Source organism: Andrographis paniculata, unplaced genomic scaffold, assembly GCF_009805555.1.
Source record: "Andrographis paniculata isolate CXL003 unplaced genomic scaffold, ASM980555v1 Contig69END, whole genome shotgun sequence".
NCBI lineage: Eukaryota > Viridiplantae > Streptophyta > Magnoliopsida > Lamiales > Acanthaceae > Andrographis > Andrographis paniculata.
The window spans coordinates 2,335,411-2,407,499 of NW_026137605.1; the positions used below are offsets into that span (position 1 = coordinate 2,335,411).

A 72,089-nucleotide genomic window follows, 5' to 3' on the forward strand; every position below is an offset into this window, starting at 1 on the left:
TAAAAAACTGAATATATATCTTAGAAGTAGAAAATAATATATATATATATAACTTATAAGTAGAAGGAATAATTATTTATTTTATGGTTTTAAATATATTTTTTTAAAAATATAATACTCCTATAAATTATTAAAAATGGATCATAATCTTCAACTTTCATACAGTAGTACTATTTTTTAAAGTGAAGAATATCAAAGTAAGATTATAAGAGAAATCTTGTAAGATTTTTCTTCTTTCTTTTCTTTTTTTTTTTAAATTTATTGGGATGGCCTTATATAATAAAAAATTGACACGTGGGCTGTAAAGTGTCGGGACAACTATGGTTACATGTGCGGTCGGGTCATTGTTAATTTTGATATACTGTGCTCTGACTATGACACTTACACTTTACATTTAAATAATAATAATTATTATTATAATATATATGTCTTTACATTATAATAATGCTAATAATTATAACTTACTATTTGTTTCAATATTTCCTCCCTCCTAAAAATATAATTTTATTATATTGGACATAAAATTTAAAAAATATTTATATTATATTGGTAGTCGGTAAAAAATAATGATAAATGACTTATTTATTCTTATAAATATATTAATGTAAAAAGTAGTGACAATTGTGTAATAATAATGAAAAAGTAGGGATAATTTTATGGTGATATAATTATTTATGGAAATGAGACTATTGTTTCGGGACGGACAAAAATGATAAACAAGACTATTGTATTGAGACGGAGGAAGTATAAAATACAGTGTGTTTTTTGTGGGTTTGAATTTTGAATTGAGATTTGAATAGTAAAAATTTTGAATGTGAATAATTATATGTATAATTGTTGAGCACAAAAAATAATAATAATAATGATAATGGTAGCAGGATCTTAAAGAAGGATGATCGGCCGATACGGAGGTCGGACAGGACAAAGTCGGGCACGGAAGATCGGACGTAATAAGGTTAGACACGGAGGTCGGACAGGACAAGGTCGGGCACGGAGATCGGACGTGATAAGGTCGGGCAAAGCAGAAGTATCGGCAGACGCGGAGGTCTGTCAAGACGAAGGTCGGGCAAAGAAGAAGTATCGGCAGACGTGGAGGTCTGTCAAGACGAAGGTCGTGCAAAGAAGAAGTATTGGCAGACGCGAAGGTCTGTCAAGAGGATAGTTTGTTGAACCAGTTGTCCATCTAAGGAGATAAGGCAAACAGAGCCGGTCGGTTGGTTCGCTGTCGGATGGTTCGCAGTCGGTTGGGCCGGTTGGATGGTCCGTAGTTGGTTGGCCCACGGTCGGACCAACTGAGGTCGGACGGAGGACGGCTGATACGGAGGTCAGTCGAAAGAGGAAGTCGGGCGAAGAAGGACGGCTGATACGGCGGTCGGTCGAAAGAGGAAGTCGGGCGAAGAAGAACGGTTATTACGCAAGTCGGACCAAGTGAGGTCGGACGAAGAAGAATGAGACGGACGATACGAGGTCGGACAAGAGATCAGATGGTGGTCGCTTGGTGGGGCGGCCAAAGATTTGTTTGGTCTAGCGATCAGTTAATCTCTGGATTGGTCGATTGGGTTATGCGGTTGGCGAGACGGTTAAAGACACGTGTCAATGAATGAGGAATTGGTGGGCGGTTGCTATAACCAACCAGGCGACGGTTCTGAAACGTTTTTTTTGAAGGAATATTTAAGGATTTGGATTTATTCTGGAAAGGCATCTTCAATCGACATCAAATTCAAGAGAATTGCTTTTGGGGATCACCACTTTATTTTCCAGTCTGTAGTTTTATTTTCCTATTTTATTTATGTATCCTACAGTGTTTAGAGATTCCTAATCTCAGGCACTAATTATATCAAATTCGAAGATAATTTTCTATTTTCATATTTTACTTTTTGTTATTGAAAAATTGCATCAACAATTTGGCGACCACAGTGGGAGAAAGACAATATTGCTGATCCTACGTCAACAGAGAATTTTACACGATTGAGGTTTGGCCGAATCATCAGAATGATCCATATGGCAGGTTCACAATCTCAAGTGTCTTCAACACCGGTGGGAGAAACAATTTCACCACTTGCTATGCCGAATGCAGGGGAAGCACCACAAGTACCTACCGATTGGGTGTCTTATGTTCAACAATTGAACAATCAACAAATTTTGGTCATGCAAAACATGTTGCGTGAGCAAAACCTCATGTTGCGTGACCAACAAAATCTAATGCAGAACATGTTGGATCAGACGTTCTCTAAATTCACATTACATTCAAACATGCCTCCAGCCTTGTCACATTTTTGCTTTCAGGCAACTTTTCCAGGATTAACTTTTGCAGGGCCAACATATGTTGATAATACATTTCCAAGCGTCACAACTTTCAACCGAACAGATATGGAGAAGACTCCTCTAACTTCCCCAGATAATGTTCCTTTGGGACCAAAAGTTGATAATACTCAGCCGAATATCGTAAGGGAAGAGAGATTGGAGGGACAAGCTCATAATCCCATCCCAGCCGAGCCAACCGTAACTAGAGAAGAAAGATTGGGAGGACAAGCTCACAATCCCATCCCAGCCGAGCCAACCGTCCCCAGAGAAGAGAGGTTAGGGGGACAGGCTCATAATCCCATTCCTGTATTCGACCTTGTTCCACCCATAGTAGATCCGGAAGACATCGCTCAAGTTCTGCGGGTGCATTTCGGAATGAATCCGCAAACGGTGAATAGGCCAGCATATCAAAGACCTTTTCCAAAAAGGATCATTAACGATTTTCCTCTCCCAAGTAATTATCGACCACCAGACTTTCATGCTTTCTCGGGAGAAGACGGATCCTCCACCATAGAGCATATGGGTCGGTTCACAGCACAGTTAGGAGAAGTCGGTAATAACTCTTTTTATAAACTGCAACTATTTGGTTTCTCTTATCAGGACAACTTTTTCATGGTTTGTAAATCTGCCACCTGGGCAAATACAAACCTGGGAAGGTTTAGAGATGACGTTCCATGCTAGATTCTTCAACCCTTTACCAGCCGTCTCTCTTTCCGATTTTTTGGAAATGAAACAATATCCAGAAGAGACAGCCTCACAGTTCATTGAAAGGACACGTTTAATGAAGGGGCGTTGCCCGACAGTCATTGAGGAGAGCGAAATGACCAACCTGGTGGTCAGGAATATGCATACACGACTGCGGGAGGCTTTAACAGCCTCACGACGTTCAAGATTTGGCCAGTTTAGCATCCAAGGCGGGGAGGTTAGAATTCTTTTTTAGAGAGATGCATCTACCAGGTGACGAACAAGGGGGAGGTGCCGAAGAAATGGTGGCTGAAATTATAATGCGAGATCGACCAACGCGCAGGCCACCACCAGTACGCGATAGATGGACGTCGGATCAGAGGCTGACGTGACCTCGGATGATGCAGGTCGGATCTGAGGCTGACGTGGCCTCGGATGCTGGCCTGCAAACTCCTAAACGTCCCAAGAAGTGACGCTTAGGAGTCGGGCGGGAGGAGACAAGTTGTTGAGCACAAAATAATAATAATAATAATGATAATGGTAGCAGGATCTTAAAGAAGGATGATCGGCCGATACGGAGGTTGGACAAGACAAGGTCGGGCACGGAAGATCGGACGTAATAAGGTCAGACACGGAGGTCGGATAGGACAAGGTCGGGCACGGAGATTGGACGTGATAAGGTTGGGCAAAGCAGAAGTATCGGTAGACGCGAAGGTCTGTCAAAACGAAGGTTGGGCAAAGAAGAAGTATCGGCAGACGCGGAGGTCTGTCAAGATGAAGGTCGGGCAAAAAAGAAGTATCGGCAGACGTGGAGGTCTGTCAAGAGGATAGTCTGTTGAACCAGTTATCCATCTAAGGAGATAAGGCAAATAAAGTCGGTCGGTTGGTTCGTTGTCGGATGGTTTGCAGTCGGTTGGGCCGGTCGGATGGTCCGTAGTCGGTTGGCCCGCGGTCGGACCAACTGAGGTCAGACGGAGGACGGCTGATACGGAGGTCGGTCGAAAGAGGAAGTCGGGCGAAAAAGGACGGCTGATACGGCGGTCGGTCGAATGAGGAAGTCGGGCGAAGAATGACGGTTATTACGCAGGTCGGACCAAGTGAAGTCGGACGAAGAAGAATGAGACGAACGATACGAGGTCGGACAAGAGACCAGATGGTGGTTGCTTGGTGGGGCGGCCAAGGATTCGTTTGGTCTAGCGATCAGTTAGTCTCTGGATTGGTCGCTTGGGTTATGCGGTTGGCGAGATGTTAAAGATACGTGTCAATGAATGAGGAATTGGTAGGCGGTTGCTGTAACCGACCAGGCGACGGTTCAGAACGTTTCCTTAGGGAATATTTAAGGATTCGGGTATGTTCTGAAAAATCATCTTCAATCGACATCAAATTCAAGAGAATTACTTTTGGGGATCACCACTTTATTTTCCAGTATGTAGTTTTATTTTTCTATTTTATTTATGTATCCTACAGTGTTTAGAGATTCTTAATCTCAGGCACTAATTATATCAAATTCGAAGATAATTTCCTATTTTCGGATTTTACTTTTTATTGTTCAAAAATTGCATCAACAATAATATAAATAGGTATAGATGTGATATTTTGAATATTAAATTAAATTTTAGTATAATATAAAAAATAAAAAATAAATTTTTGATTTGATTTTTTTTAAAAAAAATTAAATGAATAGTGAAGTTCGGGGAAAATCCCCCGAACAAACACGCACATTTATTATTTTTTAAATTAATAATATTAAAAATAATTTTATATTTTATATGTATAGAACTTTATATAATTATAATTTCTCTTTCCATCAAATTTATTTTTAATTTTATTTTTAATATGTCTGCTAAATTTTTCTAATTACTAATTTTAAAAAAGTTAACTAATCAATATTTATTTATTACCCCCAATTTAATACTTATTTTTTTAAAAAAATACTGCTAATTTTATTGCATTATCTCTTAATTTACTTTAATTTATAACTAAATTTTCAAAATTACTCCAAATTATCTGACACATTTTATTAGTGGCACGGTAATTAAGAGAATGATTTAATTAATAATAATGAATCATGATATTATTTTATTATTTCTTAGGTAATTAATAATATTAGTAGTTTTAAAATAAATTTAATGTATATATGATTTTAAAAAATAGAATATGTATTTAAATATTTAAAAATTTATATTGCAATAAAATTATATGCAATATAAATATCATTTTGTAGAGAATAAATTTTTTTATAATACAAGTAATAAAAAAAATACTTTTATTTATTTATAATTAACATAAACTAATTTTATAAAAGAGTTGAAGTTTTAAAAATAGATAAAAAAATTTTATATTTTGTGAAGAAAAATAAAAATAGAGGGATTTCGAGTGAGTCATACGTGATGTATGATATTATAATTTATATAGTTAATTAAGTTGGTTTATATAGTACCTTTTACCAAAAATATAGAAGTGTATTAGACAGACAAAAATGAAAAATGTGTTAATTAAGTTGGGACGGAAGAAGTATTAAATATTGATTAATGTATTATTTTATTAAACTTATAATTTTAAATTATTTTGTTTTATTTTATATATTTGTAATATTAAATTTATGTGAATATATATTTTAAAAATAAAATAATAGTATTCCCTCCGTCCCATATACTGTGTCTACTACACTATAGATACAATATTTTAGGAGGAGTGTAATTAATAGATAATTAATAATGTATTAGTAAAAATAATTATTCTATAATATAAATAATGATAAATTTAAATTAAAATAACTAATTAGTTTAATTAAAATTAAAAAAAATAAATTAAAAAATTTAAAATGAAATTAAAGTGTGTAATCATTTTTCCAAAAGAAACGACAGAAACGACAGCGTGGACATGATATTTGAGACAGAGGAAATAGTATTTTAATACATTTATATATTTACAAATAAAATAGAAAGAATTTTTTTTTAACAGCTTTAAAATTAGTAAAGTTTAGAATATATTAACATAATTATTAAATTTTACAATTTTCCTTTTTTTTCTTAAGTACCATGACAGAAAAAAAAAACAATATAAAGTAAAAGAAAAAAAAAAGAATAATGCAAAAGAAAAAAAAAATGTAAAATAGAATAAAAATAAATAAATAAAATCAAAATACTAATTTAAAACGTTAAGAGATACTAAAATTTTGAAAACTATTACTCCTTCCGTCCCATACGGTGTCTGCTACACTGTATGAAGAGTATAATTAGTAAATAATTAAAAATATATTAGTGAAAATAATGATCCTATAATATAAATAATTGTAAATTAAGATTAAGATAACTAATTAGTTTAATTAAAATTAAAAAAAATTAATTAAAAAATTTAAAATGAAATTAAAGTGTGTAATATTTTCAAAAAAGAAAAATGACATGGTATATATGGCGGAGAGAAACGACAACGTGGACATGGTATGTGAAACGGACGAAGTATTATTTTTTAATCCAATAAAACACCATCTAGACGTAGATAGCAGTAAATCTACCAGTCCAAAAACGCCGTCGTTTCACTCCCACAAACATTCAAAAACTCAACGGCTAGTTAGCTACCGTCTCATATTCAAACAGCTCTTTCATCTCCTGCAAAATAACATCCAAAAGAATCCGAATCATCATCCCAAATAGGAAAAATTATTTCAATTTCACGAAACAAAAAATCCTACAAAACAATGGTGTCTGCTCTTCACGACTCCATCGCCTCCATCTGCAAGACCATCCTACCCACCTCCTTCCGGCGGCAGCGCCGCCCCGCCATTGCCGCAGGCGAGTCGAAGCAGCAGTCCGACAACCTGAAATGGCAGCAAGACTCGTTCCACAACATCCTTAATTTGATGGAGCTTTGTAAGGAGGGCATTGTCCCTACGCATCAAGTCTCCGCTTTCCGATCACACCTTCTAGAAACTCTAATCGCCGCCCCGCCCGACCGCGAGCCGCCGCCGATTTTACGCGACAAGCTCCTGTTCTTACAGGTGCTTCCATTACTTGTAAAATCTTTGATCTTGTTTTTTGAACATATTCGAACTCTTGTTTGTTGATCTTTTTCAGGAATTGCTCTTTGCCGGATGCATATCGGAGGTCGAATACCACGCGTCGAAGAGGCCATTGTTGCAGAGGCTTGCAGTTCAAGGAGCCGAGATCGAAGCAAGAGACGTAATACTCGGGGAGCGCCGCGAGACGGTAGTCGACGAATGGTCGGTAATCGATTTGAAAGACGACGTTGTCGTCGGAGAGCCATTCGACTCGAAGATCAAACAGAGTTCAGCTGTTAGAAGAATCAAAGGTGCAGCTTTATCGGCATTCGGTTTATCGAATGTGAAAAAGAGCGAGTCGAAATCGATTTTCGCGATGGAGAACTTACCGTTAAATCGCGACGGGAGGATTCGAGTAGGATGGCTAATGAAATGGAAGAAGAATGGCTGCGAAGACGACTCGATCGAACGAGGCCTGTCGAGCTATGAAGGGAAGCTCGTCGAAAATCCGATAGCTGAAGGACCCGATACGACGCAAATCAAGCGAAAACTGAATCCCGACGCTGCCGCGACAGATTTCTTCGTCGATAAGGTAAGAACGGATGAAGTTTCGATACGAGCTTGTTCTTCTGCGGATCGACTGATGCTCGATCGTGGCGTCTGCAGGTTTTAGGCAAGAACGTGAGGAAGGAGCTTCGTCGAATCAGATTGGAATCGAAGGCGACGGATCTAACGTTTGTTTTTCGAAATGTTTCGTAGGATTATTACGGTTTTTCTCTTCTTTTTCGCGATTTCGATGTTTTTCTGTGTTGTTTTTGGACTCAGAGATGATCAAATTGAAGCGATCTCAACCAGGCTTCCTGTGGACAAGAAGGATCTCAAGAACATCTTCCCCAAGTAAGGCTTTAAACGCCATTGTAGATTGATTCAACTATCTTCATTTCGATGGATTCAAATAGGCTCAGGAGATCGAAAATCACGCAGAACATGGTGCGACAAGTACGGCGAAATCGCGCTCGACGTGGTCCGGCGAGAGTTCAAAGAGCACACGAAGCAGATGGGAAGCCGTCGAAGATTGGGCGCCAACAAGCACGTCGACATCGAAAACTCAAATCCAAATCTCGTTTCAAGAACGGTTTAAGTAGAAATGAAATCGATATTGTATCTGAGACCAATTCGACGAAAACATATCGATCGATACATGGCTCAAGATGCAAATTCCGAAACAACCGATTTTATGTACACATAAATAACATACATTTTCCCTATCAATCGATAATCCACGGAAGATTTCGACACACAGTATTAACTTAGTGCAGAGATTACGGAACTGAAAAGCTACGTCGAATCTTTACCAACATCGTCGCGGCATAGCGGGCACACACTGGAGAATCATAGGGATAATCAAAATTAGGCAAGGAAACGAGCAAAAATACGCGCAAAAATATACACTGCAAACAAGAATACATAATAAGTACCCGTGAATCTCCTTTAGCCATTTGTCGACGCACGGCATATGAAATTCATGACGGCAAGGAAGAACCCGCACCTTGTCCCCCTCCTCGTACTCGGAAAGGCAAATGTAACACCTTCACACAAGTTTCAGGCATAGCGAGTTATGTAAAATCTCGATGAAATGGTCGATTCTGTAAGAGATTACAATAAAGCATAACATCTCAAGAACGAGTGCGACTCCTATTTACTTTCCTGCGCTTGATCGACTCAAACTTAAAACAGATCATCCAAGGGAATGAGAAAACATACTGTGAAAAATCCTCTGGAGTCGCCAATTTTTCCGCCTTACTGTGAGTCTTTAATGGGAAGGAATCGACGACTAAATCTGGAGCTGGAAGCGAGATCAAAGACGAGGAATATGTAATGGGAGGCTGATGAATTTGATCCAGAACCTGAGATTACGCGTAAAATTTCACTATGAAACAGTCGTGTCTTTTTATTACAGGTTGAAGAAAGTAAAACGCTAACAAAGAAAAATCCGAGAACAATACCTCGAACAATGCTTCAGCCAGCATGACTATTCGGGAAATGCCAGCTCGCATGCTCGGTTCCACAGCTCTATGACGATGAACCGAATCTGGCGTCCCGGGAAGTCGTTGTGAGATCTGGTTTGTACGAGTAATTACAGGCGCCGCTTCCTCAAGGGAATCGTCAATCAGAAAACGAGAGTCGGATGGAGAACTAAAATCAGAACCAGAGACATCGACATCATTCTCAACAGAAACACTGTCTGAATTTTTAAGTCCATTAACAGAATCTATGCCAAACATTTCAGCCGTAGAAGCGCTATAAGGTGTCGGCTGATTCAGATTCGAAGTGCTTGCTAAGTCGTTGCCTTTAAACTCATCCATGGATCGATGACGAAGAACACGGTGACTATATTCAGACAAACATTTCCCTTTACTTTCATGACCAACAATGGAAGCTCCATTGCCGGGAGCTCGATTTTCATTACCATTCAAACAACCTTCAGCATCAATGCTAATCAGATCTTTCCCATTGCTCGAAGACAGAGTCGAATTTTTCCTCAGAGATTTCGACTTCTTTTTATCACTATGTTCTGCGGAATTCGGCAGCAACTCGTTTCGACGATCATTTGGCTACATACAGATCAACATCCAAATTGCTAACAATTAAATAAACCATAAGAACAAACCACATTCAATCAAAATTCAATACAATCTGCATATTAACGAAGAACAAATTCTGTGTGTTTGTGTGTTCATATGTAATCTGTAAGCCAAAATCATGAAATTTGAATGAAATCGCAGCAAATTCAACTTGGAAAGCCACAGATAAAGATTCCCCCCCCAAAACCCCCAAATCAGATCATATATCAAAATTTTCCAGCTTGATGAAATGCTAAAACATTGAATCAAACACAAATGGTGAACCCTAGAATTCAGGAAATTAAAAAAAACCAACAAACCACAAATTGAAATCCAACATCGGCAGCCATCGCCATACCTCGCGAGATAGAGAGGCGACGCCGCAGGCGAGAAACGAGGAGATTGGGCGCCTATCCGCCGGCCGGCGGCGGCGGCTGATGCCGGAGCCCATGAGATGTAAGGATTTATTCTTTTGAGGAAGTCTGAGGAATCTAATAATGTGTTTGACAGATTCATCACATTAATGGCGTCTGCTTAACTGTTACTCCATACGTATGCAGAGTAGAGTTAGAGTAGGTTCTCCATAAATGATTGAAGACGCGATTTTTGTGAGGAAGCAATGAGGTAAGAAGGTGGGGGGGTTTGCAGTTTGCAGATGATGTCTTAGAGTCAAATACTGTGGAGTAAAGTTGGGACATAGTCGAGACTATTTTCAGACATTATTGTATGATTTTGAGCTGGTACCTACACCAAAATGACACAAAACCTAACAAAATCGACCTGATGATGACAGATTTTGGTATGAAATACTTGCCTTCTGTATTGTGCAATGAGGCCATATGATATGTTTTATAGATTTTATTTTTTATTGTATATATTTATAATTTATATGATCAAATTTACTTTTCAAAATTTATATAATTTCAAGATATTTGCATAGACTTGCTCGTTCGGTTTGGAACCGTCGGTTTACTAACTGAACGTTTCCGTTCAAAACAAGTCGAAATCGTCGTTCCGACAGTTTGGTTTCGGTTTGTATTTGAACTAAATTGTGAACTGCCTTTTTGAAAAATGTATATTATTTTTGTTTTATTTTTTAAAAAATTCAGTTTGAACCCCTGTTTAAATAAGATAGTTTTTTTGAAAAATGAATAGCCCAGATTCAATATCTCAGATCCGACGGCTGAGATTTGAACAGCCTATTTGGGCAATATTTTTTGTTTTTAAATTTGAATGAACAATATTTTTTGTTTTTAATATTTTTTTTGAATAATGAAGATTTAATATATGTTGTAAATGAATGGATCAGATTTAATGATCGGGTATAAATAGGTGAATGAATTTTCTTCACACCAAGTTCTATTTTCATATCTCTCTCTAACTCTCACTCTAATTTACAATTATTTAATTTCTCAAGTGTTAAAGTTTATAATATTGTTTTAGTATTTTATTTTAGATAAAACTATATTTTTAAAGTAACTAATATCTATTAGTTGAACTTTTATTCATTTGTATTATTTATTTCATTAAATTATATATATCTATATTAATATCAATTAAAAAATAATTTTTAAAATAGAAAAATATCGTCTATGTCTAAAAGAAAGAGTAAATATAGAAGATTTGGATGAGCTTGAATCATTACATCAAAATCAATGCCCCGAGGCCTCTGACCTCGAGTCCGAAGCTCCCGACAACGAAGAAGAATGTGTAAGTGGAAAAACGAACAACTCATCAAATTCAAGCATTAAGATCCGATATTTTCTCAATTCATTTCATTAAGAAAACAACTTAGGTAAGTAATTGTTTTCAAGTTATATGTAATTATTATTCTAAAGTTTATAATTATAAGAATGAAGTAGGATATGAAATATTTACACTCCATATCGAGAAGAAATACCCTTTTAAAATTAGAATAAATGCATCACAAACACAAATTCGAGGACCAATGCCGTCTTTCACTTCCAAAATTGGAGATGAGGGAAGTACTTTATTTAAATATAGTAATATTACTGTTGGAAAAAAAATTAACTAAGTTAGTTTATTCTAAACATCTTTCTTTTAGATTTGCAAATGATTTACATTTTGAAAAATGAGTTACCAATGCTTACAATCCTTCAGCTAGAAGAATTTCACGCTCAACACTCACCCGTGATATTGATATAATGGTTGGTGAATGAAAATTAGAACTAATTAATGTGTTTAATAATTTACAAAATAAAGTTTCTATATGTTCGGATGTTTGGAGTGATCATTGGCAATAACTTCATTATATGAGCATTACATGTCATTGGATTGATAACTCATAGACTTTACAAAAACGTTTAATTGTATATAGAGAATTTGATGTAGAACACATCGCAACAAATATTTCTCAAAAGATATGATCTATTTTGCAAGAATATAATTTACTTACAATTTTTTTTTTTTTTCAATTTCATTTGATAATGCAAGTGCTAACACGGCTAGTTTAAATTCTCTTATTAAATTTTGTCAACCATCAATTGGTGGTAAATTTTTTCATATTAGATATTTTTGTCATATTTTAAATTGATGTGTTCAAAATGATTTATCTTATTTGAAAGAGCATGTGCATCCTATTTAAACAAACAATTTTTTTATCTAGTAAGACATGCCTCGTTATTAAAACGATGAAAAAGATATTGTAAACAAAATAATTTACAATCCAAAAAATTTTCGTTTGATGTTTCAACTTGATAAAATTCTACTTATAAAATGCTATGTAGTTCATATGAATATATAAATACACTATGATTTTATTTTTTTTTTTTTCACGAGAAGTATTATGACTCATTATTTTATAAAAAAAGATAATAAAACTCCTGATCTTACTTCAATTGTCTATGAAGCAAAACAACTTTTAATAAATATTTTTAGAGAATATAAACATCAATTTGGTGATTGTAGAATTGATTATAGCCGAAATATTGATACTAGTTCTATGTTTCTTACAATGATAGTTCATCTCAAACTTTATAATTTTTACTTTTTTTGTGATTTTTATAATGTAAGATGACACAAATGTTCTAAAGAAATTTAAAACCCATACTTAGAATTAGAAACTTATTTAATAACTACTTTTGAATACAGTGAAACTGAATTGAAAATTTTGATATTTTGAAATGGTGGTCTAAAAGAGCCATCTACTTTAGATTAGCATGTAATATTTAAAAGAACTATATGACTTTAATTCTAATTGAATACGTAGGCAATATAAATTTAAAATCATATAATAAAATATATAAAATCATAATTATAAGATAAAATAATATAATTTATAAATAAAAATCATAAGTTAAAAAAATTTAAATTTTTTAATTTAAATTATCACTTAGATAATTTAATTGTTTGAACAAATAATTCTTCTAAAATTTATAATATTATTAATAACATAAAAATTAATAAAACTGAATTGTTTTTTAGAAGTTAGAAATATTTTTGAAATAATAAACTTAAAATTTTTTAAATAATTTTTTTATTTATATATTTACAATTACATATATTTTTTTAATAAAATAACTACTTAAATAATTTTTTGTTTACTTGAAAATTCAATTACCTTTTGGATTAAAAAATAAGTTAAATAAATATTTAAAAATTAAATTTTTTTGGATTATCTAATTAAATAAGTTATAAATTAAATTCTGATGTAAATGAATTAAAAAATAATCTTAGTTTTAAACAAAATAATTTTAAAATTTTAATAGTGTAATTTAATTTACAAATCAACTTATTTTAGGCTTTTACTAATTAAATTACAATATACATTAAAAAATTTTATTCTTAATTCTTAATTAATAAATTGATAAATAAGCTATATATTATATATTTGATGTCTGTGTGAGTCCATTCCACCAATTTTTTTTTTTGTTTTTTTTTTTTTTGATTTTTTAATAAAAATGATTATATTAATTAGTATAATTAATAGATTACTATTAATATTATATAGTTATTATTGGTATGATTAATGAAATTATAGCTAATAAATATATTTATTAAAATTCAAAATTTATTATTATTATCTATATATTATATACATAATTTAATATATTCATTATGTAATTTATTACCTGTATATTCTATATTTGAGGTCGGTGTGGGTTTCATTCGACAAAAACTTTTTTCTTATTTTTCTGATTTTTTAATAAAAATGAATATATTAATTAATAGAATTAATAGGTTACCATTAATATTATATAGTTATTATTGGTATGATTATAATATATTTCGTATTTTATGTTTCTATGTATTCGTTGATGTTTGATTTTTCGTATTACTTTTATAATATTATTTAATAATTTTATATTTTAATGTTCCACTTTATATAAAATGTGCATATTTTTTTTTTCAATTTTCTTTTTATTTTTCGTTAATAGTACGAATTCTATTTAAAAATTAAAAAAATAATAATAAAAAGTATATATAGAAATTTAAGTAGTAAAGAAAATTTACAAAAATTAAATACAATAATGTAAATATTATTATATATATATTAATTAATATTTTATTACTTCTAATTTAAATATGTAATTAATGATAATTATGTCCGTAATTAATAATTTTTTTAATTTTTTGAAATTCTTTACAATTTTTAAAATTGATTTAATAATTTTTAATTCTTATTTAAACATGTAATTAATAATAATTATATTTGTAATTAACATAACTCAATACTATAAATGTCTATAATAAAGTCATATTCAAATCTTATTTTTACACATCACAAACCTTATATATCAAATAGAATTTAATTATTTAATTGACTTATCTAAATATATCTACCATATGAATAAAATTTATATATTCTCCTAATTATTTTCCTATTTTATTCATGATTTAAATTTATTTGAATGTATATTTATTATAATATAACTATGAGGTTTAAATGAATTTTATACATATTTTTATTACAATATTCATAATTAAAAAAAAAAAAACTATAACTAACCAAATTTATAAAAATAAAAAATTTGATATAAAATTTATGATATTGTATAAAGTATAGAATATTTTTTTCTTTCTCTTTTAATTAAATTATTTATTTTAGTTTAAAAAATACGTATATACTATGTTATATATTTATATATTCAAATAAACATATATGAATTTTGAGTAATTTGTACAAATTTATTTGATTAAGTTTTAAATTATTATAACTAAAAAACAATAATTATTTCAAATATGAACAAATTGTTAAATATAAAGGTATATTTTGAATCTCATAACAATTTTTTTTTTTTTTAATTTGTTAAATTTATTTTTATTTTATTTTTTAGATTTTTTTTCTTTAATTATGAATTATGATTTGAATTTAGTTTTGAATAAGAGTAATTTCGAATTTACTTATAAAATTTTATAAGTTTTATAAGTTTTGAATTAAAATTTTATCTTGATTATATAATAATTTTTTATGTTCATCTAACTTTTGCTATTTTATTTATGATTTATATTTGTTTGATATATATTTAAAGAAAATATGATATATATTTTTTTAGTAATAATGGTAGTAAATAAAGATTAATAGTTAAATAATTTTTTTCCTACACAAAATAAATAGAATAAATTTAACGAAAAAATAAAAAAGAAAAATATTAAAAAATTAATAAATAAAAAAATAAAATATAAAAAGGTCGTGCATCGCACGAGTTTCCCACTAGTTATTTTATAAAACGAAGTATTATTTATATAATTTTTCACAAAATACAAAGATTTAGTAAATTAAAATCAAAATCAAAATCAAAATTAATCGTAAAAATTAAAATTAAGAAACCGGGAAAAAAAAAGTAATATAAACTAACGGTTCAAACCGTGACCGACGGTTTTCAAAGTGGAACCTTCAGTTTATAAACCGGAATAGAAACCGTCAAACCTTAATCAAAATCGTCGTTCGAAAAGTTCGATTTCAATTTGAAATTCTAACAAACCGTAACCGACAGTTTGAATCATTCGTGCAAGTCTAATTACCACTATAACTTTGTTTTTTCCTTATATTTTAATTTTAATGTATCACCGCTACAATTATTTTTTTTTTATTTAAAATATTTTTAAAATAAGAAAAATATTGCATTGGACATAATAAATTAAGTAATGCGATAGAATAATCAACAACCCACATAAAGATGTTTTTATTGGAATGAATAATATGTTGCTGAGAAATCGGCTTTCTTTACTCAACACATTTTTACTCATATGATACTATTTATTTTTTAAAAAAATATTACATCAAATATATTTTTTTTCTAAAAAAAAAACATCAAATCAAATACTAATTTTTAACTTTTTACAAACTTTCAAAATTCTAAAAACCTCCAAAAACCTAAATCTAAACAAAGCCGAGAAAATTATTGTATACAGTGAGATGATATACTATGCATTACATCTATTACATTTTCATAGTGTCTCTGGTAATAACGTTTTATCCTCTAGAGTAAAACGATTTTTATTTTTAGATTTTATACAATACAATAATAAGTCGAAACTCCAACCAACAAAATTAGTGTTAGGAACTAATTAGCTGTGCAATGCTGTTGAAGGGAAGACAGAAAGCTCAAGGAGAGACAATTAAAATGCTACGTAAAGAAGTACTTCCTCCGCCGTCCAATTGTGTGCTCATTTGACCGGACACATGTTTTAAGAAAAATATGTAAGAATAGAAATTTTTATTTTTTTTTGGTAAAAAAAAAATAGTATTTTTCTACTAAATAAGGAAACGAGAATAAATTTGGATGACAACCAAAAAAGAAAAGTGATAATAGATTTGAATGATAGAGGAAGTACAATATATTGTAACTCTATATATTTCTTTTTTAAAACCAACAAATTTAGAAAAAAAACGAAAGCCCCTACTTATAGGATCGAAACTATCAAATAATGGTTATAATGATAAAAAATAATAATAATAATATACTTTTTCCGTTCGGCAAATTTAAAACTATACAAACGTTCAAATTCATATTCAATTTCATGAATTTGCATTGAGCAAGGTAAGCAGGTTTTTATATGGGGTAAATTATATAACACATTCCCGTGTGTTTTAGTAAAAATGCACAGAACATCTTATGTTTTATTTATGGCGTGAAACCTCTTTGCGTTAATGTAAAGTTTGCACGAAATACTCTATTTGTCTAAAACTGATGTTTTGTTCTAAATTAAGACCTAAATTACGCATTTTTTTATACAAATAAAAAACGTAAAATATTTTAAATAGTTTTTTTTAATAAAATAAATAAATAAATAATTGATTAATCTTTCATTTTTATAGTTTTTTGAAGACAAATCGTTATCTGACTTTTACAAAAGTTAAAAAAATAAATAATTCAATTATTTATTAATTTATTTTATTCAAAAAATTATTTAAATTTTTTTACGTAATTTATTCAAAAGTTATAAAACTTGTGTAATTTAGGTATTTATTTAGAACAAAATATCAGTTTTGGACAATGAGAGTGTTTCATGCAAACTTTACGTTAACACAAAGGGGTTTCACAAGCACAAAGTATTTCGTGCATTTTTACTCTCGTATAATTTAACCTTTTATATATATAATTTTATGGTCACAAAATTATGTTTCGTTAGGGCTATGAAAATGGACATGTTTAGTTTTATAAAGCCAACTCGAAGTTCTTATTTTCAAACCCACGATTATGACACAATCTGGTTTGCATGCATATGATATGGCTTTCTTGCCAATCAATTTATGTCTCCTATACAAATTCAATTTAATTCACTATAATTAATTAATATTTCAATTCAATGATAATTCTATAAATTATTTTTCATGACAACTCACTAACAATCCATTAAGATATTAATTGATTACCAACAAACACAACATCAATTAAGATAACTTGATTACTGTTTATTACTCCATCCGTCCAATTTATATTCTCCTAAAGTATATTTGTACGATTTTTTTAGATGGTTGTTTTTTTTTATGAATTGACAAATTTGCCCTTAATTATACGGTAGATATTAATATTAATAAATAAACAAAGAGTAAAAATGTAAAATTTGTGTTTAAAAAATGAAATAGAACAATAGTTGTTGGACGTCCCAAATAGGAAAGTAGGACATTAGTTTGTGGACGGAGGGAGTATTATTTTTTTTTGACGTGAAAATCTGCAGCCGCTATCCGAAAATGCGCACTGAGTAAATCTCCGACCGAAAGATAACACGATTATTTCTCATGCAAACATTAATCTTTGCACATATACCTTTCGGCCACACCAATCTAATAAAAACACCGTAATAACAACACATTTAACAAACAAACAAAAATGTCACAAACCTCAATACCCAAAACTAAAAAATATCAAAAAAATTAATCAAGTAATCACACAATAATACAACTCGCAAACATCGATCGATCTTTGACGTACAAACTTTCACATGATCATAATGTTCCATTGTTCCTCCAAAGTCCAATCTACATAACAACAATTTTATCAAATACCTATTTTTCATAGAAAACAATCTTGCACTCGGATCATTCGAGCAACACAACAATCTTTCTATTTTGGCCCTTAGAACTCCAAAGTTAAACGATCATGTATGTTCCAGTACACGATAAAGTTTTGAAACTCGCCTACGAAGAAGTGGCTCAAGTCGAAAGGAAGAAACATTATGTTGCCATTTTTTCGCCTCGTACATCTCATTCCATGCTTGCACTATCTCGTCGATGTTGAATCCCATCCCTACAATCACATTTCAACGACGAGGATCAATTAGGATCCGTGTTTCCTTAGATTGTGTTTGATAATTTTTCTTTCAAAACATCAGATCACAATATATATATTCTACTGTCAATATTCATTTCAAAATCTTTATATAAAAAGAAATAATTTTCTTTATAATCTCTTATCATTTCGGTCATTTAAATATTTTCTTTGTTCTAATGGTTATTTTGCGTGCGATAACCACAACCATTAGAACGTAATTCACTTAAATGACCAAAATGATAAAGAACAAGCACTGTAATACCAAAAATTACGTCGTATACCAATCTCAAAACATCGATAAAAACAAAAGAAAACCGAAAATAAACATACACACCTTCCAATTCAGGGCCGGTCGAGCAATGATTCTTGATCATGACCGAAATGTCGGTCTTCGAAGCTCCAGCGCGGTCGAACTTCTCGATGGCATCCTCCAAACACTCTTCCCACACAGGACACCCCAGCTTGTACTCCATCATCGATCTCTCGTACATAATTGTCCCCCACAAGACATATATCTGCGACCTGAAGTTCGTCGCCTGGTCTTCGACTTCATCGGGAGATATGTCCTGAAACAGTCCCTCGATCTTCATCTTCTTGAGCGTCGACTTGATTCTACTCTTCTTGTATCGATCCCTCACCCGTTGCTTCTGCTCCTCCTCCCACATCTTCATCCCCTTCTCCATGTTTGCCTCCGCGTAATCATAAAGCATAAAAACATCGCCCGAATCCCATGTTTCGACATCCACGCCTGCGCTGATGGCGTAATACCACGACAGCTTCGCTTGCTCGAATTGCTGCTGTCCTAAAGCCAGCACAGCTTCATAGAAGCTTTCCTTAATTTGCAAAGCCTCTTCATATCTTTGTCCGGCTGTCGCGAACTCGTTTTGCGCCCATTCATGCGCGCGGTTGATCCTCTCGGCCATGGAGTCGCGCGAGGATTCGCCGGTGTCGTAGACGCGCTTTCTAGCGCGCGACATGTGGACGTTGCCGCAATTGAATAAGGCCAATGCCGCCATTTCCAAGAACTTTTCGGATGCGAGGCTTAGAAGCTCTTGCGCCTCTTCGCTCGTGATTGTCTCCTCCATCGCCTCCGAGTAGAGCTTCATTCCTACCTCGTGGATGTCGATGTAGGCGTCGATATCAAAGCCCACGTAGTTCTTGAAGAATTGCGCGAATTGGATGATCCAATCCGCGATGCACGTGGATTCCTTTCGTGCTATTTCTTTCAAGCTTTCGCCTTTTTTGTTCGCGACGATGATTCTTTTGTTGTTGTCGATCCTCTCGGATTTAGACTTGAGAAAATGCCGGTCGCGGTTTTGATTGCCTTCGAAAATGTATAGCTTGAGGGTGCCTTGTGGTGTATTTGATTGAGCCCATCTTAGCTCTTCCGTCGTGGCGATTATCACGAAATCGCCTTCTTGATCCTTGTATTTAACGACGCCCCCTTTCACACTAGGGAATCGATTTGAAATTATTTCGCCTAGTCGTAATATGTCTAAGTTCGCGGAAGCTTGCGCCATTCGAATATCTTCTCCGAACACTAACTTCAACGTTACTCTAGGCTCACCATCCGCGATGGTGCTCGCCATTTTTTCTTCGACTACAACTTTGTCTTCGGTGTTCTTCTCCTCGACCAAATTCTCGGACACACTCATCAAAACCCCTACATCCGACTTGTGTTTGTCTAATACATCTCTCGCCTCCTTATCCTTGTGGCTCGGCGTTGGTGCTGGCGTTGGCGCTTCGCTAAACTCGCCCTTTATCGCCTCCTCGGCTACTTCTTTTGCTTTCATTTTCATCGACATTTTGCTTTGATCTAAAGGACTAAAACCTCCATCTAACCTTGATCCTTGCCTATTCAAGGCTTTCTTCAATCTTTGCTCGATCTCAGTCGCCATTAGATTATTCGGCTCCACTTTAAGCACGTTTTCGATATCTTTAATCGCCATATCAATCCTATCCATGGCTTCATAACATCTAGCTCTTTTCAAGAGTGCCTTACTATACCCCGGCTCGGCTTCGAGCGCCGCATCGCACTCACGGATCGCCATCGAATACTCGCCACGCCCCATTTGCATGTAGCATTCAGCCATGTTGCATCGAATGCAAGCAATGTCGGGATGGTTCGAAGGAAGCAATTTTATGGCCTTATCGTACTTGATCAAAGCACCCTCGTAGTCCCTCATTAGAAACCATCTGTTGCCCTCCTCCTTTAGCTCTTGAGACATGGAAATGAACATGGCAGTTTCTGAGTTGTGATAATTAGGGCTAGGGCTCCTCCCTATTGCCCTAATTTGTCTCAGATTTAACTCACGCCATCTGTCTCCAGATGGACCTACACCACCCCCCCTACCCACCCTCCCCTTCCAAGTGTTCTTCCTCATGCTCATATCCCCCCAAAAAAATTGAAATTGAGAAAACCCTAGATTTCTCCTACGCCCCCCACCCCAATGCTTTGATTTAATTTTGAGATTTGAATAGGTTTTTCGAGATGAATTTAATCCAATTGAATCGAATCCAAGGTGGTAAGGATATGCACAAACAAAGGAATGTAAAAAATTGATGATCAAGAATTGCAGAAAATGTGATGTATGATGTACAGGAAAGGTATTGAATTAATAAATAACACACCCCAGAAATGATGAAAAAATTGTCATACGATTGATTCGAATATGTGATGGGGAGAATGGAGGATATATAGAAAAGATTTATATCTTGACTCTTTTTGAGGCTCTTCTGGAAAACATTGATATGATTTTGCTGTCTATGAAGAACTGTAAAAAATCTGATTCAAACCCAGCAAAAGTTTCTTTAGATTTTCATCGAAAATCAAGAAACTCTTTGGTTTGTTATGAGATTATGCAGTTGTGGATATGTGCAAATGAGAAATTACAACCAACAAAAATAGTTCCTATGTGATAAATAAGATGAATTACAAATTAGCCACTTCTAAATATGGAATAATATTTTTTATTAAGAAAATTATCGAAAATAAAACGAAAACTAATTTGAGATTCATTTTTAAAAAATAAATATAAATATATATATATATATATATAGGTTGTCTTTGGAGCAACGAAACTATACCATAATTTTGTTTGTTTAGGTAACATAAACGTCTATGCCACAACTAGACGGCGGATTTAGATTTTTTTTTTTTTTTTTTTTTTTTTTCAAACGGTGACACAATAAAAAAATTACAAATAATAACATTAATTTTAATGAAACATCAATTATTAATAATAAAATAAAAATAAAAATAATATAAATATTATTTATAGATATATATTTTTTAATTTAAATTAATCATTTTAATTGGATTAAATTTTAATTATTTGCCTATTCTTAGTTATGTGAATCAAGCAAGGCAGGGCAGCATTTTAAATTTTAGATAGTCAATTTTTTTTTTTTTTTTAATGAATAATACTCCCCCGTTCCATAACAAAGTATTTATTTTTTCATTTTAGTCCGTCCCATAACAAAGTATTCGTTTTCTTTTTTTAGTAACTATACTATTTACCTAACATTCAGATACCCTTACAATTTACAATATATTACAAAAATGTCATTACATTTATATCACACATGCTAACAAGGTTATTTTAGTCATTTCTACTTTATTTCTACTATATCCTAATATAATACTAATATTTCTAAAATACGTGCAAAAAGCAAATTAATACTTCGTTTTGGGACGGAGGGAGTAGTAAATATTTCAAATTTTAAGTCGGGCATTAAAATTTATAGTGATAATACAAATATTAAATTATAAAAATTTTGTTTTGATAGAATAAAATAGTTGGTGGTACCGAAGGGTAGCAAATTAGGTTGGCTCTGTGCAATATTTTGGGCTGAAAAAAATGAATTCCAAGCACGGTCCAATTTCAAATCGATCCGGATCGGACAAGTCAGTTTGGCCCACTTTTATTTTTAAAATCTTTTTAGTTATTTTTTAATTCTAAAATAATTTAATAAAACTTTAAATGTCAAGTGTGAAAATTGAACTTTGTAAGTTGTAACCTCGTACCTACGACACAAAACTAAAACATTATATTACGGCTGTAGCTGTTTGACACGTGGATTTCGAGATGAGATTTGAATAGTAAAAATTTTGAATTTGAATAGTTGGATGATATGATATAAATATGTGTTAGATGTGATATTTTGAATGTAAAATTAATTTTTAGTATGATATAATAAATGAAAAATAGGTGTTTGATTTGATGTTTTTGGGGAAAAAATTGAGATGAATAGTATATTAAAAATCTAATCCCCCAAACAAACACACCCTACATTTTTGTTTTTAATATAAATTCATTTGTTAGGAATAACCCGGTTCATTTTTGTTTTTAATATAAATTCATTTGTTAGGAATAACCCGGTTCATACTGGTGACGAGCCAAGTACGACCCAAATTTTTTTGAGCCTATTGTTTTTAGGTCCAAGCACTACTTTTTTTTTTTAAAATTCGAATCGAATTTTTGAACCGTATCTATTTTTTCCAGCTTAATAGTACGTGCCATCACTCCGTGATGCTTAGGGAAGGAGTATTTCACAAAATATCTTATTAGTGATAAATTATTGTATTTTTAGGGTGCGATTATTGTATTTTTTAGGGTGTGTTTACCCTTATAATTCTATATTATTTTATGATAAAATAATTCAATATTTACTATAATGCATTGTTGTATAAACTTATTAATTTTCCCTAAAATAAAGTTAATTATATGATAAAATTAATAGTAAGTTATGTATTAATCATATATAAAATAGCCTTTTTACATTAATTATACCTTAATATTACTTAATATCACTTATAAAAGAAGGATAAATAATATTTGATTATATTATTATTATATCGGGCTTTACTTGATCCCGAATTATAGTAATGCATAGTAAATACATGATTAAGTTAGATAAAATAACAGAAAAATAATCAAAGAAAAGACGGCACAAACGAGTTGTATTGACTCAAGATCGATTCAACATTATTCTACAAATACATAATAAGAACAGAGGAAAAGAAAATGTAAAGAAAAGAAGATAATTTTGTGGGTTGAGATGTTCCATCTCCTCCCTTGCACGGCTTGCTTCTTTCATGGCAAAAACATCATTTGTCATTCCGTAACGCTCACATTAAACTCTCCGAAACGTTCACAAATTATTGCAATCACTTAAGGCCACTACCTCCTTCATAATTAACCAATTAATTGCCATTGTTTTCACCACATAATTGATCGATTAATGAAGGTAGTGGTTCCGATCAAAAAAAATAAAAAATTAAGGTAGTGGTCATTTAATCTATTGAGTTGAATGAAAAATCGAACAATTAATTTATCGATCAATCCTAGAGCTCCATGAATAATCGATTGGGTTGGACTATGGTTTATTTTGCACTTTATACATTGGCCATTAATCTAAGTCGATTTGATCCAATCGCCTGACATTCTTCAACATCGGCGATCTGCTATTGTCGATAGAATTTTTTTTTTATGTGGCAACATAATGCCTCCTATATTTCACAAAATATTGAATATTAGACATATGAAATGAATTTTGCGAAATATACATACCTAAATCGCCCAAGGGGAACAACCGATTGACTTGCCACAAAAATGATAGCTCACCGCAATAAGTTTTCTTTTATTGGATCCACTTGGCAACCAATTGTACCAACAAATGCCTTACTAAAGTTGGCGACAACATCCGATGCCAACTTCATATAGAGAATAGTGCAATTTGACCCAATCTCATCATACTTTCCCTTCTCGACTTGATTAGAATGATCAACTCCAAATTAGACATCATGGACCGCAGTATGTGCGCTCGACAAGCTATTTTAATCGACAATAGATGCTCAGCCACCTTTCTTGCCAGCCTGAACTTTCCCTTAGAAGAGTAATCAAAACATCGGCGAGTCAAGCCTTTTAACCGCCAGCGATCAAGATCAGAAAGTTGGGCGCAAAATTAGCTTGTTCCATCATATCGCCAAGGTTTATTTTCAACAATGTATCATGATCCCCGATCGTTAGCAATATCCACAAAGCTTGAAGGAACAACTCAAACCCTCTATTTTTCTTGCTCGAACAATATCATTAAATTTTTACTTGGTCTGCTCGTCACTGAATCCACGGTTTTATTTCAAAGCCAGCTGTGTTTAGAATGCATTCCACGCCAAGTCCATTATTACGCAACTTGCCAACTTCTTGTATGACGCCCTGCCTACCAGTTTTATATTTTTCCTTTTTTTTTCACTATTTTAATGAATCGCCACTTGTTCAAACTTCTTGGGAGCATTAGAATGTCGAGCCGAAAGTCTGGAACTAATTGGTACCCACTTTTTGATTGGCGATTGGGTTTTCGAAGATCGAGCACTAATTGGAACCTATTTTTTGCATGATCGCTTTGGCGACTGCTAAAAAACTATCATTTTTCATTTTGGACATTTGGCGATTAAGTCAAACTTCTTTTTGCTCATGGCGACTCGTGATTTGCTCAAATCCTCTCATTGTCGCCCATTTCCTTTCGCCACAGCCCGTTTGGTGACCAAGTTGACTTCTTTTCCGCCCATAATAATTTGTGACTTCTCTAGATCAACTCGCCGCTGCCAAGCCACCCATTTGGCGACCAGATTGAACTATTTTTCGTTTATGGCGGCTAATGACATGTTCTGATCCTCTCGCCGCCACCCGTTTCCTCTCGCCACAGCTTGTTTTCTCACATTTTTGCGTAAAATAATTTGATTGATCGTATGATTTTTCCAACATGCGTTCATTTTGAAATTTTTTCGCCAGTCTTTTCCTTTGGAAGCGTCTCTTTTGCGTCCGTGTAAAATGTTTCAACCCTTGAACCATCGGCACCTTATGGTTTACAAACCATTCATCCGACTGTGGTACAATGCGGTTTCTGTTGGGACTGGGCCAATTCAACGCTAGTATGATATTATCTACTTTGGGCTGAGCCCACACGAATTTGTTTTGGACTTCCTCCAAAAGGCCTCATATTAGTGGAGTTTATGTGAGACTTATAAGGTGTGGATTTTTCTTTTCATCTTTCAATGTGGGACTTGGGTTTGCACTTCAACAAACCTCCCCTCAAACCAAGGACCAACCAATTGACCTTCCCTGCCCATCTTGTACCGCCTATCACAAAGGGTCATCAGGTCACAAGGGCGAGCCCACCACCACAACCAATGTTCAATGCTACTCAATCCACTTCACCATCGAACCGGACTCTAATACCACTGTTGGGACTGGGTCAACTTAACACTAGTATGATATTGTCCTCTTTGGGCTAAACCCGCACAAATTTATTTTTGGACTTCTTCCAAAATATCTCATACTAGTGAAGTTGATTTAGGACTTATAAGGTGTGAAATTTTTCTTTATAATTTCCAATGTGGGACTTGGGTTTGCACTCCAATAGTTTTCTCATTGAACGAGGAAAAATATTCACCTAATAGATAGTGGTAACATCATAGGCATTGCCATATTTCTTAGCGCCAACTTCCACAGCAATTACCGATGGGCGGAAATGATCTTTTAGCGTTGGCCTATCTGCCAATAATATGACATTCATACCCGCCTCAAAAGAATCGTTATTTAACTCCTTGTCTTGCTTTTCTGGCTCAACAAAATCCTCATCGTCAAAGATGATAAAAAGCTGATCAACCGGCCTAAATTGATTGACGGCCTTTATTTTATTTATCATTTCTTCAGCTCGAATGGCGCAAGATATAAGTTGTTGAAAATCGCCGAATTCCTGCAAAGCGAGCTTTTCATTAACTTGTGGGTGCATGTTTCTCACCACTATATGCATCGCTTGAGTATCCGGAATTTGTATATTGTAGCGATTTTTCAAATGTCAAAAACGCTCAATATACTCATCTACCGGATCATCAATTTGCTGCTTTGCATTCATCAAATTAATCAATGTAACTTCAATCGGCGAGCTGTAAAATCGATCGTGAATGTCTTCTCCATTTCTTGCCATGACCGTATGGAGTTTGGTAGTAGCGCCAAATACCAATTGAATGCAACGCCGGTTAGAGATAACGAAAACATTTGAAATTTATGTCAATCGCTAGCTTCGCTACATTGTGCAATAAAATGACTCACATACTCCATACTTGAACGCCCATTTTCTCCGGAAAAAAAAAAAGAGTAAACATAGGCATTTCGGTGTTGCGTGGAAATGGCATCATTTTCCCTACCCAATCGAGGTAAGACCGATGATATGATGATCGATCAATTGGGCGTAAGTCCTGTCCAAATACTTCACGAACAACCTTCGTTAATATTTGAGGATTGATGGTGGTTTGAGATACTGGAGGAGCTGACGGACCGACCTGCTGCCCCCAAAGTATTGTACCAGCGGCATTAAGATCGCCTGCTGAAAAAGAAATTGGTGGCGACAGCTCATGACATGACGACTAAAAATGGTCATTTGTTCATCAAATTGTTGTTGCGCCCTAATGGACCGATGCTCCAAACCCAGTGGTTTAAATAAGGACATTATACCAGCAGTGTTATGATTACAGGCCGGCGGAAGAATTGACGATTGTATTTGTAAATTTCCAACTATCCTTTATAATTATTAAAAAAAGTTTTACAATATATTTATCCGTTCAAAAAAAATTAAGATTAAATAACTAATTAATCTAATAAGATTTAAAAAATTACGAATTAAAATTTTTAATAGGATTAGAATATGTATTTTTTTTTTTTCAAAAACAAAATAACATGGGACGTTGAAGGTACTTAAACAGCAATGTAAACACAAGACATGGGACAAAGAAAGTACCACATAATTCAATATATTTACAACAATATAGTTAAATAAATTATTAAAAATAAATATAAATTATAAAGAAATTTTTTATTTTATAACATTAAATATTAATTCTTCTGTCCCAGACAAAATATGAGTATTTGTAGGATATTAAAAGATAATAGTATTTTATTAATTTAAGAAGTATGTAAGATTGTTTTGACATTTTTATCCTTTATACTTTATGTATATGTGCATTATTATATTTGTAATTTATGTATAAGTAAAGGGTATTTTAGTATTAGTGTTATTATTTTTATTATAATAGAATAATATACTTTTTAGTTAAACAAATAAAAATAAATGGTAAAAAATATATTTCTAATTGGGATACAAAATATTATTTTTTAAATTTTTTGCAAAATATAAATGCATATATTCGTACAATTTTTTTTCTTATATTTATTTTTTGATGACATGAGAACTTGTAGTTATTATTATTCGAGTTTTTTTATACATAAATTCCGACTGAACATAATAGCTTCCAAATTAAGGCCGGAAGGCAAAGTCATTTCATAAATTGATCAGGATTAAGAGTACATCCCCACACCACATGTCATTCGTTATGAGAATATTTATTTATTTTGTTTGAATTATGCGTCTTTATTGAAAAAATAATAATTTTTAAGTTTATTTGCCCAAGATTTTTATTTTTATTTTTTTTATAAAATAATTTTCAATATATATTTTACTTTCATAAAAATTAAAATTCAACATAAAAAATTATTTTTTATATTACCAACACGATTATCTATATATCATATAAAAAATAATCTTCAAATCAAAACACTAAATAAACAAATTCATATTTTTTTAATAAAAAGTAATTTTGAGTATAAAATTTTAGATGAAAAAACATTTTTTAAATATAAAGATTGAAAAAAAAGTAAACCCTCTCATAATTTTTAGTGGTAAGTGTAAATTTTTCCTTCCTATTTTAAATAAACATATATTAAGATCATAATGATCATATATATATATATATATATAAATTTATATTATATTAAATAATTATTAATATTAAAAATTCTTACTATTAAAAAAATAAAATACTAAAACACATCCAATTGCAGTCAAACGGACATGTGTTCTTACTTATTAATTGAGATTTAAGTATCATGGTCGGACTATTTGCATTTTACATATTTTTTGAATTTTTTTTAAATATAATTCATTTATAATTTTTTTTTCTATCATTTTAAAATAAACATATATATTCGAAGTATATCATATATCAAATTACATTATATCAAATTATTATTACAATTACAAATTTCTAGTACTAAAAAAGACAAAAACACGACAGACTGCAGTAAAAAGTACATATGTTGTTGGTTATTGATTAAGTTTAGGGTGGTACTGTCTTCTAACAATTTGCATTTTAAATAATTTTTTAATTTTGAAAATATAATTGATTTATATTTTTTTATATCCTTTTAAAACAAACATATATATACAGACATTAATATCATATCATATACTAATTTATATTATACCAAATCATTATTTAAATTAAAAGTTTGTACAACTAAAAACAATATTAAAATATAAGCAATTGCAGTAAAAAGTACATGTATTGTTGATTCTTTGTTGAGTCTTAAGTGATATTGTATTATAACAATTTGAATTTAAATATATTTTTCAAAAAAATTTAAAATATTGTTTATTTATATTTTAAAATAAACATATAGTATATTAGTATTATATCATATTTTAATTTATATTATATAAGATAATTATTACAATTAAAAAATACCAATTGCAATAAAAAGTACAGATTTTGTTGCTTATTAGTTGAATTTCAAATAACATTGTCTTCGAATAATTTGCATTTTCAATAGTTTTTTTTTTTAAGTTATCAAAATATAATTCATTTATGATTTTTAAATATTTTTTAAATAAACATATATATATATCTATATATTAATATTATATCATATTATATACCAATTTATATTATATCAAATAATTATTATAATTTAAAACTATTAATATAAAAATACTAAAATATAATCAATTGCAATAAAAAATACATAGGTATCATTGATTATCGATTGAGGTTTAAATTACACAATGTTTTAACCATTTGTATTTTACAAAATTTTTTTAAAATTTAAATGTTATTTTTTTATATTTATTTCTATTCTTTTATACATATAAATATATATATCATATGCCAATTTATGTTATGAAACAATTATTACAATTAAAAGTTCATTCTATTTAAAAAAAAAAAAAACTAAAATACAATCGGTGCAGTAAGAATTACTGTGTTGTTGATTATTGGTTGAATTTTAAGTAACATTATATTCTAACAATTTGTATTTTAAATATTATAAAAATAAAATATGATTTATTTATAATTTTTTTTCTATCTTTTTTAACTAAACACACATATATATATTAACGTCATATTATATACTAATTTATATCGAATAATTATTGCAATTAATAGTTCACACGGTTAAAAATTACTAAAACACAATTACAGTAAAAAGTACAAATATCAGTAGTTATTTGTTAAGTTTTTAGGTGAGACTGTGTTCTAACAATTTGCATTTTAAAAAGTTTTTAAAATATGATTAATTTATAATTTTTCTATCTTTTCTATAATTTTTCATTTATAAATTTTCATATCAAATAATTCATATTATATCAAACAATTATTATAATTAAAAATTTCTACTATTAAAATAAAGTACCCGTGTTATTGATTATTGGTTGAGTTTTAAGTAACATTATATTCTAATAGTTTGCATTTTATATGTTTTTAAAAATTTTAAAAATATGATTCATTTGTCATTTTTTCTATCTTTTTTTCTGAAAAAATAATCACATATATTAATATCTTATTATATAATATTATATGAAACAATAATTTCAATTAAAAATTTAAACTATTAAAAATTACTCAAACACAATAACTGACAGTAAAAAGCAAATTCTGCTGATTATTGGTTGAGTTTTAGATATCATTGTATTATAATACTTTACATTTTAAATATTGTTTTTAAAAATACATATATAAACATAATTTATTTATATATTTTTTTCCAATACTTTTGAAATATATATATACATTCACATACATTCAAAATTTTATTTTTTTTTAATAAAAAGCAATAATTTATGAACATAGTATATGGATATATATACATGTCTATATTATTTATTTATATTTTTAAAGTATCATTCTACAATATAGTAGTGTTATTACAATGCTTCTACATTATTAATAATTATATATTATTTATTAATATTAAGTTTTATTTTATAAAACTATAATAATTTAATTATAAATATATTATATTTATAAAATTTGTATTTGATATAAATTTATATAATTAATATATATTCATAAAAAAAAAAATTATTTTACAATCCTACAAAATCAGTATAAATCCATCTAAATCAATTACTAAAATCCATCAAATTCAGCGTGGACTATGTGGATTTTTTAAATCCACATAAATTATAAACTTTTTAAAATCCAAAAAAATCTATTAAAATCTCAATTAAATACACCTCTTATTTTATTTTATTTTTAATTACACAAGTCTTAGAATTATTTGTTAAAATATATTATTTTATCTCATGAAATATTGTATCTAAATCATATATTGATGTTTTATATAGTTCAAAATTTTTTATATAGTTAAATTAATTTTTTATATGATTCAATATATATATAATATTAACATTTTAAAATAAATTTAACATGTAATATAAATCCTTAATATCATAAATAAAAAATAGCCGCGATATAATTACTTGAGTTTGATTTGAATTTTTATATAAATAATATTTTAATATGATATTTTGTGAAAAAAAATTAAAACAATACAAAATAAATAATGATAATTTTGATTTAAAAAAATACTAAAACACATCCGATCACTAAAATGTACATGTATTGTTAGTTATTGATTGAGATTTAAGTAGCATTGTGTTATAACAATTTGCATTTAAAATAATTTTGAAATTTTTTAAAATATGATTCATTTATAACAATTTTTCTCCATTGCTTCATAATCCTGATCCTACGGCTCCATTTATGCCTCCGGATTCTGTTCCAATTGAGATATCCGATCCTCCTCTAGTTGAGGCTTCTGATTTACCTCCGACCTTTTCTTCAGATGCTGATCCGTTTGCAGTCCTTGAACCTGTCATACCTCGTCAATCACATCAAGTAAGTCACCCTCCTACTCATTTGCATGATTATCATTGTTACTCTACCATATTATATCATCATGAGCCTAGGTTATTTTGTGAAGCGAGTGCTGATCCATTGTGGCAGCAAGCTATGATTGAGGAATTGCAAACTATGGCAAAAGACTCACACTTGGGATTTAGTAGATTTGTCTTCTGGCAAGACACCCATGAGGTGCAAGTGAGTTTTCAAAATCAAGACTAATTCTGATGATTATGTTGAACGCTACAAGGCGCATCTAGTGGCTAAGGGTTATTTTTAGGGGTATGGAGTTGACTATGAGGAGACTTTTGCCCCTGTTGTTCGTCTCGCTACTGTTCTTTGTCTTCTTGCCGTTGTTGTTGTTTGTCGCTTTGGTCCCTTTCAGTTAGATGTCAAGAATGCATTCTTACATGACACTTTATCTGAAGAAGTTTATATGACTCCTCATCCAGATTTTCCGTCTTCTGGAAAGGTTTGTCGCTTACGTCGCACTTTATATAGGTTGAAGCAGGCCCCTCGGGCCTGGTATTCAACATTTAGCTCTGCGCTCTTGGAGTTTGATTTTACCGCATGCGCCTACGATTCTGGATTATTTCTTCATCGCCCTTCCTCAGGGATAGTTTCCTCTTACTTATGTTTATGATATGATCATCACGGGAGATGATGCGTCTGGTATTTATGATCTACAGTCATATCTTAGTCAGTAGTTTAACATGAAGAGGTTGGGTCTCCTTCGTTACTTTTTGGGACTTGAGGTCCCTGATTCTCTCGATGACTTCTATCTATCTCAGGCTAAGTATGTCTCTGATCTTATTTCTTGAACTGGTCTCACAGACTGTCAGGTAACCTCACCACTACTTGCCTATGATGTTCGACTTACACCTCACGATGGTTATCTCCTTGATGATCCTACCATATATTATCAGCTTTCTGGGAGTTTGATCTATTTGACTATAACTAGACCTGATATTGCTCATGTAGTGCATATTGTGAGTCAGTTCATGGATGCGCCGAAGACCTTTCACCACTATGTCGTCTTACATATTCTTCGCTATGTGAAAGATACACTTCTGCATGGTTTACATTTTTCATATCACTTATCTTTGACATTCAATGGTTATTCTGATACTGATTGGGCTGGGGACCCTACTGATCGTCGTTCGACCATTGGTTTCTATTTTTTTCTTGTGTGATTCTCTTATCTATTGGCGCAGCAAGAAGCAAACTTTGGTTTCTCAATCGAGTGCTGAGTCAAAGTATCGTACTCTTACTGACTCTACACCAGAATTTCTATGGCTTTGTCGACTACTCACTAACCTTGGTGCCCATCAGCCATTTTCTACAGCTCTTCGCTGCGATAGTCAGAATTCTATGAAGATGACCCATAATGATACCTTCAACGAGTGCACAAAACATATTGAGTTTGACTGTCACTGTATTCGACAACATGTCTCTTCTCCCTGGCCGCTTTCGATTGCTCTTGGACAAACTAAAGTTAGTTTCTACTGCTCCATCTAAGTTTGAGGGGTGTTAGATTTAGATATCCTCTTATTAGATTTAAATATTTTTTTATATTATTTATCTTAGTTTATTCTTGAATCCACTAGTATATATACTCTTGTATATAATACAATTACATAATTTTCTCCCAAATTCTAGCACTTGATAAAAAAAATTAAATATATATACATACGAAAAAAGAAATAAGTTTCTTTCATAATTTCATATATAAATATAAGAATTTTAAGTATTATTTTACTTAACAAAATTAGATAACATATTACTCAATAAATTTTACTTAAATAATTTTTTTATATATTTATATTAAAATACAAAAACTATAAATACATATAGTTTACCAAAAAAAACAAAATAATAATAATTCTAATAATGCATCCCTCCCAACAAGAAGATCCATAAAATAAAACAAGATGCAGCAAAAACTAGAGATTGTCTATAGCTAATTTTATTTATTCCCTCACCACCTTGTCTGAATTTTTGGTTTGTCCGAGGCACGAGACAACAACATATATAAGAATTAGATTAATTAAATCAAATTAAATGTTAATTCAAATTAATTAATTAATCTAAATAAATCAAGAAAATGTACACAACCCTTTACTTGGGAATGGAAAACACGTGATGCCATTAAGACAAAAATAAATAAATAAAAACACATCATCAAGTGTTTTAACAATAATAATAATAATAATAATAATTAACAAGAAATGCCTCTAGCTACAATGATCAAACCCTTTTTTCTTAATTTTTTTTCTTTCTCATATCTCTTTTGATATTTTTTTCCCTCAACATAATCTTGATAAAATCAATTATTAATAATAAAATAATTATTATTTCTCTATTTCCCCTTAATTTTTTTTGGGTTTTATGGTTTTTAGGGTTTGTTCTTTTTTCTTTTTCTTTTTTGCCCTAACACAAAGGTGATCTTTGAGGCACTCTTTTTCTTCTATTACTCAAACTCATACTCATAGCCATGTCCTCTTCACTTACCTTGCTTGCCAGTCTCCCACAAACATACATTTCACTTCTCTTCTTCCTCACGAATTCCGTGCACGAAAAGCTTACGTTGTGCGATCCCGACGAGCCAGACGACGAGCTCATGGGCCCGTCGCTGCTGTCCACGATCGTCGAATGTGGGGTTTCGTTCGTCGTATCGTCGTCCCCCATGTCTTGTGGGATGAAGAAATCTGGACTTAGTTGGAGTGTTGTGCATACTCTTAAGAATGGTGAAAGATCCTTGTAGTGTTTAAGCACAAAGTCAACCTGTTATAAATTGGATTCAAGAAAGAGGTAAAAGAGTTATATTATTGACTCATAAATTACAATTAGATAAAAAAGAAAACTATATATATATAATTAGAACCAAAACAAAAAGATGTTAAACTTAATATTTAAAAATGAATACAAAGAAAGGTAAATTTTCTATGTAAAATACAACATTCAAAATAGTCATCAAGTTTTACTTTATAAAGATTCTGTTCTTTTTAATATATACTATATTTTTTTTATATTTACGAATTACGACACAATTTTATTTTCCAAGAAAAAATATATTTATTTTTGTACATTTTATCACGACAAACAACATTTTCATCTAAAATACTGATAAAAGCCAAAACATTCTAAAATATACACACCCAAAAAGAATTTTAAATAATATTTCGTGTATAAGGGACTATTTTGCAATTTACCGCGGTCCAACTTTACGGCTGTCAAAAATTGACTGAAACCCTAATTTTGAGACTGCTACCATACCTACCACAGAATTATACACACACCTGTCTGCATATACATACACACGTATACATACATACATTATATATATATATATTTTATGTCTCTATGTGTGTGCATGAGAATTGGCAATTCTGACATTGTTGTTGAGCAATTAGGTATGAAAAATACCCTAATTATAAACCCCAAACATGACAATTGTGGAATAGAAACAAAAATTCAAATCAAATTCTGAAACAGAAAGAACAGAAAACCCATTGATCCACAAAATTGAGTGACCCAGAAAAGAATTAGGTCAAAATTTAAAATTAACAGCCAAGTTTTTAGGAGGAATACACACAATTCAACTGAACTAATAATTACCATTAGTTACATACATATATATATATGTGAAGGGTAAATAATATATAATTTAATTTAATTTAATTTTTTAAATTACCTTGCAACTTAGGGAACAGTGGATGAAAGGTTCTTGGAGGCTCCTGTCACAAGAAGTGCAATAATTCCCAGACCCTTTGAACTGTCGATTTTGTGGTCTCTTCTTGATGAACACCACTTTTGCAGCATTTATCGTGTACGCCTTTATCAAATTAAATATTTATTTTTTTCATAATTAGTAATCGCAGAATTAAGGCTATATATATATATGTGTGTGTAGCCGTGTTTTCGATTTTTTTGAATTTAATTAATTGCGAGTCGTAAAATTGAATAGTACGAAAACAAAGTTGAAAACATAAGTAAACAGTCGAAAACCTGAATGTTGGAGCAATCAATGAGCTTGTCAAGGTCCTCCAATCGGACAACCTCGTGATAAACATAGCGGCGAATCTGAAGAAGGCGATGAGATCTATGGGAGACGACGCAATGAGGGCAGACACTGCTGCAGCAATCAAGACAACATATGTTCTTCTCGTTCTTCTTGGCGCTGTCGTGAATCGAGCAAGGGAAGAAGAATTTTTGCGCGTATAGGGCATCCAACCATGCTGGTTTCTGAGGCCTCTGATTCATTCAAAACCAAAAAAAAAATTATTCGAGGTGATCGAAAAATTGATCATCCATTTATGTTAGAACCATAATTCAAATAATTCGATAAAATTAAGGGCCGCGGTAGCGATGGCGATGGCGGCGTACCATTGTTGCGGGGATATAGTTTGATAGTTTTGTTCTAGAGCTGGAGAGTTGATGGAGCCTGAGAAAATGGAGTTAGTGTGAGAGAGAGAGAGAGATATAGAGAGAGAGACAGAGAGTAAAGGGAGGACTAGGGTATGGATTCACTCTTATTTATGGAGTTTAGGATGTTTAAATATAATATACGGTAAAGTTTTTTTTTTTTTTATTTATGACGTGGGAATCCACAGCCGCTACCAGAAAGTGCGCATTGGGTAAACTCTCGACCAAACCTAATATCTTGCAAACCAGACCTGACGGAAAAGTCATATTAGGCGAACCATGTGTGTAGCAGGTGAAAAAAGATGATAACTTTTTATTAGTAAAAATGTTCATTATTGTGATTGTTTTTTAGAATTAACTTTTCGACCAAGTAAAATGGGTGAATTTTATTATAATGTGAATGGTAATTTAGTAAAATAATTTATTCCTTTCTATAATTTAGAGAATTACATAAAATTCATATGTCTTTTGTATGGTAAAATGTAAAATTTCAATTGTAATTCTAATGTGTAAAATATATCATCACCTAAATTTTAACATATGAAAAGATATTTTCTGCCTATCTTAATTTATCACAAAAAATTTGGCACAATAAATAAAATACTAAGAGTTTTATGCCTTTTTACTTATTCATAAAAATAGTAGTATTCAAATTACCCATTTATGAACTACAGAAAATGATATATATATATATATATATACTTAAAAAGAATATCAACAATTGAATATATATCCATAGTTTCTAATTAAAAGTAATAAAATCATACTTCCTCCATCCACAAGCTAATATCTTATTTTTTTTATTTAGAACGTTCAAGAATTATGGTCTTATTTCTATATTTATACATGTAATTTATTTTTTTATCCTTATTTTATCTATCATTTTTTTTTCTATACATAAAGTAAAAAGCAAATTCGTCAATTCACACAAAAAATTAATTAAAAAATATATAAATATCAATTATGACATTAAAAAAATAGACTGAGGGAGTATTATAGTAAATATATATATATATCCTCTCAATAAAAATAATAATTGAATATCCATACAAAACAAAATTTACGATTCTCCCATTAAAAATATAAAAATATATTTTACACCGACTAGTATTAGAAATCATGTGGGATTGTTTAAAATTATAAGGGAGTTGGTAATACTATATTTTAAATTATTTTTTCAAGATATCTATACTTATATATTTTATATTTCTTATTAAATACTCCTTTCGTCCCAGATATTTTATCCGTTTTACTGTAGATACGAGAATTTAAGAGGGATATAATTAATAAATAATTAAAAGTTTAAGAATGAATATAATTATTGTATAATAAAAATAATTATAAATTAAGATAAAGATAACTTATTAGTATAATTAAAAATTAAAAAAATTAAATAAGATTAAAGTGTATAATTTTTTTTCAAAAAAAAAGAAAATGACAAAATAAGTGTGACGGGAGAAATGGAAAGGTGGACATGAGAAGTGGGACGGACAGAGCATTTGTCATGAGAAAGCAAAATAAAAAAGTATTTTGATGCTTTCTTTACTAAGGGTAATTTAGTCATTTCATTGTATATTTTTATAACTAATGTTTTTCTATTTTATATTAAAATCGAAGGAACAAAGCTAAATATTTTAATTTAATTGTATATCCTATTAATTATATTTATCAGATAAATTGTACTTTTGAGCTAATTATTGAGGAGAAATTAAAAAGTTCTACACACTTTTTTCTTAGATGGTTTGAATGTTTGTAAAAATAATAAATAAAAATATCATCAAGTAGTAAAAAGTAAACAAATTCTCTATAATTATTATTAAAAAATATAATATATACATATATTAACACAATATATGCAATACTCCACAATTGATATATTTTTTACTATTCGAATCTCAAATTTTTATTATTTGAATTCTGCGTTTTAAAAAATAATATATATATTTTCTCATAAATTAAATAATTTATTATATATTATTTTAATACCAAATTCAAACCAAAATTTTTCAAATTCTATAAAAAAAAAAAAAAAAAAAGTCAACAATTCAATACAAATGCGATATCTAAATAGATGTTCATAACGAAAATGGTAACTTTACATGAATATCCAATTTGGTAATAGAAATGGGTAAAAAAGTTGCAACTTTGGCTTGGAATACATGTTCAATCATCTTTGTTATTTTTAAAAAAATTAATATTGAATCGTACATTTCTTCAGCAAATTTTTGTATTTAACTTTTTTTACCCAATACGCAATTGATCATAAATAATTAAAATTAAAATTTTTCAAAATTTACCCGAGTTCGATCACTATTTAGTAGATTTATATCAATATTTGATTTTATTCATAGATTAGATTACTTAGATTTGAGTCTATCGAGTCTGTTTTGTATTGTCTATATATAGGCTCCTTATTTTGATGATCAATAAGACAATCTCATTATTTTTCCCCAAAATTTCTAACAATCACTAAGGGCAAAAGTGTAAAAAAAAAAAAGAGCACAATCTAAACCATATATTTTTGCGTAACAAAGAAAATCGAAAAGTGTAGAATGTTATGCAATGTTGACATTTTTTGTTAAGAATATGCGGTTGTTTATTATCGATTTGATGTTCCCTTAAAGTTCAGAGCTTCGGCTTCTAAAAAAACTCGGGTCCAATCTACCGCATGCTAATTTAGTTTTACCATTTATTTTCATTTAATATTTTTCACTAGACCAATTTTTGCGAACTACTAAAATATAATTAATTATGTACTATTATTATTATTTTACCAAATTAAGTATTTAGATGAGATGATCATTTATCGTAATATCAAATTAAAATTGAAATTGAAATTGAAATTGAAAGGTTCCATGTTTGAATCCTTGATTTCATTTTACCTTAATATAATATATATATATATATATCACATACTCTCTCTATCTTATTGAAAGGTTGTCATTTTTCATTTTCGTTCATTCAAAACAAGGTTATCATTTCCTAATTTAATAATTGTACTACTTATCTAACATAATAAATACCCTTTCAATTTGCACTATATTACACAAATGTCATTATTTTTATATTACACAATACTAATAAGGGTATTTTCGTCTTTTTCATTACAACTCATTATAATACTAATATTCAAAAATCTATTTGTAAAAACTAAAAACGACAACCTTGCACTGGGACGGAGGGAGTATATAATTTTCTTTCCTTTATACTTATATTTTTCATTAAGATTTTTTATAAATAGATATATCCTTTTATTCTTTTGTTCAAGAAGTGTATTTTATTACATAAGCCCGTGCGTTTGAAAAAGGAAGAAAGAAAAAAAAAGACACAGAGACCCTATCTTAAGTATTGGAATAAATTAAATAAAATAGAAAAATAATATAAATAAAATAAAAGGGAAAGAAAGATATGATGAGGAGGAGGAGAACGTGGGCTCTGTTCCCATGTCTCCTAAATATTTATATAAAAAATAAATAAATAAATAAATAATAAAAAGTTTGTCATATATCTCCTTGTGTTATGAGCTGAAAACCCTAAAAACTAAACCAGACCTTCTTGAAACAGGTGCTCAATTATTTATTGTTCTTCTATTTTATTATTTAATTTAAGCTATGTCCTTTTGATTATTATTTTTTTTTTAAATATCTTTTCAAATATATATGGTCTCACAATTTTAAATAAAAATATATTTATTTTTTACCTAAAAATAGACAAAAATTAAAATCTACAAAAACACAAAAAAAAAAAAAAAAAAAAACTAAATTTGTTTTCTTTTGTTGTGTTGATCCTTATATATATATTATTTATTTATATTTTATAATTAAGGCCATACACTCATATTCTTGTGTTTACAAGTGGGCTGTCGATGTAACCTTTCTCTTTGTACTATTATTATTTTTTTGGCGATTAATAGTATAAAATATGTTTGAAGTGTACCACACATATAAATATATATATATATTTATTTTATTTATTTATTTATATATATAAAAAAGAATAAAATAAAAATTGAATTGGTGTGTGAGCCTAGTTATTCGTTAATATTTGGACTGATTCATTCGTTAAAGTGGGTAGCTGCTGCCTGCTGTACTACTGTGAATTAATTAATTTATTAATTCCACCTACATTACATATATATTTTGTGTTCTTTTAATCTTCATCTTTCAGATCATTGCTTTGACTGGTGCTACCTAGTAATGGATTTAATTTTAGACCAATATATATATATATATATACACTCGGCTCATCATTTTCTATTTTCGTACGTCCCAAAAACAAAGTTATTATTTTCTAATTTAGTAATTGTATTACATACCTAAAATAATAAATACCCTTTCAACTTACAATATATTACACAAACATCGTTACTTTTACATTGCACCATACTAATAGGGGTATTTTTGTCTTTTTATTACAATACAGTGTAATACTAATATTTAAAAATCTACTTGAAAAAACAAATGTCAACCTTCTAATAAAACGGAAGGAATATATTTATTAGTGACTTGTTATCTCATAATAATATACATATCTCCATATATATATATATATATAGAGAGAGAGAGAGAGAGAGTTTTGGGTGTAAATCACAATTTACAATTGCTCCTTGATATATATATATATATATGTGTGTATTCTTCTACATGAAATCCATGGAAGAAACTTTGGATGGTTTTGAAGAAAGAGAGTGGATCATACAATGAGTTTTAATTTGTTTACTTTTGTAATTTTGATCACACACATATATATATTGAAAGATAAAAACTTCTCTTTTTTTTTTTTTTTTACGAAAAAATTTGCGGTCGCTATTTTTCGAATGCGCTTTGAATAAACTTCGACTTAAAACAATAAAAGGTTTTGCAAGAACCATTTGTGGTTTGTTTGGTTTGTCATTCATGACATATTTTCTACTGTTCAGATATTCGCATATTTTTAATGAAAATATACTATTTTTCTAATAAAATATAGCATTACATTCAAAATATTATTTAAATTCAAATTCAAATTTTAAATCCAAATACAAAGGCAAACCAAACAAAATATATAATTAAATTGTAGTATTATTGTTTAATACTATTTCCGTCCTACATAATTTGTCTCTATTTTTTATTTTCGTCCATATAATTTGTCATTTTACTTTTTTGGAAATATAATTATACATTTTAATCGTATTTTATATTTTATAATTTTTTTCAATCTTTATTAAACTATTTGGTTATCTTAATATATAATTATTATTTTTACTATTACTAATATACTTCTTAATTGTTTATTAATTATATTTTACCTAAATTCTCATATCTACAATAACAGGTCGATATTAATTACACGGGACGGAGGGAGTACTATTGAATAATGTGATTAATTTTTAATCTGAATTTTTGTAAAGTTACAATTTACCTAAATGAGTTGGAGAGATACATCTAAAAATTCTTACAATTAATGATCTCTTTTTAACATTTCGATGATCTCCATGAGGTCTAAGATTTAGGGTGTGTGTTTGGAGTTTAGTTTTTTATATTCCATCCATCCCGCAAGAAGGTTGTCATTAGCTTTTTACATGTTGATCTTTGAATATTAATTATGATATCAATACGTAGTACAACTCAAGAAAAGAAAACAAAAATATGTTTATTAGTCTCTTATAATACATATATAATGATTTTTGTTGAGTAAATTATTCAAATATAAGGATATTTTTAATGTTAAATACAATGACGCAAAAACCAAATAGCAACCTTCTTGCGAAGCAGAGGAAGTATTTTAATTTGGTTTAGGTTTGAGCAGTAGTTCAAATAAAAAGTTTTATGTGAAAAAAATAATGTACTTTTACATGAATTCATAATAATTGTATGTATAGTAAAAAAATAGAGATCAAACTTTGAATGAAAAGAACCTTAAAGTTTGAATCGAAATTTAGATATTTATTAATATAAACTACAAAAAATTAATATATTTGTAACGGAATTCCGTCTCTAAAGTTCACGTAGCTAACGTAATTTCATTCCTAATTTCGTCTCTAATGTCATTAATAACGGAAAAAGTAGACTTAGAGACAAAAAAATTTTGTTACAAAAATGATTTTTTCTGAAACGAAGAACATAATAAAATCCAAGAAGTGGTTTTGATTAAGATAGTATCAAAACTGGATTTTTAAGGACATTTTTGCACTAATTTTTTTTTTTTTTTTTCCATTTCGAAAACTTAAAAAAGTAATAATAAAAGATCATTTTTAATTAATAGTGTATTGTGTATCAGAAAAACATTAAATAATTAACTAAAAAGGGGGGAAATTATTACTGAAGAGGTAAATTCTCCTTAGCCAAATTATATTACTATAAGCAAAAGATGGTTATTTTCTTAACAAATTATATAATTAGGATAATTTTAGAATATTTTTATGTGATGAATTTTCATTGCAATTTCGCATATTATTATTGTTCAACTATTTAATCAATATATAATACTCTCTCATTCCAGGTCTGGACACTAGTGTAGATTAATAATACGTAATAATATTATTTTATTATTTTTTATATAAGCAATGTTGTTAGTATTATAAATATTTTTACCATTATATCTCAATATAAAAATAAATGAGTTTTGAGTGACTCCCACGTGTAAAATAAATATCAAGAGACATGCTTCTTTCACTTTTAAAATTTTAATCCTTTATAATTTTTTTTAATTCTTCCATTAAATTTATTTTATTAATAATTTTGGCAATTTCAAATTTTAATATTTAACTATTAGCCTCTATTTAATATTTATTTACTATTAATACCACTATCACTATTACACTAGGGGTGAAGATTCGTCAGTCTAAACCGAAAAGACCAAATTTTATTTTTTTGGATTGTTCGGTTTGATCCAAAATCAAACTTATATATTCCGAATTTGGTTAACTTATGATTTTTAGTTTTTTAGTTCATTTAATTAAAATAACCAAAATTTAAATAATAAAAATTGTATATTAATAAATACTCCCTCCGTCCCGTATATGATATCTCATTTACTGTAGACACGAGAACTTAGAAAAAGTATAATTAATAAATAATTAATAATATATTAGTGAAAATAGTTATTATTTAATAAAAATAATTTTAAATTAAAATTATGATAACTAATTAATATAATTAAAATTTTAAAAAAAATATTTTCAAATGAAATTAAAGTGTATAATACTTTTTCAAAAAAAAAAATGACGGCATAAGTAGACAAAAAGAAATGAAAATGTGGACACGGTAAGTGAGACGTAGGGAGTACTATATATTATAATTTTTTAAGTATTTGTAGTTTGTGTGTATATATATATCACTACAAAAGAACATTTAATTAGCTATGTATTTTTAACTATGAAATATTTTTATAGTTAAAACGTGTTTAGCAACAAAAATTAATTTTATCGCTAAAAATAAATTATGTACTCCGTTCGTCCCACAAGAAGGATATCATTTTCTATTTGTGTCCGTCCCAAAACAATTGTATCATTTTCTAATTTAGTAATTCTACTACCTACCTAACATAATAAATACCTTACAATTTATAATATATTACACAAATACGATTACTTTTATATTACACCGTACTAATATGGTTTTTTTTGTCTTTTTTTTACTATAAACTAATATAATATTCAAAAATTTATGAGCAAAAAACAAATGGTGCTCTTGTTATGGGACGAAGGTAGTACTACAAAATTAATTTCGTCGCTAAACTTTTTTTCTAGAAAATTTTATTATCATAGCAAAATGTTTTAGCTACAAAATTATTTTTCATAGCTAAAATCTTTTGGCTAAAAAAAGCATACACATTTTGTTGCTAAAATTCTTTTGTTATAAATTTTAATTTTATAGAAAAATAGCTTTAGTTACAAAATTATATTTTCGTAGCTATATCTCTTTTCTTAGCTTTAATTGGAAAAAAAATATTTATGTTTTATTACGAAAGTCATATTTGTCGCCAAAAGACATTTACTAATATCAGGGGCGGCTCATAGCAGGAGCAGGGTGAGCAACTGCTCAGGGCCCTAATTCCAATATTTTAAATATTATCTATTATTATTATTATTAAATTTTAAAATTAAATTTTAAATTTTAATTTATATTTTTTTTCATAATTGTTCTATTTAATTTTAAAATTAAATTTAAATTTCTAATCATATATAAAAAAATATATATTTATTTCTAATCGTCTACACTTCTTTGCCTTACACCCTATAGTATTGCCCCCAGCAACTCGATCAGATCTGTCTCACCTTTTCTGTTATATCTTTCACCCTTCTTCGGTCCTTCTTGCTTTTCGAACTTTTAGGCAGACCATCTTTCATCTTCTTTTCTCAAATTGACATTGTCCAGAAGGTCATTCAACCTCTTGTTCAATCAACGTCAATCAGTAATATTATTAAAAATACATGTTCATCATTTATTTGTAGGGCTATAATTTATTTTCGTTCAGAGCCTAAAAAAAGTCTGAGACGGCCCTGACTAATGTGATATAGATGATGAAATGAGTTTCTTTGCAAAAATATGTTTGCTATGAATTCATTACTTTTTACTACGAAATTTTTTTGTAACTAAATTTTAACTTTAAATTAAACAAAATTTTGGTTTAATTTGTTCAGTACAGTTTGTTTGATCTTGAAAAACTTTGATTCGATTACAATTTTAATTTTTACAAATTAAAAATCGATGAAAATTTAAAGTTCCATTCGGTTCAAACTGAACCGACTGCATGTACAACCCTCAATTACACATCATTCACATTATATGTATATATATTCATCAATCTATTTTTGATAATGCTATTTCCTATAAATATTATTAAAAATATAACATACATATTAATAATACAATATAAAATATATATTTTATTAACCTATAAAAGTCGATTTTTAATATAAAATATTATTTTTTATATGATAGATATGATTTTTTATATCCAATATAAAAATACATTCATCAGAAAATAGAGAGTCACCACACCCTTTATCTCAGCTTGCTTCATATGGATTACTTCTATTCGACGGATACAATACAAGGAGGGTATTGTTTTTGTTTGACTTTGATTTGAAATTGAAATTTGATTTAAATTTAAATTTAAATTTATACAATAATTTGATGCACGGATTTGTTTGTTTACTATTTGATTTTAATAAAGAAAATTATATGAAATATAAAAAATTATGTCGATAATATAAAATATAATACTTTCTCCGTCCCATAATAAAGTATCCATTTGCCTTTTGCGTCATTGTATTTAACATTGAAAATATCTTTATATTTGTATAAATTTTTTATACAAATGTCATTATATTAGTATTACAAGACACCAATAGAAGTATTTTTTTTATTTTCTCTTTATTTGTAATACGATTTGATATAATAATTAATATTCAAATATCAACACACAAAAAGTAAACGGATACTTTGTTATGGGACGAAGGAAGTATTTTATACAGAATGTTAACTTTTATGTATGTCATGATAAAATATATATATATTTGTTGAGAATTGTATCAAAAAATTTTGGGCAAAGATACACCTATGTGGATTGAATAGTGATAATTTGTGTTTGAAATTCAAACCAAACGCATCCGTTTATTTTACCAAGTGAAGTAAAACACAAATTAAACTGATAAAGAACATTTCAATTATTTAAGCCTTGGATAATTTAATTTATTTACCAAAAATAAAAAACTATTGACGTAATTTTCAATATATAATATATATTATACTTTTTCAAAAAACTCAATATTTAGTACTCCCTCCGTCCCGGTGCAAGATTGTCGTCTACTTTTTTACACGTAAATTTTTTAATATTAGTATTATAATAAGTTGTGGTGAAAAATACGAAAATATCCTTATTAGTATTGTGTAATATAAAAGTAATGACATTTGTGTAATATAGTATAAGTTGGAAAGGTATATGTTAGGTAGGTAGTACAATTATTAAATTAGGAACTGGTAACCTTGTTTTGGGACGGACAAAAATAGAAAATGACAATCTTTCAATGTGACGGAGGGAATAATATTTTTTTGTCGCAATTCAAAGTATTATTTTTACTATTTTCGCATGTCTCACTCACAAAAGTAATCTTATACTAATATCAAAATACTTTTAATTTTTATTTAAATTAAATATTATTACACATAAAATTAGATTTTACATAAAAGTCAAATGACAAAATTGTCAAAATCTCTTATACACTTTCACTGACTAATAAAATACTGTTATTTTTTAATTTAACATTTCAAATAAAATGGAGAAAGTACAAAACTATTATTTTGTTTATATATAATTAATACAATTTTTCTTACTTCATATTAAAAAAATATATATATCAAATTAAAATACTACTAAACAAAAACACCCTAAATCTAGTATACTACTCCATTCTGGTTAATTTGTCCCGTTTAGATTAAGTACGGAGTTTTAGGTATTGTGTAATTAGTGAATAATTAAGAAGTATATTAGTAAAAATAAGGATGATTTAAACAAAATTATTTTAAATTAATATTAAGATAACTAAATAGTTTAATTAAAATAAAAAAAAAAAATTATGAATTATGAATTTATAAATGTGATTAAAGTGTATAATTATATTTTTAAAAAAATGATAAATTATCTTAGACATACAAAAATAAAAATAGTTAACAAATTAAGTGGGACGGTGCATACATGATACACCAAATCAAGATCACAGAAAATTACAATTTTTAGTCATATGTATTTCTTTTTTCACTATTATTATTTTGTACTCCCTCCGTCCCGAAACTAAATATCCATTTGTTTTTTCACGTAGTTTTAGAAATATTAGTATTATATTGTGATATAGTAGGAATAAAGTAGAAATGACTAAAATAACCTTATTAGTATGTGTGATATAAAGGTAATGACATTTGTATAATATATTGTAAGTTGTAAGGATATTTGTAATGTTAGGTAGATAGTACAGTTACTAAAAAAAATATATATACTTTGTTATGGGACGGATTAAAATGGAAAAATGGATACTTTGTTATGGGACGGAGGGAGTATTATTGTTTCAGTTTTTTTCTTCTTCTTTTTGGTAACCTTATATTAATGTGTTTCTTTTATGTTCAATTTTTTTATTCAAATAATATTTGATATAATATTTTATGAAAATAAAACTATAATCCTAATGTTAAAGAATTAAAAAAAATCATAATTAAAGAACACATATTATTTCTTAATATTCTTATTTAAAATTTTTGAGGTGAAAAAAATTAATTTTGGAGACCAAAAAACTGCCATGCAAAACTTAGGGTGTGTTGTTTTAAGGTTTTCAAATGTTTCTATTATTCTTCTAAAATTTTTCAATTGAATCAAATATTTATTATATATATATATATATAATATACTGAAAATTAATTTTACATGTGAAATATTATTCATTTATAACATATCATGCAATTATTTCAATTTACAATAATAAAGAAAACAATAATAGAATATATATATATATATATATATTACCAAATTAATTATAAGTATGATGGAAGAAGTTTGAAAATCTATACGACGAATTAATGAAATGTTCAACAACTCCACTCACCAAATTCATGCTTAATTTTTACACTTTTTAAGAATACTATCTCTGTCTCATAACAAAGTATTTATTTTTTCATTTTAGTTCGTCTCATAACAAAGTATTTATTTCTTTTTTTTTAAGTAACTGTATTATCTACCTAACATTACAAATACCCTTACAACTTACAATATATTATACAAATGTCATTACCTTTATATCACACATACTAATAAAGTTATTTTAGTCATTTCTACTTTATTCCTACTATATCCCAATATAATACTAATATTTTTAAAACTACATGCAAAAAGCAAATAGGTATTTAATTTCGGGACGGAGGGAGTAATAATAATAATAATACTCCCTCCGTCCACTTAGAAAGTATACATATTTCTATTTTGGGACGTCCAATTACAAAGTAAATATTTCATTAAATGTCGTACTTTTTTCCACAAATACCTTTACTTTACATCACATCATTATTTTTACACCAAAAAGCAAGGGCAAAAATGTTATTACACTACGTTTAACCACCCACTATAATTAAAATACAATTATTTCTTGAACATCGCGCCAAAAGTAATTGTATACTTTATAAGTGGACGGAGGGAGTATTTCCTTTGTCCTTCAGATCTATGCTCACTTATCAAAAAAATACTCGTTTCTTTTTTTTAAGTAAAAAATGATTACAATTTTGTATTTTTTTTACTATAAAAGAAAAAAATAACAATTATTACTCACTTTTATTAAAATTTGTGTTTGGTTAAATGAGTAGACATTTGCATGACGGAATGAGTAATAATAATAATAATAATTTGAGAAAAATGTATAGAGGGTTTTGGAGACCAAAAAAATGTAGCTTAGGTAGGTTTGGAGATATTAATGAAATGTAGAGTGTAGGTGTATTTTGTGTAGTGTCTTTAATGAATTGATTGCTAGTTTTGAGGAAATCATGTTGCATAAGTGGGTGTGACTGGAAATACACTTGGATTTGGACCATATAATTTATTTATTTTTTATTTATTTATTTATTTATATGTGCATTGAGATTCTAATCTTATGTCGTTAATTAATTATTAATTCAATTACTTACAACTCACCCCCATTGACCAATCTCTAAAGTAGCCTTCCATCGCCACATTTATTTATTTATTTATTTATTACACTGTATGCTCCCTCAGTTCCATCGAAAGGTTATCGTTTTCTATTATTGTATATCTTAAAACAAGGTTACTATTTCTTAATTTCGTAATTGTACTACCTACTTAACATAATAAATATCCTTTCAATTTACAATATATTACACAAATGTCGTTCTTTTTATATTACACCATACTAATATAGGTATCTTTGTCTTTTTTTACTACAATCCAATATAATACTAATATTCAAAAATCTAGCTGTAAAAAGCTATTTCAATTTTAAAAATATTTTTACTACACAATTCAACATTATATATATAAACAAAGGGTAAATTATATAATAAGTAATAATTATTGTGTTTTACTAAAAATAAATAGAAGATTTCGTATTGTATTTATTATGTGATTTTTTTTTTGTTAAATTAAAAGATGTATAAAATACTATTTTTGTTCAATATTAATATTTGATTTAAATACGATTTTAATTATATAAATTTTATACAAATAAAAAAATATCTTGAATAATTTATTTTTTTTAGTTAAATAAATAGTTTATCAAGTATCTATTTAATTATTTTTTTGAAGAAAAACAGTTAATTTTTAAAAAATATATATATAAAATAAAATATTGATCAATTATTTATTATTTTTTAAGACTATTTAATATATTTAAATTATTTTTTTTAATAAAATTTATATAATTAAATACTTATTTATAACCAAATGTGAAAGATGAGTTTTGCCCATACTTTTTTATTGGTTGAAACAAAATGCATTTGTTTAGTTAGTGATTTTCTTTAGTTTTTATTTATTTTTTTAAATAGCCATTTACATATAATATCATATAAAAAAATAATAAATATTTACAGTGAAACAGTAAGAATTGATAGTAAAAAAACAAAAATAATTGTCAGTAAGAATTTAGGAGTATTTTTTACAAATATATATGTATAAAGTAAAATTTATAAATATATTTATAATATCAAAACAATATATATTTCTTCCGTTTCAAAATTATTAATCCCTCAATCCCAGTTAATTTGTCCTATTTAATTTAGGTACGGATATATTCTATAGTTAGTAAATAATTAAGAAATATATTAGTAAAAATAATTATAATTTAATAAAAATAATTATAAATTAAGATAAAGATGACTATAAAATTTAATTAAAATAAAAAAAATTATAAATTATGAATTTTAAAATATGATTAAAGTGTATAATTATATTTTAAAAAATGAAATAACAAATTATGTGGGACCGACGGAAATATAAATAGTGGACAAATTATATGGGATGGAGGAAGTAATATTTTTTTTATTTTTGACTGTCTCATAACACTTATACCTTTCTATTTTGGTAAAACTTACTAAATAAAAATATACTTAACAAATATAAATTAACTTAATTAACTACATAAAATATATTATGTTCCTCCCTTAACAAGGTATTCATTTGTCTTTTGCATTATTGTACTTAATATTAAAAATATACATATATTTGTATAATATTTTATATAAATATTATTATATTTGTATTATAGAATACTAATAAAAATATTTTTATTTTTTTATCTTAATTTGTACTACCTATGAATATAATATTAATATTTAAAATTCAACATCAAAAGGTAAATCAATACATAGTTACGGGAGGCGGACTATATACTAGAACTTACTCAAAATAACTTTATTTCTATCTCTCTTAAAAATAATAAATATTTTTATATATATTTAAAACTTCACATCTATTATAAAAATTAATTTATATTAAATATAAATAAATAAAAATATTATTTATTTACTTATATTACAAAGAAATTTATTCTTTACAAAATGATATTCATATTGAATATATTTTTCATTACGATATAATTTTTAAAATATTTAAATACATATCCTAATTTTTTAATCTTATATACTCCCTCCGTCCAGCTAAAAAGTATACATATTTCTATTTTGGGATGTCCAATTACAAAGTAAACATTTCATTAAATATCTTACTTTTTTCCACAAATACCCTTACTTTATATCATATCATTACTTTTACACCAAAAAACAAAGGCAAAAATGCCATTACATTACTTTTAACTACCGTCAAAAGTAATTGTATACTTTATGAGTGGACGGAGGAAGTATTTTTTTAAGAAAAAAAATTACAAATATTATTAATTATATAAAAAGTATCAAAATAATATCATATGACTCACTATTATTAACTAATTAAATATTAATATCTTAAATATTGTGTCTCCAATGAAATAGATTAATTATATTAAGACACAAGAAGTACTTATTAAAAAATTCTATTTATGTTTAATTTTTTTTAAATAATGGATTTATTTGTTTAGTGTTTTTATTTGAATTTTTTTAATTGATATAAAGAATTGTGTTGATAATATAAAAAATTAATATTTTATATTAAAATGTTGATTTGTATAAAAGTATAATATATATATATATGTAATGTAAAAAAAAAAAAGAGTGGGCAAACAAACTCTATTTTAATATAAAATTTTATAAGTAAAAACATAATAATATATTTTTATCAAGAACATAATCAAATAAACTCAAAAAATAAATAACCAAATAAATAATTAAAAATACTAATTATATATGTATATATATATATAAATAACTCATGAGCAACATCGCTAAGGGTGTGTTTTTTTAGGAAGGTTTCGGAAAATTTAGGTTTAAGTTTGGTTTTTACTTTAATTTTGATGTGAGTTTGAATTTACGTGTTTTTTTTTATTTAAGTTTGGGTTGAATTTGGAGAGTTTTGATATATATTGATTTGACGGATAATTAATAAAATAATATAAATGTATATTAAATTTAATTAATAAAATTTATATTGTATGATTTGATTATAAATTTATATTATATCCAACGTATATATATTTAAATTTTTATTTATTTGTATTATAAAAAAAATTATTATCTACAAAATTACATATATATTGTATATATATTTTTTACCCAATAATTACTATAAATATATTAAATTATATTTAAATTATTTTAAAAAAATAAAAAGCAAAAAAAGTAAAATTAATAAAATAAAGGGGAAGGACATCCATGTCGGATGGTGTCGGGTGATTAATGGACAACCCGAGTTTGGGGTTTCTTCACAGTAAAAATCCCCAAACTGATGAAATAACATAAGACAAACAATTTTATTTGTTCCTTGATGGATAGTCTTTTGATGTGACGGTGAGATATGTCACATATAATTAGCTTAATATGATTTTGTTTTGTCAATTTAATTTGCAAGTTATTAAATTTGATGGAAGTTACATAAAACTTATTCCAAAAATAAAATAAATAAATAAATAAATAATAACAAACTAATATACCTTTTCTTAACAAAAATTCAAAAAGCAGAAAAGCAATCCGTACTATGAATCTATATATCATTTTAATTAACGGCAGCAATTATGAGTGTATTTGATTTGTATTTCTATTTAAATAAACATTTTATAAATGAATTTTTTATTTTTTTTAAATTTTTTGTTGTTTTTTTCATAAAAGTAACAGTCCATAAATTTCAAAGTCGAAAGCCCACTCGAGAACTTGGACCATACATCTAAACTCTATCTCCAAAAAAAGGTTTTTCCGTACAATTCTTGATTTCGTTGTGCAAAATTATGAATTCATACTATACATTTTATTGTGCTAAATAAATGGTTGTATATAATGCATGAAGCATTAGTATACATTATAAATTATTTATATCCTACCATATGTACTAGTATTATTATCGATTTATATCCCTAATCAGAACCCTACCCCCCATTGCCCACTACAACCCAATCCAAGATTAGGACACCAATGCAATAATAGATCCATCAAATCAAGAACAAGACATGAACCAAGATGTTAGAACCATCGATGACCAACCCTTGCAATTATCCTATTCTAATGGCAGCCGAAAATAGAATATGTTGTTGTTACATGCAATCTCCACAATCCCAATATTATACAACAAACAACCAACACAAATCATGTCATGTCATGTCATGTCTATCACAAATAAACATTCCCTTCCTATATCTAAGATTTTACCCATTGTTCGACATCGCTAGATCGGGAGATCCATCTTCAAGGCAGGGGCCGGAGCCTCGACTTTCCCCGACTGAAGCCAGTCCTTGGCACATATCAGCGCCTCCACCGTCTCGGGTCGAAGAGAACACCGGTAACTGTCCATCTCCTTCTGAACCGTATCGAATACGGAGGATGCAGGCACTGTACAAACAGGGATCGACAGAATATCCCGAGCCATTTTCGAGAGCGTCGGATACTTCATCCGGTTGAGCTTCCACCACCCGATCACGTCGAATTCGTGCACTCGCGGCAAAAGGGACTCTTCCAGATACTGATCTAATTCAGTCTTGGATAGCTGGCTCGTCGTTTCCATGATATAAACATCGAAATCTGTGAGTCCAAGACCATTGCCTGAGATTTCCATTCCTTGAGCATCCTCAGGCTTGGCGGCGCCCATTCCATTGGCTTCTTCGGCATATGCCGGAGTTAGGGGCAGCGGGAGAGCTACGTATTCGAGAAATAGCTCGTGGATGCCGTCATCGACTATTTTGACATATGAGGCAGCCTCCTCGCCGTATATCTTTGAGAAACTGAACTCAACGAGCTTCATTTTGAACCGGGGATCCATAACCACAGAAAGCGCTAGAATAAAGCAGCAACTCTTCCAGTATTTATCGAACCTCTCTTGCATAAGCTTGGTCAGAGAACTCACAAAGGGGTCTTCGCTGGTTGCTGCGCGCGCCAATTCTAACTGAATCTTCCATGCTTCATGGAAATAAGCGTTTGTTGTCGGAGTAGCTCCGGTGGTCAGAAGATTGGCTGTGTCGAAGAGTGGTTTTAGATGACTGCACAGAATCTCAATTTGCCTCCAATCTTCAGCCGAGGGGGCGTCCTTGTAGTCGGGATCAGAAGTATCCAAGCAAGAGAAGACTTCCTTCAATTCAGACGCAGCCAACAACATTTCATAAGTCGTGTTCCACTGAGTTTGGACGTCAATGGAAAGTGTCTTCGAGCTAGGCACTTGAAGTTGCTGCTTTAGGTCGACAAACTTCTCCTCGCGAGATTCTGAAGTCTTAACGTACTTGACGCTGTCCCTAACTTTCTTAACAATGCCCTGAACCGAAGCTAATACATCCTGGACAATGTTACTTAGGGATCGTGCGAGGCAATTTCCCAACAACAGCTGGCCACCAAGAACCGAGGGGTTCTTAACCGACAGCAATGCTCGAAGATTATCAATTGCACCATCACTCAGCTGTTGGTTTATAGCTACAGAGAATAACTTGCCGTCCATATTCCAGTCGGACAGGCATGCAGCGACAGAATGGCTGAAAGCAGTATCAGAGTCGAGATAAGGCTCCATGATCACATTAAGCAGCTTATGGTGCATTTTCCATTCACTATCAACAAACTGGCCTCTAACAAACACATATCCAGTAGTTCGGGATGAGGACCATAAATCCAGTGTAAGGCAGATTCGCCCTGGCACCCCCTCGAGAACTTTCTGAATGACCTGTTTCTCCCTCAAATAAGTTGCAACACAGTCTCCCTGAACAGTATTAAAGCTGACCATATCGAAACGAGGCTGTAAATTCTGAACAAAGGCCACAAAACCAGGGTGTTCCACCATGTGAAGGGGATAGTCATGCATAATAATCATCCTAGCAATCTCATGTCGGCACCGATCTGCATCAAAGTTCATTAAAGGTACGCTGCTTGCTTGTCGATAGCGTCGTTTTGGTGTGTCAGTAAATGTGCTAATCTTTGAAGGAGCACTGTATGGGGTGATCTGATTTTTCTCCTGATTGCGCAACACCATCGGGCAAGCCCCCTTTGCAATGTGACGCTTGAGATGACTCGTACCAGCTACCTTAGCCCCTGTGCTGTATGCGAATGACTGTTTGCATTGCTTACAGCAAGCCCTCCTGCATCCGGGACCAACATTCTCGATGGTGAAATGTTCCCACACAACCGACTTCTTTTTCCTCCTCTTGGTAGGCGGCGTCGTTTCAGTATTACCCTCTGGCATCTCCATATAGGCAGGCTGAGGCTCTAAAATATCAAGTTGCATTTCTGACTCAATGCCTTGTGTATCCATAGGAACAAGCTCATTATTCATTACCACATCCTGGTTTTCCATCTCCATCTTGGCTGCCTGAAAATCTTAGCTAATCTCCTGCATATTCAAGAAAACAATCATAAGCTAAAATTCAGAGCTCCAAGCCTAAAAACACACAAAGCTAAACAACAGAATGATGGTGTTATCACGGTAGCCCACTGAAATTATTGGCAAAAAATAAAAATGACCTCTCTTCTAAAAAAGAACCATCTTGATAACATTGCTGAATCAAGTATAACAATTGAAGTCACAATAACTCGGGACTCCTAAATTAAAAAATGAAATTTCATGAATAGCACACATGAATGTGACAGACTAACATTTCAAAAATTAAAACACATTCAAGAACAGATGGCACGGAAGAAACACGTTTAACGCAATAGTGGAGAAAAACAGAAACATTCGGCCATTGGACACTGGGGATGAATTGAATTTCGAGTATAGTCAAGTGTGCCGAGGAGTTTAGTGCGAAGCTTCACAGGTGGGCCTTGCGGCATGGCATCACCCACCCAGGCACCATGTACTATGATTTGTCAAGAACCCACAACCACAAAAGGCTTAAAAGATGATATTTACAGTTTGTAATTAGATGGTTAACAGGGCCCAACTGGGCCTGGTTTCACCCAAAAACCAGAAACGACACACGTTATTGAACACGATCTATGTATGTATCCATGCCCGAATATCACAATTACAAAAACAACCCTACCACGAATCACAGGATCCAAATCCAATTCACATATTTTTAACCTTTAACAGCACAGGATGCCTATGAACAAGTTAGCGACACAAAAACACAAGGGAAAACAGATTTGGTGCTTCATCACAAGCCATGGGCTTCAAGAATATCAAATCTAAAGCCCATCTACCCAGAAACTTGAACTGAACAGCAATATTCATCTGCAAGCAGGACATTAATAAACCCGCTCAGTTCCATAAGTATCATTACGAAACAAGCTACAAACAAGGAAACCTTTCCAACAGCAGATTTTAGAACCTTTAAAACACTCGAAAACAGGAGCGAAATGAAGTCGACCAGATTTCAAACCATCAAAGAAACAAACTCAACACAGAACTTTAAGATCCGACAGTTCCCAGAACTAGCTATACATAACAAATTAAATTCATTTTCAAAACAGCACAAACAATCAAAGAAGCCAAAGCAAACACGAACAGATGCCAATCTCTAGTCAACCCCACCCAATCAAAAGCAAAAACGCCACCGAACAACAACAACAACAATTGCCAACCAAATCAAAACTAAAATTCAAATCGAAAACTACAACAATCCACAAAAACTCCCACAAATCAAAGCCGCAATCCATACCAGCGAAAAGAAGAAGATCTGGCAGCAAATCCACGCCGGAACGGCGCGATTCCGAGGTCTGAGATCTAGGGTTCCGAAGGCCGAGACCCTCGATCGGCAAATTGGGCTTGCAATTGGACCTGGAGAGAGATGGAACTTGGGGATCGGTTCGAAATCGAGAGTCGTAAGCGATAGGGTTTTTTTGTTGGCGGAAAACAAAAATATATTAAACCAAATTAGATATGGACTTTGATGTCCGGTCCATATACACTTTATTTATTTTCATATTAGGTCAGACCACGCGGCCCGTCCTCTTCCTTGGCGCGTGTACCCACGCGGCCCGCCCGCCTATAATAAACTACACCCATTTTCATCAATTTCAACAAACAAAATTCGTTCTAAATAAACTGCTACTGTATTTTTTATTTATTGGTTTACGCAGTTGACGGAAGATTGAATTTTAAATACATTATTTATCTTATTTTTAAAAAAAATATTAAATTAAATATTTATTTTTCATTGTTTATATTAAATTAAAAATTAATTTTACATTCAAAACACCACATCAACGCCTATTTATGTCACATCATACAATAATTCAAATTAAAAATTTTTACTATTCAAATTTCAACTCAAAATCTAAATCCAAACAAACACACCCTAATACTATAATAATTAGAGGGAAAAAATCATTTTTGGTTCCAATATAACCAAAATTCATCAATTTTGGTCTCAATATAAAAATTTTATCAATTTTGGTCTCAATATAATTAAACTTAACATTTTTTGTCCTACTATAACAAAAACTCATCATTCTTGGTCCCAATATAAAATTTTTATCAATTTTAGTCTCAATATAACCAAAATTCATCATTTTTTGTCCCAACATAATCAAACATTTTTTTTGTCACACCGTCAACAAATCGACGGAAAATGCTGACGTGGACTTGCAAAATTTTGCAATTTCTTCAAATATAAATATAAGGTTTGATTTCTTTTCACGTCAGTATTTTCCGTCGGTTTGTTGACGGTGGAACAAAAAAAATAAGGTTTTATTATATTGAGACAAAAAATGATGAATTTCTGTTATATTGTGACTAAAATTGATAAAAAATTATATTATGACCAAAAATGATGCGTTTTAGTTATATTGAGACAAAAAATGATAAGTTTTGGTTATATTGAGACCAAAATTAATAAAATTTTTATATTGTGACCAAAATTAATGAATTTTGGTTATATTAGAACTAAAAATGATTGTTTTCCATAATTAGATTATATTATAACCATTTTTTTATATAAAAAAAATTAAAATATCTATCATGAATTTTTTATTGAATATACATATGACAAACATGTAAATTGTATATGGTGTGTTTGTTTGGGGTTTTGGATTTTGAGTTAAGATTTGAATAGTAAAAATTTTGAATTTGAATAGTTGTATGATGTAATATAAATAGGTGTTCATGTGATGTTTTGAATGTAAAATTGATTTTTAAGTATAATATAAAAAATGAAAAATAGGTGTTTGATTTGATATTTTTGGGGGAAAAAAATGGATGAATAGTGGATTGAAAATCCAATCTCACAAACAAACACACCCTAAATAATTCTTGCATCGCCTAACTGCGTGTTAATAATTTTTGAAAAATATTTTTAATGTGGATATTGTTTTTTTTTACGGTTTTTACTATAGTAAAAAATTATGGTTTTGTTTTGTTTTTCTTTTTAGATGATTTTTTTTATTATTGAATTATTAATTTTTTTAAGCAAATAAAATATACTACAAATATTGTGTTAATATATTTATATATTTGTATTTTATAATAAATAAAAAATTATATTACTGAAAAACACAATATGAACAAATCCTATATATAGTTAAAATAATTGTTGCGCAAAAGAAATATCATTTTTAGTATTTTTGCATTTTTTATTCAAAAGCATTTTTTTCATATTATAGTTAAATTAATTGTTGCGCAAATTCTCATAAATAATGATACATTAATATCAAAATACTTTTAATTTTTATATAAACTACAAATATATCATTATACATACGATTAATTTATACATTAAATGCAAAAGATAAATATTATAATCAACGATTATATATACTTTCACTAATACATAATATTATTTGATATTATTATTTTAATTATAATATATAATTGAAAGTAATGTAAAAATATTTTTTTTCATACTTTTAGTTAAAAAAAAATTAATGATAAATGTGTAAACAATAATAATACTAATAATAATATTTGTATTGAATAGTAGAGTGGGCCGGAGTTGCTATAGCTTCGAAAAAAAATTTAATTATGATATTAATTCAATACAAAATCTAGTTATGAGACTAAAATAATTTTCAAATATTTTGCATGTATTATCTACATAATTTTCGGCATATCACGACGGTGTCACATCAGTAACTCTGACATTTAAGGACCATTTCTACCAAAATAAAAATTACTTCTCATGATTAATTCAACACAAAATCTAATTATGGTTCTAAAATAATAAAAATGTCACGTACAATACTAAAAAATTATTTTCCTATATATATTTATATTTAAATATAGTGTAGAGTCCAACATCTCCATTCCTACCACCATAATTTTTGAATTTTTAAATAAAAATTAAAAATATAATTGATAGTAAATTTTATTTTTTCTTTTATAAAATGTATATTAATTTACAAATTTTAGGTTTAAGAAATAAATAAGTCCTTTCAGATTGTTAGATGACATTGTATTTTCTATTTTGTATCATATTTGCAAATAATTCTTAAAATTCATTTTTTTTTCTCTAGAATAATAAATTAATGTAACCAAATTTCTACGTACTCTTATTGATTTTATATAAACTTATACTAGCGAGTACTCGACGCATAGATGAATTTAATTGTATTATTATATTATAATTTTATATATATTATATATTTTTTTTAATTAGTTTAAAAAATAATATAAATAAATTATACATATATGTATATATATGTTATTAAAAAAGAAAATTCTTAAGTTGTGTTTGATTGTAAATTTGTATAAAAAATTTTCCTATTCCTACAATTTTTTTATAAAAAAAAAAACATTAAATCAAATATTGAATAATATAGTTTAATAATTTTATTTCAAAATTAATTTTAAATACATGGTTAATAATATACAATTTCATATTTTAACAGTTTTAATATTAAAAAATATAGTTAAATTGTTCATAATTTTCCCATGAATAAATTTATAATATGTAAATAGCGTTAATATAAATTGCTACTATTATTGTAATATTTTTATAATATTTATTTATTTTAATTACATAAATATTGCGTGGTGTTTGGAACAAAAAAAATATATCATTGTAATATTATAGCGAATAAATCAATAAATAAGTAATATAATAAATATTAAAGTTGTGATATTAGTAAAATTTTCTATTATAATTTCATTTATCATAATATCAAAGGGCTTAAATTTCTCCAACCATTTGGTTATTTGTAAACATTTAGGGTGTGTTTGTTTTGGGATTTGGATTTTAAGTTGGGATTTGAATAGTAAAAATTTTTTAATTTGAATAATTGTATGATGTAATATAAATAGGTGTTGATGTGATGTTTATAATATAAAAAAATAAAAAATAGATATTTGATTTGATATTTTTTAAAAGAAAAAATTGAATGAATAGTGTATTTGGGGTAGAATCCCCAAACAAACACACCCTTAGTAAAATAGGTTAATTAGGCATAAAAAAAAAATTAAATACTGTGACGTTAATCAATAAAATATTTTACTAACAAAAAGTAGTGTACAATTTATGAAACCAATTGTTAGAAATTGTATTTTATATTCAATAGACCTTACAATGAATTCAAATAAATATATATATATATATATGTAAAAGATAAATTTGATTTATGAAAAGTGATATAAAATTTAAAATATTTAATAACTACATTTTTATTATATATAAAAATAATCTAGAAATACAATCAATTAAAATGAATTGAAAAACTATTAAATATTGTTACTAATAAAAATTAGAGAAAACATATAAAAATTCTAAAAATTAATTTTTTATATTTTGATTTTACAATACATATAATATATGAAATATGATAAATTAATAAAGTAAGTCTCTGGCTTTGAATTAATTCTTTTAAATAAAAATATATTATTTCATATTTTTATAATAACCACATAAATTGCACAGCTAATAAAAAATAAATATACAAAATATTTAAGATCAATCAAATTACAAAATCAATAAAGAAAAAGTGAAGAATGCAAAAATAATTACTAAGAATCAATCAAATTTCACAACCAATCAAAAAAAAAAAAAAAAAAAGAAAAAAAGAAATGCAAAATTGCTAAAAATTCTTAGTTTACACTACCATAGATTCCACAATGAGTTCCTATAATGATATATATAAAATACACATATAAAAGAAATATATTGGTCCACAAATATATAACCACAAATTAAATATTTTAACCAATCAATTTTTGTTAAAAAAAATAAATTAAAATCTCTAAAAGTTCTTAATTCAAATATATATATATATATATATATAAATGATAAGATAATATTTTACTTTTATACAAATAAATTCAAATTCTTATATATAATGTAAATCCTATTTGATTATTAACAATAATTTATTAATTTCAAAATTTATCCATTAATATTTTATTTGAACGCTTCAACTGAATAAAATATATTATTATTTCTACATGAATTTTTAATTATTATATGTTATTAGATAAACACAAATAAATAAAAGTAAATATAATATCATAAGCTATAAAACTTACAATATATGTACTATACTTTAAAACAAATCATTAATTAACTATAGGTTTAACATAATACAATATACAAAAATATTGATTTATTAATTATTTATATAAATATAATATAAATTATTTATATGAAAAAAATAATCACGTATATTATATATGTTAAAATAATTCATTCAAATGTTATAGTACTAATTAATAATTTTATAGAAAATTCTAAGACTTGAAATATATTTAAATATAAATATTAACTAATAATAAATTTATAACATTAATACCCTGCACTATAATTATATATTAAATATATTGAAAAAATAAACTTAATATTAACGAATAATAAATTTATAACATTAATATCCTGCACTATAATTATATATTAAATATATTGAAAAAATAAATTTATAAAGAAATGATGAATAACTAATCAAATTTATATCAATTAAATAAAAGAAAATTATACAAAATAATTAAACCAATCAAACTGTACAATCAATAAAAAAAATACAAAATAATTTCAACCAATCAAATTACACAGTCAATCAAAAATTTAAAAAAAAAAACTCAAAATAGCTAGAAAGTCATATTTTACACTCGGTGGGCCCCACAGTGAAATCAAAGATATATATATATGATATATATATATATATTTATAAGATATATAAGATAAGATAAGATTATCTATTTATATACTCTAAAATTATATTACTATACAAAGTTACTTCGGAAGTAATGTATCTTGGTTATTATTTATAAACTATTATCCATTACAAAAATAACACAAAATCTAAAAAATACTATTGATTTCAATTACTCCCTCCGCCTCAGAACTATAGTATGGGTTGTATTTGACACGGGATTTAAGAAATATTGATATTATATTGGTAGTGGGTAAAAAGTATTGATAAAAAAACTTTTTTGTCCTTGTGAGTGTATTAGTGTAAAAAATAGTAGCAATTGTGTAATAATAATGAAAAAGTAAAGTAATTTTATAGTGATATGGTTATTTATGGAAATGAGACTATTGTTTTGTGACGGATAAAAATGGTAAACAAGACTATTGTATTGGGACGAATGAAGTATTTTTTTTCTTCAAAAACTCTTATCCTCAAACTTTCGGTCAATCGCCATTAATTGTCCCTCTAGAAACTATCGTTATCGCTGCACTGGAACTTTTCTGCATCAAAGATGAATTGAAAATACCAAATAGAGGTGTGTAATCGGCTTGAAATGTCAAAAAGATTATTCTATTCAAAACGAAGTTCCAAGAAGTTAAAGTTTTGTTTTTGGCAAAATTAATTTTTTAATTTTGTGTTTTTGAGTTCGTAGTGTACTCCGATCTCTTTGTCTTGTGCCTCTATCGGGTATGTACAAGCCTTGGTACCGGCCAAGTTTACTTCTGAATCATATCGCGCAATCATTTAAAATATGGATTATTTTGATATATTTTAAATTGCAAATAATATTTTAATGTATAGAAGTACCTTTATTTTCATCATGATAGGTTTACTTTAGTAATAAAATATTTGCGATGGGGGCATGTGGAGTTTGAATTTTTTCAAATACCATAGACATTTATTTATCTTGTTGGGTAATTTTTTAAGTATCAAAAGTGTTTGTCGATATCTCTATGACGATCTTGGTTCGTTTTGTAAAAAAAAAAATTGTTCATTTTTACTATTGTGTGTGAATATCTTCAATTGCTTTTGGTGTATTTTAGTTTTCAATTGACATTCCTCTATATAAAAATAAAAAATAAAAATAAAAGGTTACTTATCTACATAGATCTATTATAAACTTGAATAGATGGTGTATTTTTATGGACTTATATCTTTATTTTAAAAATTATTAGGCCTAAAAAAAAATAGGAGAATTTACCTCCAAATTTGTGTATCTTTCTTTCATAATAAGATTGCTGAATTAAATGCTGAAATGAACGAGAAACACGTGATGATGCCTGAAAGAAAATTTCTGTTGTATGTTGTTGTTTGTCATTATATTTGAAGTTGTTGTAATTATTGTATTATTGAAACAATTCGTTTTTTTTGTCCAATAATTCATGAATTGATGTTTAAAACAAGTTTGATTTGATTGGATTAGTAGTTGTTATATTCTTCAAATGAGTTTGACATATGACATGTTAAACATTTAGTCACAAACTTATGAACTCTTTCTTAATGTAATGTTAATTTTTATAATTTTGCCGTAATGACTAAAACGTGTATTGTATAAATTTTGAAAGTCAAAGTAAATACTTCTCGAAAGCTTAAATATGTCTCTTAGAACAATCTCATTTTAACAAACCATAAATTCATGATATGTAAATATATATCACATAAAGAAAAATATGGACTTAGGAAAGATATTTTCATATTTTTAATAAGTTTATATATGCCTCTAATGTGATTTTTTTTTATTACGTTTTTTTCTATAGTAAAAAATTATGGTTTTGTTTTGTTTTTCTTTTTAGATGATTTTATTTATTTTATATTGAATTATTCATTTTTTAAGTGAATAAAATATATTATAAATTTGGTGTTTATATATTTATATATTTGTATTTTGTAATAATATTTATGAAAAATTATGCTAACACAATATGAGCAAACTCTATATATATTAAAATTATTCTGTTTCAACAAAATATCATTTTTAATATATTGCATTTTTCATTCAAAAGTTTTTTTTTTCATATTATAGTTAAAATAATTGTTGTGCAAATTCTCAAAAATAGTGATACACTTATACCAAGATACTTTTAGGGGCGTTTGGTACATAGAATGGAATTACAGAGAAATAAGAGTAGATAATGAAATTGGAGAGAAAGGGAATTCAGTAAAGAATGAGAATCAATTCTCTTGTTTGGTAGAATAGAAAATTCACTTAACAAATGTAAAAAAAATAAATAGATCGGACAAAAATAAATGATTAATCTAACAAAAGAGAGTTTTAGCGAGTGAGAATTTATGAAAAATATTTCTGTTGACTTTTTTTTAAAACAAAAATTTAGAAATTATATATACGAAGTTTTGTAAGATCATATTTTAGTATACTTTTTTTTAAAAAAATAGTAAAAATTAAATACTTCAATGATAAATTAAATATAATTTTTGTAAAACTGAAATAATATAATATAAATAATTATAAAAATTAAATAGTACAAAAAGAATAAAAAAATAAAAATATATATACTGCAACATCATTTCTCTCCATTTTTCTGGACATAGGAGAGAAATGAAAACAGAGAAATAAAAATGATTTATTTCTCAAGTTTCATTTCTCTGACTCAAACAAATAAGAGAAATGAAAACACACACTTAATTTACATAAACTACGAATGTATCATTATGCATATGATTAATTTATACATTAAATACAAAAGATATATATCAAAATCAACGATTATATATAGTTTCACTAACACATAAAATACTAATATTATTTCTTAATTACTATAAAATTCAAACAAAAAAATATTTTGAATCGGAACGAGAAAGTATGAATTTTACTAAAGAAAACAAAAATATTTTTTATGAAAAAAAAAATAGATATAGGAAATATATTGTACTATGATATATCTAGATTGAATTTATATATTGTCTTCATTTTGACTATAAGATATTATTATTTTAATTATAATGTGTAATTGAAAGTAATGTAAAAATATTTTTGTTTTTACTCATAGTTAAAATAAAAATAAAAAATAAAAAATAGTGATATAATGATAAATGTGTAAAAAAAAAAAATTGTTGTATTGAATAATAGAGTGGGCCGGAGTCGCTATCGTGGCATGCCAGAGATTGTATAGGTGATACATTGACAATGTTTAAAGATCATTTATGCAAAAACTTTTTAATTATTAGACTAATTCAATACAGAATCTAGTTATGAGATTAAAATGAGTTTCAAATATTTTGTATGTGTTATCCATATAATATTCGGTATGTCACGACGATGTTACATCAGCCACTCTCAGCAACTCTCACATTTAAAGACCATTTCTACAAAAAAAATTATTACTTTTTAGGATTAATTCAATACAAAATATAATTATGGTCTTAAAATAATAAAAATGTCACATACAAAACTAAACAAAATATTTTCTTATATATATTTATATTTAAAAATAGTGTGAAGTCCAACATCTCAATTCCTACCAAAATAATTTTTTAAATTTTTTTTAAAAATATAATTGATAGTAAATTTTACTTTTTATTTTATAAAATGTATATTAATTTATGAATTTTAGGTTTAAAAAAAATAATAATGGAGAGTTTGATTTAAATCTCTCTTAATTACTCTCTATTTTGTATCATAATTGCATATAATCCCTTAAAATTCATTTTTCCCCTAGAATGATAAATTAATGTAACGAAATTTCTATATACTCTTGTAAATTTTATATAAACTTATACTAGTGGATGTCATGCTACGCACAAATGAATTGAATCGTATTTATTGTATTATAATTTTATATATATTATATATATTTTTAATAAATTTAAAAATTAGTATAAATAAATTATACATATATGTATATATATGTTATAAAAAAAGAAAAATCTTAAGTTGTGTTTGGTTGTAAGTTTGTTTAGATTTTTTTTTCTATTCCTACAATTTTTCTATAAAAAAAAAGCATTAAATCAAATATTGAATAATATAGTCTAATAATTTTATTTTAAAATTAATTTCAAATACATGATTAATAATATACAATTTCATATCTTAACCGTTTGAATATTAAAAAATATAGTTAAAAATGTTCATAACCTTTCCGTGAACAAATCTATAATATGTAAATAGCGTTAATATAAATTACTACTATTATTGTATTAATTTTATAATATTTATTTATTTTAATTAAATAAATATTACATAGTATTTGGAACAAAATGAATATATTATAGTAATACTATAAAACAAAACACAATATATTTGTAAAATACAAATTTTTAGGCAATAAATTATGAATAGAAGATATAGCAAGTATTTAAAAACACACATACATATATATGGATTTCTCATGAACCTAAATAGAAAACTAAACTACAACCCAAAATGCAGCTAAAAATATAAAGAATAAAATGAATAAATAAATAATATAATAAATATAAAAATTGTGATATGAGTAAAATTCTCTATTAAAATTTCATTTATCAAGATATCAAAGGGCTGAATTTCTCCAACCATTAGGTTATTTGTAAACATTTAGTAAAATAGGTTAATATTAGGCATAAAAAAAGAATAAATATATTTAAAATATTTAAATTTTAAAAATATAATAATTCCAAGTTATAAAAAATTATTATTAAACAAATCAATAAAAATACATGTATATATACATATAATTTGAACCAATCCAATTTCACAATCAATTAAAACATTTTTTTTTAAACAAAATAAAATTATTAGAAATTCATATTTTACATTTAATTTAATAGACCTCACACTGAGTTCAATCAAATAAATGAATATATATCTATAAAAGATAAGATTAGATTTATGAAGTGATATAAAATTTAAAATATTTAATAATTACATTTTTATTATATAAATAATTTTAGAGATACAATCAATTAAAATGAATTGAAAAACTATTAAATATTGTTACTAATAAAAATGAGAGAATACATACAAAAATTCTAAAAATTCAATTTTTATATTTTGATTTTACAATACATATAATATATGAAATATGATAAAATAATAAAGTATGTTTCTTGCTTTGAATTAATTTTTTTAAATAAACATATATTATTTCATATTTTTATAATAACCAAATAAATCGCACAACTTATAAAAAATAAATATACACAATGGTTAGGACCAATCAAATTACAAAATTAATATATATAAAAAAAAAAAAAAAGGAGAGAGAGAAATGCAAAATAACTACTAAGAACCAATCAAATTTCACAACCAATAAAAAAAAGAGAAGAAATGAAAAATTGCTAAAAATTCTCAGATAGATCCTACAATGAGTTCATATAATGATATATATATATATAAGATACTCATATATAAAAAATATAGGGTAAACTATTTTTTTAGTCCCGTAATTGGACCCCTTTATTATTTTAGCCCTGTAAGTAGAGCCTGTCGCAAACTAGTCCTATAAGTGAAAAATTTTCGTTGTTTTAGTCCTCCGGCGCCGGAGACGCCCGCGTGACTCGCCGGAGGTAACGTGTCCGCCAGGTGTCCCACTAGGTCAGCGACACTGGGCGGACACGTAGATTTATTTATTTTTTTCATATTTTTTAATTTTTTTAATTGGACCAAATAAAAAAATACAAATAAAATTTAAAATAAATTAAAAATAAGTTTTAAAAAAATTTAAAAAAAAAAATCCACGTGTCAGGTAAGCGACACCTGGTGGACACGTCACCTCCGGCGAGCCACGTGGGCATCTCTGGCGCCGGAGGACTAAAACAACAAAAAAATTTCACTTATCGGACTAGTTTGCGACGGGTTCAACTTACAAGACTAAAATGATAAGGGGGTCCAGTTACGAGACTAAAAAAAACAGTTTACCCAAAAATATATTGATCTAAAAATATATAATCACAAATCAAAGTAAGTTCAAATATATATATATATATACATATAAATGATAAGATAATCTTTTATTTGATTATAATGTAAGTTCAAATTCTTTTATATATATTGTAAATGCTATTTGATTATTAACAATAATTTATTAATTTCAAATTTTATCAATTAATCTTTTATTTGAACGCTTCAAATTGTATAAAATATATTATTATTTTTACATGAATTTTTAATTATTATTTGTTATTAGATAAACACAAATAAATAAAAGTAAATATAATATCATAAGTTATAAAACTTATAAAATATATAAAACAAATAATTAATTATGTATAAGTTTGATCTAATATAATTTACAAAAATATTGATATTTTAATCATTTAAAATATAAAATTACAATAAGACATGCTTGTGGAATTTGTTTATTTTTGTTTTCGGTTTCTATTTCAAACATGTTTTGGTAAATTTATAATCCCGCTAGATGTGCTTATATTTCTAAAAATAGTAATATTGTACTTCTTTCGTTCCAAAAATATAGTCTTAGTTGGACACGAGATTTAAAGATTATTAATATTATATTGATAGTTGGTAAAAGGTAAGAATAAATGACCTTGTTGTCCTTGGGAGTATATTAGTGTAAAAAGTAGTGGCAATTGTGTAATAATAATGAAAAAATAGGGATAATTTTATGATGATATGATTATTTATGAAAATGAGACTATTGTTTTAGGACTGACAAAAATAGTAAACAAGACTATTGTATTGGGATAGAATGAGTAATTGATTTGGGTAGTTGTTAAATGTTTGTTGTAATATAAAATAATCATCCAATGTGATGAATTTGGTGGACGAGAAAATTAATACATAAGTTTGATTTATATCTAATCGAATAAAGATAATGAGTATGTTTCTTTAGCAATATTTTCTCAAATTTTACTATTTGCACGTTGTGTTTACCAACATCCTATCAAAATTTATTTTTATACCAAACTCAAATCAAATTTTTTTTCAAACTCATCAAAAGAAACACACCCGAAATTATTATTAGTATTATTATTATTATTATTATTGTTGTTGTTGTTGTTTATTATCAATCAACATCCATTGTGCATAAATGAAAGGACATTTATCATTAAAATTTTGATAATTATATGAAAATTCCATCTTGTATTTTTTTTTTATTTTTTTTAGATGGTCGAGGCAGTCTTTATAAATGCATCATTTCATCTGTGTATAAATGAAAGGACATTTATCGTTGAAATTTTGATAATTATGTGGAAGTTCCATCCTGGATTTTTTTGTAGATGGTTGAGGCAATCTTTCTAAAAGGTGTGTTTGTTTGGGGATTGAATTTTAAATACATTATTCATTTCATTTTTTCTCCAAAAATATCTAATCAAACACTTATTTTTCATTTTTATATTATATTAAAAATCAATTTTACATTCAAAACATCACATCAACCTATTTATATCACATTATACAACTATTCAAATTCAAAATTTTTACTATTCAAATTCCAACTTAAAATCCAAACTCCCAAACAAACACACCCTAAATGTTCCTTTAATATTTTGAGTTGTCTTGGCAGAAGCCTCCAGTATATCAATTCATGTTGATTTAGATTGTTTAGAGTTGAGTTTATCGAGAGATGGTGTTTATATATAGACTCTTCTTCTGATTATGAATAAAATATAATTTTTTAATATTTATAATTTATTTTCATAAGATCATATGTAATGCGAGTTTTTGATATGTTCATGTCAGCATATTCTGTTTTAAATTCAACGATAAACCTAAAAACTTATCAATATTTTTAAAAGGAAAAAGAAAAAAAATATGCATGTATTGAAAATTTTGAGATGTGATTTTTGACTTTTATTGGCAAAATGTTTTTTTTTTTAATCTTATTTGATAAGTTTTTTACTCAAAAAAATTATTAATTAGCAATTAAACTTTGAATTTATTGGCCATTGGATCATATAAGTTTTCTCTCAATGGTGCAATTATAGTTATTTTTTTTCTTTTTCATTTGATAACCAATATTTAGGGTCTGTTTCTTCAATGCGATTTGGGGCAATTTCACTGTATGTCCGGTTTTGGGCGCGAAACCCCGTCTATGGAGACGATCCGACAAGCCTATGGTATAGGGTCCGGAGAGATTCCCTGTTGTTAGGCTTTAACCATTAATTTTACTTTTTTTTAACTTTTATTTTTCTTTTTTTTAAAAAAAAATTAAAATACAATTTAATATTTATTATAATTATAAGGAAAAATATACATACAATATATATGTCATTTTGTAGAGAATAAAATTTTCTACAATACAAATAAATAAAAATTTAAATATATATGTTGAGTATAATATAAATTCATAATCAAATTATATAATATAAATTTTTAGGAACACTTAGATTTAAATACCTCTAACCTAAAATACATTTAAGTTCAGTCGCTTATCATTATAACAAAGCACTCTCTACTTTTTGTTTCAACTTGCACTTTACTCCCTAATACCAATTTTACCCCTAAAATTACAATATAATATATCAAATATTGTACGTACTCTAGCTATTTTTATATAAACCTACGTTATCTAATTGCATACCTCAAAATTATCCTGCTGTACAATGAATATGTTAGAGCAATGTACTTAGAATTTTTATTTATATACGGAAATTAGTTACAATGATTTAAATAAAAAAACAAAATAAAATTTTAATAAAACCCACCAATCCATTTGCTAGATTTATTTCTTTCGAAAACACTTTTCCTCTCACTATTTCTCGTCGTCGAAGCACCCGATGAAATAATCGCTGCCGAGCCTTCCTGAAGAAAGCTTCGCCGTCGTCGGATGTCTCCCCTCACCGCCGAGAGTTCCAATCCCGCCCAAAATGTCGAAAAAGACATCATTTCCAACACAGAGTTAAAAAAAAGTAAGCTCAAGTTTATGTTTTCTTTAGAATCGATTTTTGAGTTTGTGGTGTGCTCGAATTTAATTTATTTGTGCCTCAGTTGGGTTTGTATGAACCTCGGTGCTAGATCATTTTACTTTGCAATGTATCACACCATCGAGTCGATTATGAGTTATTTTGATATATTTGAAATTGTGAATAATTTTGTTGTCTATAAAAGTACCTTCATTTGTATTTTTGTAGGTTTATATTTGTAGTAAAATGATTGAAATGTAAGAGGAATCCAAAAAATGGGGGAAAGACAAGATTAAGAAGAATGAATAAACAATTAAGGTTAGTGAAATATTTGTACGTAACTTTAATTTGTATGTGTCTCCATTATTATGTAGAATACATTACTTGTGTTCACTAAAGTACATCTATCCTTTTTGCATATATCGTCGTTCTTACTGGAAATATTGTATAAATAAGATTATATGACTAGGTATACAATATGTGTGTTTCGATTAGCATAGTATGTAAGTGCTGCTTGATGGTGGTGAAATTGAAGATGAACATACCATTGTTGCCGATCCTCGAAATAGGAGTTATACGATGCTCTAATTAATATTGTGATAGATGATAAATTTTTAAAGAGGAGACCAAAACGACATGCAATTTTCTTGCGAATTTCAATATACGACATATGCTAGCATGTGTTCTTTATATTTATAGTTTTCAAAAATTTCAATCACTCTTAACATATTGTCAATTGCAGGGCTACTGTATGAAACAATGGATTAGTATACATAATGTCTAGCAGTGATCGACCTGTTATTAGATGATGCTATCCGTGGTGAAATTGACGATGCTATCGATGATGCCAAAGCTTATAAGGCAAAAATTGCTACAAATATTTTATCAGAGGGCCTAAAAGGGATGTCTAATACGATTTGTATGTTATTTATATAGATGAATTGGAGAATAGCCTGAATTTGTAGCTTGTGGTTCTTAAATTGATTACTTAGCCGTTAATGTTATATTTTTCCAGATACTTTATTAATCATCATAGAATCTAATTTAACGTATGATATTTTAAGAGGTTGTCTATATATACTTTTATTTTGGTAATATATAAGTCTGCATACTTAACATGTAATCCAAAATTTCTAATATATACCCTTGTTCATAATTTCTACACTCAGATCACATGATAATATGTACTAGAAAAAAATACTTACTCATATAAGTAATTAATATACTTCGGTTTGCAAAATTTCATTGTTGAATTTAAAAAAACCTCTAAGTGGAAGCCACATGCCTACACTGATGAACACGTTTCATGTATGTATCAATAATTATGATTCACATGTACACATAAATGACTAATATATTTCGTACATTGTGGGAATGTCTAATAATTTACAAAATATCATTAAAGGATTGAAGATTACTCTAATATTGAAATTGTTGTTTATGCACACTCCCCAATAGTTTTGTCATGCATGCAGTTCATGCATGACAAAATAACCATGATTACACACCTATTATATTGTTATGATAGTATCATAGGTTCCTATGACTCCATTTAACAATAATCGATTAAGTTGTTGTATATGATCTAAATTTTTAAATAATGAATATATCTCAATTATACCATATACAAATATACAAATTGGAATGCAGTTGAAAATCTTAAAATTTTAAGGATAGAACTTAGTGTATATTAATATACTTGTACATTACTACGATATACTTCTATATATTTGATACATACTTCAGTCGTATTAGTATATACATCAATCATTACTTTATAAACTCATTTCACATCATAAGATGCCTCATCAATAAGTATGTATATTTGTTATAGACAGTTGGATACTCGTATGT

At 28.1% G+C, this 72,089-nt stretch overlaps 5 protein-coding genes across 6 annotated transcripts; 1 reads left to right on the forward strand and 4 right to left on the reverse strand.

Annotated features, from left to right (window-relative positions):
• Positions 1-6,582: 6,582 nt before the first annotated feature.
• LOC127263364 (uncharacterized) lies at positions 6,583-8,260 on the forward strand. The gene is made up of 5 exons (XM_051292348.1): positions 6,583-6,988; positions 7,065-7,580; positions 7,655-7,722; positions 7,814-7,885; positions 7,973-8,260. Exons 1-5 carry the CDS (start codon positions 6,689-6,691, stop codon positions 8,127-8,129), a joined length of 1,113 nt encoding a protein of 370 aa, XP_051148305.1. The 5' UTR covers positions 6,583-6,688; the 3' UTR covers positions 8,130-8,260.
• LOC127263365 (uncharacterized) lies at positions 8,092-10,330 on the reverse strand. The gene is made up of 5 exons (XM_051292349.1): positions 9,971-10,330; positions 8,995-9,603; positions 8,753-8,895; positions 8,467-8,577; positions 8,092-8,372 (listed from the first exon to the last, which is right to left on the reverse strand). The coding sequence occupies exons 1-5, from the start codon at positions 10,061-10,063 to the stop codon at positions 8,327-8,329; spliced, it is 1,002 nt and encodes a 333-aa protein (XP_051148306.1). The 5' UTR covers positions 10,064-10,330; the 3' UTR covers positions 8,092-8,326.
• A 7,847-nt stretch (positions 10,331-18,177) lies between these two features.
• LOC127263606 (protein PHOX1-like) lies at positions 18,178-20,734 on the reverse strand. The gene is made up of 2 exons (XM_051292714.1): positions 18,685-20,734; positions 18,178-18,326 (listed from the first exon to the last, which is right to left on the reverse strand). The coding sequence occupies exons 1-2, from the start codon at positions 20,732-20,734 to the stop codon at positions 18,178-18,180; spliced, it is 2,199 nt and encodes a 732-aa protein (XP_051148671.1).
• Positions 20,735-33,310: 12,576 nt separating this feature from the next.
• On the reverse strand, positions 33,311-35,876 carry LOC127263873 (protein RGF1 INDUCIBLE TRANSCRIPTION FACTOR 1). Its single transcript, XM_051293145.1, has 4 exons — positions 35,758-35,876; positions 35,380-35,625; positions 35,066-35,206; positions 33,311-34,155 (listed from the first exon to the last, which is right to left on the reverse strand). Exons 1-4 carry the CDS (start codon positions 35,758-35,760, stop codon positions 33,802-33,804), a joined length of 744 nt encoding a protein of 247 aa, XP_051149102.1. The 5' UTR covers positions 35,761-35,876; the 3' UTR covers positions 33,311-33,801.
• A 16,553-nt stretch (positions 35,877-52,429) lies between these two features.
• On the reverse strand, positions 52,430-56,192 carry LOC127263813 (zinc finger BED domain-containing protein DAYSLEEPER-like). 2 transcript variants are annotated; one of them, XM_051293047.1, is made up of 3 exons: positions 55,985-56,192; positions 55,408-55,557; positions 52,430-54,714 (listed from the first exon to the last, which is right to left on the reverse strand). In XM_051293047.1, the coding sequence occupies exon 3, from the start codon at positions 54,682-54,684 to the stop codon at positions 52,576-52,578; it is 2,109 nt and encodes a 702-aa protein (XP_051149004.1). In that variant the 5' UTR covers positions 54,685-54,714; positions 55,408-55,557; positions 55,985-56,192; the 3' UTR covers positions 52,430-52,575. The 2 variants fall into 2 exon arrangements, with proteins under 2 accessions (XP_051149004.1, XP_051149003.1); XM_051293046.1 differs by lacking the exon at positions 55,408-55,557 and having other exon boundaries at positions 55,985-56,191.
• Between the last annotated feature and the right edge of the window lie 15,897 nt (positions 56,193-72,089).

Excerpts from the sequence above, each read along its gene's own strand:
- LOC127263813 (XM_051293047.1), bottom strand. The coding sequence starts at position 54,684 with ATGGAGATGGAAAACCAGGATGTGGTAATGAATAATGAGCTTGTTCCT.
- LOC127263606 (XM_051292714.1), bottom strand. The coding sequence starts at position 20,734 with ATGAGGAAGAACACTTGGAAGGGGAGGGTGGGTAGGGGGGGTGGTGTA. Across the intron at positions 18,327-18,684 it reads GACCGGCCCTGAATTGGAAG|GGATGGGATTCAACATCGAC; the intron begins GTGTGTATGTTT and ends ATGTGATTGTAG.
- LOC127263873 (XM_051293145.1), bottom strand. Across the intron at positions 35,207-35,379 it reads TTGATTGCTCCAACATTCAG|GCGTACACGATAAATGCTGC; the intron begins GTTTTCGACTGT and ends AATTTGATAAAG. Across the intron at positions 34,156-35,065 it reads ACTGTTCCCTAAGTTGCAAG|GTTGACTTTGTGCTTAAACA; the intron begins GTAATTTAAAAA and ends AATTTATAACAG.
- LOC127263365 (XM_051292349.1), bottom strand. The coding sequence starts at position 10,063 with ATGGGCTCCGGCATCAGCCGCCGCCGCCGGCCGGCGGATAGGCGCCCA. Across the intron at positions 9,604-9,970 it reads TCGCCTCTCTATCTCGCGAG|CCAAATGATCGTCGAAACGA; the intron begins GTATGGCGATGG and ends ATCTGTATGTAG. Across the intron at positions 8,896-8,994 it reads TGGCTGAAGCATTGTTCGAG|GTTCTGGATCAAATTCATCA; the intron begins GTATTGTTCTCG and ends GCGTAATCTCAG.
- LOC127263364 (XM_051292348.1), top strand. The coding sequence starts at position 6,689 with ATGGTGTCTGCTCTTCACGACTCCATCGCCTCCATCTGCAAGACCATC. Across the intron at positions 7,723-7,813 it reads TCGAAGGCGACGGATCTAAC|AGATGATCAAATTGAAGCGA; the intron begins GTTTGTTTTTCG and ends TTTTGGACTCAG. Across the intron at positions 7,886-7,972 it reads CTCAAGAACATCTTCCCCAA|AACATGGTGCGACAAGTACG; the intron begins GTAAGGCTTTAA and ends AAAATCACGCAG.